Source organism: Aulostomus chinensis, chromosome 1 (assembly GCF_037954235.1).
Source record: "Aulostomus chinensis isolate RoL2024-O1b breed Wild chromosome 1, RoL_Achi_v1.0, whole genome shotgun sequence".
NCBI lineage: Eukaryota > Metazoa > Chordata > Actinopteri > Syngnathiformes > Aulostomidae > Aulostomus > Aulostomus chinensis.
Genome location: NC_141320.1, coordinates 48,715,501 through 48,786,877, shown reverse-complemented (window position 1 = coordinate 48,786,877; position 71,377 = coordinate 48,715,501). Strand labels below are relative to the sequence as shown.

Below are 71,377 nucleotides of genomic sequence, written 5' to 3'. Positions count from 1 at the left end.
GTTGTTCCTTTGTTTTTTGACAGAGGCTTCATTGTGAATTAAATAATTTTAATTCTTTACTTGTAGTTTCATGCTGTTTCGATTGAAAAAGACCAGTTCCTGGAGAAGATCTTCTAGGGGTCCAGGTTAAAGTGGTGCCCCAGCTGGCACCAGGTGCTGACCCAGGTCCTGCATGGGAGATACTGTCAGTTCTGTTCTGCCCTGCTCACAACCACAGGTTGGTGTTGAGGCCTGCAGCAACCAGGGCCCCAGTCACCAAGAGTATAAAGGCTGGTCATTGTGGCAGTGGGAGGAGTCAAAATGAAGACAGACCAATGTGAGCAGGACGTTCCTGGAGAAGTCAGAAGAACTTGACCATGTTTCCTACAGTACCCAGGAGGCCTGGTAGTTGTTGAAGGAAGCTCCAAAAGCAAAGAGCAGACAGCAGGACATCAAAAGAAAAGATCCAGACACTAAAACTACAAGTAGAAACTAGAAGAAGTACTAAAAGCTTTGGAAAGATACTACAAGGTTGGATATACATTATTATATACACTACTATTCTCATTGACTCCTAAAGAGGGACAGGAAACATTAGAATGTGGATCAGATCAGCTGATTTCAGTGTTGAGTCCATCCCTCCATCCACTTTCTGTTCTTATCCTTTAAGGGTCATGGGGAGGGGGGCGATCCCAGGTGACATTGTTCAAGAGGCAGGGTTCACCCTGGACAGGTCAGAATTCCTGATGATGTCATCAGGGCTTTGACAGTAGCTAGAATTCTGTCTTTGATGTCAGGAGGACATGAAAGAAACCCAATTGAGGAAAGTAGAGGAGAACATTCAGCTTCATTAGAGACACTTGAACTGTTGAACAGTAGAATTTGTTTGAAACAGTTTACAACACTGAGTGACAGGATTGAAGAGGGAAGAGTTTTCTACTTTAAACTTAATTCTAACTTTAAACTGTGGATGAACATTTTTAGTAGTTCATATTCTAACATACAGAGGAAGTCATGTCATTCCCTTTTTAAAAAAATAAAAACCATGTGAAGCTCCTCCCCCCAGCTCCAGATGGACAGACAGACATGAGAGTGGCCAGGAAGCAAAGAAGTGTTGTGCTCCTCTCCAGTGCTCTGGTGTTGTTGTGTTCTTCTCAGCTCCATCATGAAGACCTGCTGGCACTGGGCGCTGGTGGAAGTTTGCAGCTCTCACTGGAAAGTCCTGAGGCTCCTCCCACTCTGAAGCAGGCAGTTGCTCCCAGCCAGCCCACACTTTCACTCTCTGGTGTAGGAGTGAAGAACAAAATCAGAATCAAGAACCATCTCTCTTTCATTGGGGCTCCTTTCTCCTTGTTCTGATCCAGAAACTCAACAGCTTCTATCATTGATTTGACAGGAAATGTTGATGACACACTGGGATTTTTGTTCTCCTGCTGTCACTGTCAAGTGCAGCTTAACATGAGAGGTAGCAGGATCATTCATGTGTTCATGTTTCCAGCTGACAAGGAGGAAACCTGGGAGGACTTCAGTGACTTTGATCACTGGTTCTCACTTCATCTTCTCAGTATAAAGTTCAAAGCGAGCCGGCCAGGAGTTGAACCTAGAATCTTCTGATCCGTAGTCAGACGCGTTATCCATTGCGCCACCAGCCCTGTGAAGAAGCGGCTGTGTTCATGTGTGCTTGCTGTTACAGAAAATCCCAACAAGGTGGTGGCATTTTCAGGGGACACAATGGTGCAGTGGTCAGCACTGTGGCCTCCCAGCAAGAAGGTTCAGCTCTCCTCCTATTTGGTTGCTAGGAACCTGAATCAGTCCTCAGTGGAGCGGTGCTGCTGAGGCTGAGTGAGGCTGAGTGAGGGACTGAGCAGGAGCCAGCAGGTCCAAGCAGGTTCAGGCAAACTCCCCTCAGTCCACCAACATCAAAGCAGAGGAATTGAGTTCATCTAACAAAATGATTCATATCATCTCCTCTTGGAATGTTCTGGAACTACAAGTACACTTAAAATGGCCGACTTATGACAACAGAAGGAACTTTGAAGTAGATTTGATTTATTTAAGTCACTGACAGTCATTTTTTAAAGAATTTAGTTCAGGTAACTTGATTGTTTTACTAAGATGAGCTTTAATGTTATACCATTGAAAAAAGACCTTCATGTATTTATGATGACATCACCAATAGGAGCCTTCAGTCTGTCAGGGGGTAGAGTTCAGTCACCACCAATGACATCAGAGTCAGAGTTCAGAGATCAAACACAGACATTAAAGTCTCACATTAAAGCCTCTCTTATTAAAAAAATTAAAGTGTTATATCTTTGAAAATATACTGCAATACATGAAATATTATATTTCCATGAATGGTAACCTCGTTCTTATATTCTTTAATATACTGCAATAGTAATGGACCCTCTATGACACTGTAGTGATGAATCTATCAAGGAGTACATATGATTATAATCTGAGAATTTTGAAGTCAAGTTTGAGATCAGTTTGATCCTCTCTCTCCCTCCCCCCCTCTCTCTCCCTGTCTCCCCCCCTCTCCCTCTCTCTCTCTGTCCCCCCCTCCCTCTATCTCTCTCTCCCCCCCTCTCTCTGTCTCCCTCTCTCTCTCTCAGGAGCTTTTAAATGAATATTTTAATAAAACAGAACAGGAGACTGAAGAGTGATCACTCAAACCCACAAGCTGAATGGGACATCTCTTAAAAATATTGAACCACTGAGTAAAACCATAGAAGCGCTCCTGTCTAGTCGGTGCTAACAAGTTAGCTGTTGCGTGAGTCCAGCTGTGCTGTCTAGGAATCCTGGTCAAAAGCCTCCACACATCAAACAGCTGGTGTGTTGGTGGATCTGTGGATCCTGCTGGAAGAAGCAGGGTGGAGCTCTGAATGGTTCCTGTCTCAAAGAGCTCCTCTGTGCAGCTCCCATCAGCTCCTAAAAACAGGAAACCAGCAGATTCACTGTTGAACGGTGGCATTAAAATGTCTCAAAAGCTGTCCTGTCCACCATTTGTTGGTGCAAAGACATTTAAAAACACCAGTTGAACATTTTCCAAAGTTGCTCTCACCTTCTTTCAAACACCTGGAATGATTTCCTCCAAACCAAAAGAAACTGGTAAAAAAAACAACAAAAACTCCTGGAGAATCAAACTCCACCCTCTGCTCCAACTGGACTTGGGACTTCAAATGACCCCCATTAAAAGCCTGCCTGCATCCCCATTCACTGACTGTTGTGCTGTGGGTCTCCTGGACAAACATGGCAGGATCCTCTTGATCTCCAGGAGAATAAAAGAGGGAACCCTAGAAAACAAGTCAGCGTGAAAGAGGAGCAGATTTTAAAACTCCTCATCATTTCCACCTCCAGGAGTGAAGCCTCCCGGGACCCAAGAGGCTCCAGCTGGCAGAGCTCTCACTGGTTTCTCCACCACCTCGCTAACCTGAGGTGGAGCATCTGAGAACCAAACAGTGACCCCCTTCATTCCAGAGCCGACTCCACAAACTCTGAGCCCCCACTTTACCCACAGCCAGCAGGCCTCCTCAACACTGCATGACACACGACGACTAAATTTAAGACTTCTCATCCAGAGATCAGTCACAGGTGTCTGCTGTGGAGGGTCAGTCTGTCCGTCCACATTCAGATCATTAACACAGCGACTCCTAAGCACCAGCAGAGCCTGTTCATCGTCCCTGGGTGGGCTCGAACCACCAGCCTCTCGGTTAACAGCCGAGCGCGCTGACCGATTGCGCCACAGAGACTCTGAGTCTCCTGCTTTTCATGAAGAGTTTTCAGGCTAAATTCAGTGTGTGAGGTCCACACTGCACATTTGAGGGACCATGAAGGACAGAGGAGAGTCTGACTGTCATAATGAAAGCCTTCAGCACTAGAACTGAAACAGCCCCACCATCTTAACCCCCCCAGACCAAACAGGCTTCATCAGAAACAGACCCCCCTCCTAGAACATCCAGAGATCATCAGTCTGATTAATAGAACATGACAAACAATCAAGAACTTGTTATTGTTTGATCAGAAGCTGAAACAATGTTTCTATGTTTGTCTGTTCTGGTCTGAATGAAAGAGGAGGTTTTCTTGGTCATGTGACGTGGATGAGAGTTCAACTAGAACTTCCTGATTCAACAGGATTTGAGTTTGTTGGGATTTTGTCAAAGACACCAACCAAACCTCTGAGTGGTGCAGATGTCTCCTGCCTCCTCAGAGCAGACTGGAGCTCAGCCTCACTCACCTGTGGGAGCCCCAGCAGAGCCACCGTGTGATGGAGTTTCAGTTTAGGATCCAAGGTCCTGGATTGAGTTGGTGTTTTGTGTGTTTTTAGGCCTCCTGGCACCGATGAATGAATGAACCATTGTTCCAGAGGGAGCTGGTGTCAGGTCAGTCCCTGTTTCTACAAGACCTCCTGCTGCAGAGCCAAACTGGGAAACATTTGAAACTCAAAATCCTGTTCTTGTCACAATCCTGCTCTCCTAAATCAAGGACTGTTCAGTCAATGGTAGAGCAGAGAGGTGCAGAGGAAGAGAGCTGGGACCAAAACCAGAGGTTGATGGATCAAAACCATCCTCTGCTAGAAGAAGAAAAATAAAATGAACCTGCATCTTTAGAAATGTGTGTCTGTTAAAAAGAGGTTTGTAAGGATTTTTTCTTCCTCCAGAATCACCAACCATTGTGAGAGTTAACAACAGTCCACTCTCTGACTGAAGCAAAAGTTTACTTCAAAAGGTTTTTCTGATTCAACATAGCAGCTAAATTTCCATTTCTCCACTGATTATTTGTTAAGGTTCGTGGGGGGTGGAGCCTATCACAGCTGACATTGGTCGAGGGGCGGGGTTCACCCTGGACAGGTGATCAGTCCATCACAGGACCAACACATAGAGACAGACAACCATTCACACTCACAGTCACACCTACAGTCAATTTAGAGTATCAATCAGCCTCGTCCCCTCTTGATGTCTTTGGACTGTGGGAGGAAGCTGGAGTACCAGAGAGAACCCACACAGGAACAGGGAGAACATGGAGACTCACACAGAAAGATCCTGTGCTCCAGCTGGGACTAGAACCTGGAACCTTCTTGCTGTGAGGAGACAGCGCTGACCACTGCACCACCGTGCTGGATTTTCTGTAACATCAAGTACATCTGAACTGGCACTTGACAGTGACAGCAGGAGAACAAAAATCCCAGTGTGTCATCAACATTTCCTGTCAAATCAATGATAGAAGCTGTTGAATTTCTGGATCAGAACAAGGAGAAAGGAGCCCCAATGAAAGAGAGATGGTTCTTGATTCTGATTTTGTTCTTCACTCCTACACCAGAGAGTGAAAGTGTGGGCTGGCTGGGAGCAACTGCCTGCTTCAGAGTGGGAGGAGCCTCAGGACTTTCCAGTGAGAGCTGCAAACTTCCACCAGCGCCCAGTGCCAGCAGGTCTTCATGATGGAGCTGAGAAGAACACAACAACACCAGAGCACTGGAGAATTACTGTGTTCTCTTTTGGTGTCCCAGTGTTAATTTGAGGATCTAAACCTGATATTTAGAAAATCAGACAGCACAAAAAAAGAAAATGCCACCACATCATTGAAATTTTCTGTTATACAAATGAACGTGTTGACTCTTTTTGTATAAGCCCTGCCACTGAGGTCACCAACATGAGCTGGAGTTGGGAATCTTGAACTGAACCTGGTATCACAGCGACCCCTGCTGCTGCAAAATGGAAATGCAACACTGAACCAAGTACAGGATTGGAGGGAGACTGATGGTCGCTGTTTGGGTTTTTGAAGAACAAGGAGGGTGTGGCTTCAAGCTGGATTCTCAGAGACGATTTCCTCTGCTACTCTTACGTCCACTTCTGTCAACGTGCAGACATCTTTCTCGTTTCTGCGTACTTCAGGTGACAGCAGAGCTGCTGAGATGGCTGGTTGCTGCTCGAGGAAACGGTCCAGCATCTCCAGTGAGCTATTCCAACGTGTCACCACGTCAATCACCATCTTGTGCTCAGGAAGCTCCAGCACCCTTTGCTTCTCTCTGAGGATGCGGCTCGCCGTAGAGCTACGATGAAAAAATGCAGCGATGCGTCTGACTCTGCCGAGCAAGCGTGCAGCTGTAGGGACTTAAATTAAGAAGGTGTGCAAAGCAACCAATGTGCAACAAGCCCGTCATCTCCGCAGCGCGGACAATATTTGCTGCTGAGTTTTCTCGCTGTGTGGCTGGTTTCCACGTCTCTGGTTTGAAGAACATGGCATGCGAGGATCCAGTCGCTAATGTAGTGAGCTGTAATGGTCAGATATGAATGATGATGTCATCAGGGCTTTGACAGTAGCTAGAATTCTGTCTTTGATCTCAGGAGGACATGAAAGAAACACAATTGAGGAAAGTAGAAGAGAGCATGGCAGCATGGTGGTGCAGTGGTGAGCACTGTGGCCTCACAGCAAGAAGGTTCTGGGTTTGAGTCCAGGCTCGGGTGCAGAATCTTTCTGTGTAGAGCCTGCATGTTCTCCCCATGAATGCGTGGGTTCTCTCCGGGTACTCCGGTTCCTTCCCACCGTCCAAAGACGTGTAATTTGGGACGAGGCTGATTGGACACTCTAAATTGACCGTAGGTATGAATGGTTGTTTGTCTCTGTATGTTGGCCCTGTGATGGACTGGTGACCTGTCCAGGGTGAACCCTACCTCTGGCCCGTAGATGCTCGGATAGGCTCCAGACCCCTCGACCATCAATGTGGGTCTTTTGTTAATTGCATGCCACATGAAATTATTGTTGGTCAGTTTTCTAGCGACTGTCTCACAGTGGCAAGACAAGAACAAAAAATGAACAAAAATGACTGTCACTGACTTAAATAAATCAAATCTACTTCAAAGTTCCTTCTGTTGTCATAAGTCGGCCATTTTAAGTGTACTTGTAGTTCCAGAACATTCCAAGAGGAGATGATATGAATCATTTTGTTAGATGAACTCAATTCCTCTGCTTTGATGTTGGTGGACTGAGGGGAGTTTGCCTGAACCTGCTTGGACCTGCTGGCTCCTGCTCAGTCCCTCACTCAGCCTCACTCAGCCTCAGCAGCACCGCTCCACTGAGGACTGATTCAGGTTCCTAGCAACCAAATAGGAGGAGAGCTGAACCTTCTTGCTGGGAGGCCACAGTGCTGACCACTGCACCATTGTGTCCCCTGAAAATGCCACCACCTTGTTGGGATTTTCTGTAACAGCAAGCACACATGAACACAGCCGCTTCTTCACAGGGCTGGTGGCGCAATGGATAACGCGTCTGACTACGGATCAGAAGATTCTAGGTTCAACTCCTGGCCGGCTCGCTTTGAACTTTATACTGAGAAGATGAAGTGAGAACCAGTGATCAAAGTCACTGAAGTCCTCCCAGGTTTCCTCCTTGTCTGCTGGAAACATGAACACATGAATGATCCTGCTACCTCTCATGTTAAGCTGCACTTGACAGTGACAGCAGGAGAACAAAAATCCCAGTGTGTCATCAACATTTCCTGTCAAATCAATGATAGAAGCTGTTGAATTTCTGGATCAGAACAAGGAGAAAGGAGCCCCAATGAAAGAGAGATGGTTCTTGATTCTGATTTTGTTCTTCACTCCTACACCAGAGAGTGAAAGTGTGGGCTGGCTGGGAGCAACTGCCTGCTTCAGAGTGGGAGGAGCCTCAGGACTTTCCAGTGAGAGCTGCAAACTTCCACCAGCTCCCAGTGCCAGCAGGTCTTCATGATGGAGCTGAGAAGAACACAACAACACCAGAGCACTGGAGAGGAGCACAACACTTCTTTGCTTCCGTGCCTCTCTCATGTCTGTCTGTCCATCTGGAGCTGGGGGGAAGAGCTTCACATGTTTTTTCTTTTTTTAAAAAGGGAATGACATGACTTCCTCTGTATGTTAGAATATGAACTACTAAAAATGTTCATCCACAGTTTAAAGTTAGAATTAAACTGAAAATACAAAACTCTTCCCTCTTCAATCCTGTCACTCAGTGTTGTAAACTGTTTCAAACAAATTCTACTGTTCAACAGTTCAAGTGTTTCCAATGAAGCTGAATGTTCTCCTCTTCTTTCCTCAGTTGTGTTTCTTTCATGTCCTCCTGACATCAAAGACAGAATTCTAGGTACAAATAAAGACACCATCAAAGCCCTGATGACATCATCATCAATTCTGACTTTGATCTGTGTCTGTCCAGCTTGTCCTGAGTGGATCCAAAAGTTTCCCATGGGTGACTCTGTCATGGTCTCTCTCCTGCTGCCTGCAACTCTCAGAGTGCTACTACTGGTTTCTCTCCATCGTCCCTGTTGCTAGGCAGAGCACTGGTGAGGACTGAGGCCAGTGATGTCATCACCTCCAGCTGAGACCTGCCAGGTGGTCCTCCTTCATTCAACTCTGCTGCCTCTGCCACTGCCCTGACTGGTGAGGCTGACAGCAGGTTCTCTCTCATCTAAACTCTCTGTTTACAATGGAGGCTGAAATCCTTGTGATTGGTGGTTCAATCATCAGGTCTGTTGAACTCCCAGGTGCCATCACCTGCTGTCTTCCTGGTGCCAAAGTTGTGGACATTATTGAACGTCTCCAGGACTCATCGATCTCCCCCCCCTCAGCTCACATCCTGATTATACAGGTGTGTGTGAATGACATCACGAAGAGGCAGCCAATCATACTTCATGACCAGCTTGAGTCTCTTGCTAGTTCAAATCAGAGTCTGGGTAAATTCTGTGTTTTTTCTGGCTCCATCTCTGCTCCTTCCAGAAGCAGGGAGCATTTCAGCCTCTTTCCAGTCTGCATGAATGCTGAAAGGCTTCTGTACTGTTTGGCTTTGCTGTTCCCTGCAGCTTGGACATCAGATTAGAACGAACCACACTCACTAACTCACCTGTTCTTAACCACTGAGAGCTGATTGGGTTAAACATGGAAAAATACTGACTCACTATGAGGATGTTCTCCTGCCCTGTGTGGGTGGAGCCAAGAGAGTAAAAAGACTGAGACCCAGAAATCAGGGCTTCTTCTCCTCCAGCTTAAGGTGCTTAGACTGAAGTCTCAGCTCTGACTCTAGATCTGTTCTCTGTGTGCCAACATAAATGTGATTGGACCAGAGAAGTTGATGAGGATTTTGTTAACCTGAACCATGATAGAAAATTGTTTTAGTTTATTTGACAGCTGATTGAAGACGTGGGTCAAAACTGACCGTTACCATAGAGATGGGAACATGAAGCTGACACAAGAGGAAGGTTCCAGCTCTGAAAAAGGAGTCTGCAACCATTAACAGGAATGAGCGGAAGACAATGGATGAATGGATGGATGTTTGTGAAAATTAAAACCAGACAACCACTGTAGTCCCTCCTACATGATAAGCGCCATAATTTTTCTCACTCATGTCTTTTTCTTAGACTGGTTCCATGGTGTAATGGTTAGCACTCTGGACTTTGAATCCAGTGATCCGAGTTCAAATCTCGGTGGAACCTCCAGCAGGTCTCTGATGGACTTTGAAAGAGGAATTGGATTTTTCTATGGCCAACTCCTGCTACTTGGCTGTGGCTGGTTGGGAGGAGGCTCAGGCCCTAACAACGCTGCCACCACCTTCAATTAAGACCTCAGTTTTGTCCTGGTTGAGCTGGAGAAAGTTCTCTGTCACCATGACAGGTAAATGGACATCAACTGGTCCTGAGTCATCAGGAGACACGGCGATGTGAAAAGGAAAGAATCGCTGCAAGCTTGACAAATAACTGGCACAAACCAGGTTCAAGCCTGGACTTTGGACCCTGGTATCTCCCATCAACTCCTAATCTAGCATCTCTGCTGAGGGTCCAACTATTTTACAGAACATTTGAGCATCACAACACTTAGCAGGACCTTCAAGTTGGATTCTCAGAGACTATTTCCCCAACCACTACATTGGCATCTACACTGCCCAGATAGCAGGAGTCTTTGGGCCAGATCCGTTTGAAAGCTTCCTGATCCGGCTGTGGTGCACACATGACGGTTGTGGCCCACACATGAAATACAGGTTTTAACCCGAAAGCTCCAAAATCCAAGGTGAAATGAAAATGTGTGGAACTAACTGGATTCGGTCCGAACATCCGAAGGTGCCAAATACTAAAGTAAAATCAGAACTGGACCAATCCTGGGTCTGGTGTGGTGCTGATCTGCAATCGGGATGCGGGCCGTTTTTGGGCCATCGTGCGTCGAGACACTGTTTGTGTTCAAAGTTAAAGTCCCACAATAAGAAGTAGCTGAATCTGACAGGTGAAGGTTTGGAACTACAAGATGGTGATGTTTCCTTGACTTGATGCTCTGACTGTCAGGGTGGATGACAGCTTCTTCTGCTGCTGCATCTGAGTGGCTAAGATTTGTGTCCAACCAGATCAACGTAAAGAGCTTCAACAGACAAACTGTCCAGTTTAACAACAAATACCAGTCAGTAGGGCTGAGTATCGATTCAGATTTTCCTAATCGATTTGATTCGATTTTCCGAGGTCCGATTCAATTCAATTCACGATTCAATTCGATATCCATTTATTTATTTATTTAAACCTGACCAAGTGACTGACAACACAAAAAAATGAATGAATATAAATCAAATTAAAATAAATTACAAGATAGACAATGTAAATTATGTATATGTATATATACAATGTATATTATTCAAGTATCTCCAAAGATGACACACATAAACAGGACACTCACTTAGCTACAACTGTCTCACAGCTTTTGTGCAATAACACTACAATGGTTGTGACAACTGCATCAGAACAGAATTAACAGCCATCTGTTGACTCAAATAAATGTAGGCAAATTAAAATAGCGCCAATATCTCCATTTTTTGGAACATGGTCTGTATATTTGAAACATACAATGTAAACTGAAAAACACCATCAGACAAGTGGTGACATTCCATCTTGTTTTCCAGGCATTCTGAACTTCCTGTTTGGGTTTGGTTTGTTTTTCATTCATGCAAAAAAGAAAAGTATTTACAAGTCTAAACAGCTCTGAATTACTCCTTAAAGGGTTTTCTTGACACACGAATGAAAAAGATCTTGTAAACTTCTGAACAATAATCACAAACCTAAGTCCATAAAACTTCAAGACCTGTCATCCCTTTTCTTACTTGTTGGAGAGAGTAAGATTTTTCTGCATGAAAAGGAGTTGATCAACATGTTGAGGAGTAAGGCAGCTCCTTTTTGCCGTCACAACATCCCCAGTGGTGGAAAAAACCCGCTCGGACGGGACACTGGTACCAGGTACACAAAGGTACTGTTTTGCTTGGTGGGCCAATAGGGGATCCTGCTTTGCATGTGTTCTCCACCAGCTGAGAGGATTCTCAGAGTGGAATGGGTGTTACTTCCCTGTATATTTTGATTTCATCCTGGGCCTTTTCAAATACAGTTTTCTGTGTAACTGTGTCTTTCCGCATGTAGGCTGACCCTAGGAGAGACATCAGTGCAGAGGATTCCTTTGGTCTCTTTGGTGGAGCAACATCTTCAATGGGATCAGGCACAGCTTCTTCTTTTCCACCAAAAGCAGATGTTTGCTGTTTGAAAATAGCAAGAAAATGATCTGGAAAGTCACTTGGAACACAATTCAGAATACAACTGCTTAATATTAAAATAATGAAGACAAATTAAATTTGAGTTGAATACAGTAAAGTACAAAAACTGTAGGAAATAAGTTTTTTTTTGTGTCAATAACTTACATTAGATGCCTCCGCCTGTGCCACAACAGAAGCTTCAGTCACCAGTCGGGAGAATGTGTGGTTCCAGGCCTCATCAGACAAGAAAGGCAGAGCCTTGAAACGAGGGTCTGACGCTGAAGCAACATAGAGCCTGTCCTTCAAGGCACGAACCTTGAAAAGATATATTTGATCACTTAAATATAATTTAATTGGAAATGAATGTGCATGAATGCACACGCATTCACCTGCATACTTTTTAAGCTTACCTTGAATTGAGGTTGTTGTCTGCTGCTGTCCTGACCTCTTTGATGACTGTTGAATCCTGGGGGACACAGCGCATCTCTTCCAACAGTTGTGCATGCAAGGGTGCAATGATGGACAGAGTCGGGGATTTTTCCTCAGACGTGGCAAGAGTGGCTGCTTTCAGTGGCTGAAGGGCTTTGACCACATCCTCTGCTACTCTTTCGTCCACTTCTGTCAACGTGCAGACATCTTTCTCGTTTCTGCGTACTTCAGGTGACAGCAGAGCTGCTGAGATGGCTGGTTGCTGCTGGAGGAAACGGTCCAGCATCTCCAGTGAGCTATTCCAACGTGTCACCACGTCAATCACCATCTTGTGCTCAGGAAGCTCCAGCACCCTTTGTTTCTCTCTGAGGATGCGGCTCGCCGTAGAGCTACGATGAAAAAATGCAGCCATGCGTCTGACTCTGCCGAGCAAGCGTGCAGCTGTAGGGATTTTCAGCGCAGTTTGCGAGGCTAAATTAAGAAGGTGTGCAAAGCAACCAATGTGCAACAAGCCCGTAATCTCCGCAGCGCGGACAATATTTGCTGCATTGTCAGTTTCGATGGCTGGCACCTTGTTCGTAAGCTTCCACTCGCCTATTGCACTGAATAACAGTTCACTGAGTTTTCTCGCTGTGTGGCTGGTTTCCACGGCTCTGGTTTGAAGAACATAGCATGCGAGGACCCAGTCACTAATGTAGTGAGCTGTAATGGTCAGATATGAATCTGTTGCTCTTGACGTCCAACAATCACAAGTCAATGCTACGTTCTCTGCTGAGTGAAGCGAAGTTTCGATGCTTTGTTTTAAGCTTGCGTTCATGTTTGGTATTGTCACTTCACTTAGGTGTTTGCAAGTCGGCAAAATGTAGCGCGGCTCCAAAGGTTTTATGAGACCTCGGAAACCGTCGTTTCCCCGACGCTGTAAGGTCGAATGTCTTTGCATATAAAAACTGCGACAGCCTCGGTTATCTTATACCTGCTCCAGGCTGCGTTGTTTGAGCCGTGTCGACTGGTTTTCTGCTGGGTGATGTCTTGACAAGTGGAGATTTGTCGTATTCCCACAGTACTTTACCATCCCGTTGCATAGGTTGCATATTGCTCCCCCCCCCCCCCCAAGTCGTCGTTTTCTCCGTCCTTAAAACCAAAGTGCACCCAAACATCGGCCTTTAATCTCGCCGGGGGTGCCTTCAGGGTTGTGCTTCCTTCCGCCATGTTTGCTTGACTGGTAGTAAATTCTCGCGAGATCACTTTCCATTAAAACTGCCACGCTGATCACGCGAGACTGCCAGAGTTGATACACAGGCTGTTCTCTGCGAGTTGGAAATCGATCTGTGGGTTTTATGAATCGATATCAAACCATGAAAAGGAAAATTGATTCAAATGGATTAAATCGATTTTTTAAACCCAACCCTACTCATTAACGATAAATCTTCCATGCAAACCAAAGTTAAACACGGTGTTCCCCAAGGTTCAGTGCTGGGGCCGATACTCTTCACTTTATATATGCTTCCTTTAGGTCATATTATTCAAAAACACTCCATCCATTTCCATTGTTTCACAGATGATACTCAATTATATTTATCAATAAAGCTGGATGAAGGCCAACAGTTATCCAATCTACAAGCATGCATTCCAGACATGAAGGCCCGGATGACTTATAACTTGTTACTGTTCAACTCTGATAAGACAGAAGTTCCTGTGCTTGGCCCAAAACCCCTTAGAGACATTATCTAGTGATGTCACTGCTTGATTGTAACTCTTAATTATCATATATTTTTATTTACTTTATTATCAGGCTGTACTAACAAGTGGTTGAAGACTCTGCAGCTGGTCCACAATGCAGGTGCACACATAGAAATAAAGCGTAAAGCATAGACAAGAAGCATAGACAAGAAACTAGGAAGAGAGAGCACATCACGCAAATCTTAGCTTCGCTGCACTGGCCTCCAGTAAAATCCAGAGTAGTGTTTAAAATCCTTCTCCCAGCTTGTGAAGCTCTTAAAGGACAATTCCAGTGCAAAACAAACCTAATGTGTGTTCTTGTATTATTAATTATTTTTGAAGAATTGCAGGGATGTATTTTTGCAACATCCAAAAGTAACCTGGTTTGGTTGCATACTGCAAATTAGCTCTCAACACAGGTTTAACAGAAAAGTCACGCAGAATCTCGTGTCTTTCATGATGTTTCTTGTGTTGCAGCAGGTATCTGGAGGGTGGGGAGCTGTTCATTCCTCGTAGTTGGAAGCACCTGGGCCCATTTTTGATTTATCGTGGTGTTTTTTTTAGTTAAATACATTCATTATTGGCTTTCAACCTGCGTCTCCCACTCTTTTGTCATGGCTTCAGTGTCATGTTTGGAAAAATGGTTTCTCCCCACTGTGCATTCTCATGTGTCTTTTCAGGTGTCCCTTTACCGAGAATCTTTTAGCACAAACTGAGCAGGGGAATGGTTTCTCCCCAGTGTGCGTTCTTATGTGATTTTTCAGTTGTGCCTTTATCAAGAATCTTTTAGCACAAAGTGAGCAGGGGAATGGTTTCTCCCCAGTGTGCGTTCTCATGTGTTTTTTCAGATTTCCACTGTCTGACCATCTTTTTCCACAAACTGAGCAGGGGAATGGTTTCTCTCCAGTGTGTGTCCTCATGTGGTTTTTCAGATATCTCTTTTCTGAGAATCTTGTGCCACAAATTGAGCAGAGGAATGGTTTCTCTCCAGTATGTGTTCTTATGTGGCTTTTCAAATATCCTTGAACAGAGAACATTTTTCCACAAATGGAGCAGGGGAATGGCTTCTCCCCTGTGTGAGTTCTCATGTGCATTTTCAGATGCCCATTTTCTGAAAATCTTGTGCCACAAACTGAGCAGGGGAATGGTTTCTCCCCATTGTGCATTTTCATGTGTATTTTCAGACCTCCCTTTTCTGAGAATCTTTTGCCACAAACTGAGCAGGGGAATAGTTTCTCTCCAGTGTGTCTTCTCAAATTACCCTTTTCTGAGAATCTTCTGCCACAAACTGAGCATGGGAATGGTTTCTCCCCAGTGTGTGTTCTCATGTGATTATTCAAACTCCTTCTGTTCCTAAAACCTTTACTGCATGTTGAGCACCTAAAAGGACGCTCATCCTCACTGACTTCTGTCTCAGATTCAGAAGGACCAAAGTTCACGTTCCTGACGATATCTGATTCTCTTTCAGTCTTAACTCTTTGCTCTTTTGAGCTGCAATGAGTCACTTCCTGTCCTGGGCTCAGTTTCTGAAGCAAATTCCTCCTTGAGGTGGCCGTGTTATCAGGTCTGACCCAATCATCCTCACTGACTTCAGTCTCAGCTTCAGAAGAGTCTGATATCTGGTCATCAGTCTCAGGTTGTACAAGTGGATCTGGATCTACCTTGCTGGCTGGTTCTGGTTCTGGTCCTCCACACTCTTCTCCATCAGCTTCTGTTTTCAGAGGATGAACTGGGCTGCTGCTCAGAGACTCTTCTTTCAAGTTCTCCTCAGTTAGACTCTGATGAAGCTGTGGGAACTGAGGTTTCTCTTCGTCTCCTTCACTCTTCACAGGGACCAGAGTGAAGGGGAACGTGGTGATATCAGCCTCCTCCTGCCCTTGAAGCTGCCCTCCCTCCTCACTGATCCTGAGCTCCTCCCACTCCTCTTTAATGTGGGGGGGCTCTGGGTCCTGCAGCTCAGGGGGAACCTCTTCTTTAATCACCAGCAGCTGCTCCACATCTGCAGGACACAAACAGCAACATCAGAAATCTCTTCATTTGACTCTGAAACAGCGGAGCAACAGACAGAAACAGAAATCAACTCAATGAAAAGAGACGTCCTGCTACTGAGGACCAGTCAGCAAACTGGGAACAGAAACGCTGGCTTCAGATGCTTGGATCAACGTTGGGTCACCCAGGTCAAAGGTCACTGGTCCCCTCCACTGAATGTTTTTGTCCATTCATAATCACAAGGTGAGGTTTAACCACTCTAACAACACCAAATAGCCGTCAGCTATTAAAATCTTCTATGTTTTTACATTCCTGCTCAGTTGGAACACAATGGCCCGCATTACAGACACAACAAGACCAGAGACACTTGCTGGCTACCATTAGCATGAGTGCCGCCTCCCAGTGTCCTGGTCAGTGTGTGGGGTCCAGGGACGTCCTCTCCACTGGGAAAAGTGGGACAATTCTTGAATGGCCGGTCCAGCCCAGGCCGGCTGGGCAGTGAACAAAAATAACTTTTTAATAGGCCTGTATAGTTTCCATTATAGGAGGCACAGTGGTGCAGTGGTTCAACCTGTCACCTCACAGCAACAAGGTTCTGGGTTCAAGCCCCGGCTCAGAAACAGGATCTTTCTGTGTGAGTCTGCATGTTCTCCCTGTTCCTACGTGGGTTCTCTCCAGGTTTTCTGGCTCTGCATTTGTATTCCACATGTAGCTGAGTCAATGCCTATGATATCATTTTACTCTTAATTTGGTGAACTTTCTAAACCTCTAATACTGTAATATTGTAGTAGTAACAGTGTGATGGCCTTTTATTTTGAAGTGGAAACTCTTCTCATTGTTCTGTGCTGTTGATGAATGGTTGATGGTCTTCAAGGTTCCTGTTCATGTTGGAGCACTGGAGGTCTGAACCACTGAGACACTCAAAGAGCTGCATGAGTGACGTCACTTCAAGCTGGCAGAACGACTCCAGCCAGGGTCCTGCTGAGTGTTGTGATGCTCCGTGTTTAGCTGTCAAGCTAGCAGCTCTGGACTCACTGATCTGGACTGAAACTGCATTGAAATGAAACAACAGAGCTTCACTGGTGTCTGCAGGAGGTTTGCCTTTGGATTTTGTCCACTAAAGCTGCTGTAACATTGGTTCATTCTGACAGGACTCATTTGGATATCATGTGACTTGCTGCAGGAGACAGAGAGACTGCTGACATGTGTGTGTGTGTGTGTGTGTGTGTGTGTGCGCGCTGACTGTTTTGATGTTGAGGTGTTAATTGTCATGTTGTATGCATTTCTTTGAAGGTTTTAAATTAAATCAGTAACAACAGGAAATAAACCAATTGTTTCAGGTCGACTTTGTTTCCTGAGTTCCTAAAACTTCCCTTTATGTTGGTAACAATGCAGCTGGAGCCTGGTTCACATTCTGGTCCACAAGTTAGCAGCAGTTGGTGATCCAGTGTGAACGTCATTCAGGCGAGGTGTTGTTGTGGTTCAGTTCAATGGTAACACGCTGCTACTGATTGTTAAGGCAGGGCTTCTTAACAGGACCCAGGAATGAGGGGCCCAGCAGGTCCCTGCGGGGACTCACCTGCTCTGTCCAGCCTGACTCGGGGCTTCAGCACGGCATCGAGCAGCAACCTCTGCCGGCGGTTCTCCCGCTCGTACTCCGCCACGGTTTCCTCCAGCAGAGCCACGATCTGCTCCGCGGCCGCCGCCAGCCGCTCGGTGAGCAGCGCTCTCAGCACCGGGACTCCAGCCGCTGAGTCTCCTTCTCCCAGCTGCAGCAGGAAGTCTTCAGCGGCGGCGAGGATCCGCTCCTGGACCGACACCCGCAGCAGCTGCGCGGCGCACATGTTGAGGTTCTACCGGCGCCACTCAGCCTTCAGGAGACAAAGACCGAGGCCGGGGGTTCACGGACTTCTCCTTCTTTCCTTGTTGTGTTCAAAGCTTCCCGCGTCTTCTTGTCGTTTTGTGAAGCGCATATTGATGACGTATGTGGTGACGTCCAAAGCCTCTTCAGCCGGCAGTGACCACGTGACTGATTCAGGACCTGCTTCCCCGGCTTGGCGTGAGATTCTAAATGTAAAGCAGTGAAACGCCGTGGTTTCCTCCCTCTGGTTCGCGCGTCTGTTGCAGCTTCGTTTCCATCACAGCTCTCTCAGCCCCATCAGCCATGTTGTTCATCATCGTGTTGGTTTTTGGAAATTGTACTAAAAGGACGGTTTGTTTGTTTGTTTGTTTTTTCTTTAAATGACCTGTGGCAGCACTTGGATGATGAAGTGGGGAGACTTGGAAGAAGTGGAACTCCAGCGAGTACATCAAGTACAGCGAGTACATCAAGTACAGCGAGTACATCAAGTACAGCAAGTACAGCGAGTACATCAAGTACATCAAGTACAGCGAGTACATCAAGTACAGCGAGTACATCAAGTACAGCAAGTACAGTGATACTAGCAGATACTGGACGGACTCAAGATCCTCTGGTGCACTGAAGAGCCAGCAGACTGCCTGTCCCAGCCTCTTCCTGCTGGCCACAGACTTCCTGTGCAGGCCGTCATCATCAGGGCCATGTGAGCGTGTGTTCTCCACGGCAGGAGAAATCGCTTCAAGAAACCCAACAGACTTGACTTGAAAACGTTGGAAAAACTTTTTTTATTAAAAATTGTAAAAACAAAGCGTCCTCATTCCCATCACTTTCACTGAGACTTTCACATCATGGTCCCATTGTTCAAAGACATGGAACGATCCAGTAGGAACGCAAAGACTTCAATGATCTCATTGTGTTCACGGGTCATCAAATCAGTGTCAGTTCAGTCGGTCAAGCCTGCAGGGAAGTTTACAGTCCAGCAGGTGTCAGTATTCAGTGACAGTAACACAGTGTCATGGCGTCCACAGGCTTCATGACGCCTCATTCACCCTTCACTACTTCTCCTGTCTGTCCATCAGTCTCTTCACTTCTCTCTCTCTTTATCTCTGTCCCTCTCTTTCCTTCTGTTTATCTGTCTTCCTCCATTCTCTGTCTTTGTCTCTTCCCCACTCTCCTGCTCTCTTTCCCCCCAACCGGTCAAAGCAAACATCCCTTACCACTGATCCTGGATCTGCTCCACGTTCCTGCCTGTTAAAAGGAAGGTTTTCATCACCACTGTTGCAGGATGTGCTGCTGGTGGAGAATTGTTGGGTGGAGGTTCATTGAAGGAGTTTGGTGCTGGACCTGCTCTACTAGTAAAGAGTCATGAGAGAACTTTGTTGTGATTTGGTTCAATACAAATAAAATTAACTTGACCAGTGTCATTTGTGGTCTTTTGTTAATTTCATGCCACATGAAATTATTGTTGGTCACTTTTCTAGCGACTGTCTCACAGCGTCAAGACAAGAACACTTCTACTTTTGATGATGACAGTTTGTTCAACACTAAACTTCATCCAGTACCATGTTGTCAAACACTGGAACCTCCACAGCACCTGAACAGGGACTTGAACCCTGGACCCTCAGATTAAAAGTCTGATGCTCTACCGTCTGAGCTCCTCAGGCTCTTTCTACAGCATTGAGACAGGAACAGAAACACCTGTGAAGGTCAAACTGATGCTTTCTTGACTTGTTCAGTCCTCCATGTTGAAGTCCACCAGGCTTTTGATTGGCTCTGATTCTCTGTGGCAAAATCCAACAAGAGGCTCCAAAAATGTCCTGAATGTCTCAAGAATGCACAGGACAAGATGTTAGTTTCCTTCATGTCTGCAGTTCCTCCACTGGAAAGTAAAGTCAATGCTGCTCCTCTGCTGAAACCTGGGATCGGACCAGGGACCATTAGATCTTCAGTCTAAGGCTCTCCCAACTGAGCTGGTTCAGTTCTGAGTGAGGGCCCTGCTTCTCTCATTTATAATCTCTTCCACTCTCACTAGAACTTAGAGAGGATTGGAGCTTCTGAAGTCCTGACACAAATCAAACCAGAGACTTTGAACTACACAGTGAAGGAGTTGGTCATCAAGGTTGATGGCAGCTTATTAAGTTCTAGCTTTGATCAAATATAAGAAATGTAAATGAATTCAACATTGATTGCATTTCCCTCCTTTCTTTGGTGCCCTCAGACTTTCTGAGAACTGTAGGAGGAACTGCTCTCTGTTCTGTGTTTGTTCTGCTCAATGGAGGAAGGAACCAAGGACCGGAGCTCTAAGTTTTCCAGTTCCTACATCAGTGAATGGACTTTCTGTGCTGAGGAGGAACCAAAGCTACTAAGGAGGATTACAGTTTGTCCTTGCAGGAGTCAGTGACTTAATAGGGTCTAACAAAGGGTTGAACCTGAATGAGACAGTCAACCTTCAACATTGGGCCATGGCAGAGTGAACCAAGAACACTACAATGGGGGTGAGAGTGGAGCCATGATGGACTCACAGTTCATCACCTCCACCATCATGTGGACCACCTGATCACCTCTCCCTCAACCTCTAAATAACTCATTCCCTGACCGGGAATTGAACCCGGGCCACGGCGGTGAAAGCACCGAATCCTAGCCACTAGACCATCAGGGACCACACTGAGCTGTCCAACAACAGAGACTATAGACAATGACTCAAGAACACAGGACTCTGTGGTCTCAGCTTGAGATACAGAGGGTCCACCAAGACCACCAGACACCTCAGCCCCCTAAAGACAGTCCACCCCCAGGATCAGCTTCTATCACTCAGTGGTCCAGAACCATGATGAAGCCTGATCAGGAATGTGAGCAAAGCTCTTGGAACAGGCCTGCTGCCACCACAACTAAGATCCTGCAGGTCACTAGAACTCCAGTGTCCAGCTGACAAGTGGACTTTCCTCTGATCTGTGGTGTTGCTGAGTTTAGCAAACATCTCCAACAAGAAGATGAAGGAGGCCATCAACTCCTCCAAGCTCAACATCTATACTGGCTTTACTGGGAGATCAGGAGGTCAAAGCAGACCTTCCCCCTCCACCTCAGATGGTTTCTACTCACAGAGATGAGGGACCAGTTCAAACCAGCTCCCTGGAGCTCCCTTAAGACATTGTCCCCCTCAGCTAACATCTGGATCTGGACCTGCACCGGTGCTGACTTGTGTCTTGAGTCCCCAGAGTTTGTTGAACCAGAGAAGCTTCAACTGGTGACGGTCGTACAACCAAGCGTGAAGGTGAGCCTGCATTGTCTGATCTGGAGCTAACAGGAATTAGCAAGTTAGCGACTGTTCTAGAGTTGCTGCTGAGTTGAATTTGAATTTATTTGTTAAAAGGTTCCAGTTTCTATGAGGTCAGGGAAGACTGGTGTGGATCTAAAGGTCCCTGTTGATCCCAGGACATTGTTTTGACTCATTTGAACATTTTCAAACCCTCGTTGCTCAGATTTTACAGGAATTTGATCATGACTTTAGACACATGTTCTGTTTATTAATTAAATAATCACTTGAGTTATGAATTTAGTGAGTCAACCAGACTTGGTCAATGATAAAAGTTAGTCTGGTTATTATTCAGTTTCCAGTCAGTAGGGACACACACACACACACACACACACACACACACACACACAGCCTGTCTTCAGTATAAAATGGTCTGTCACGTTCTCTCACTTCTCTGACTCCATTGTGAATACAGAGATTCTTCATCTGCCACCTGAGTCTTGATCCACTGATTCCTCTGATCCACCTCTTTCTGCTCCAACAAGGCTGACATGGATCAGGTGGGTCCATGTCATCCAATCAGGAGGTTTCTCCTCACAGTTAATTTTCTTCATCCCAGTTTAGATTGATTCTCCTCAGCCTGATGAAGGAGCATCTGATCAGGTGTTTGGCTGCTTGTTGGTTGTAATTCCATAGATTTTAATCTCAGATGTTATAGAATTAAGAATGCAATGGCAGTCCTGCCAAGTGACATCACTGACATGACAGGATGACCCAGTCATGTGACTGAAGGAGCTGAGAGCTTCTACACATCATTGTTGATGGTGTCTTCCACTGTAGTCAGCAGCCACAACTCCTCTATCAACACCTGTCAGAGACCTGCTGGAGGCCCCACTGAGGTTTGAACTGGGATCACTGGATTCAGAGACCAGAGTGCTCACCATTCCACCATGGAACCATCAAAGATGAAACGTGTGAGACAAACTATGGCACTAATCATGTACGAGGGACTGCAGTGGTTTTCTGGATCTAATTTCCACAAACAAATGATGATTTGGGGAAAGGTCTGACAAAGTCTGACAAACCTACCCTGATTTTTTCACAAACAAATGATGATTTTTAGACAGTAACACAGTGCTCTTATTTTGGAGGGCCATCAGGATGTGAAATATCCCAGACCTCTGAGATCAGAGTGTTCACTTTGATCTCAGGGTCCTGAATTTGGAGGTTCTTCCTTTGGTCTCCAAGTTCTAACTCCCATCTGACTGAATCCTTTTTTTAATGAACTCCTCAGACCCTGATGATGTCAGGAAGAAATCCAGACATTCAGTTCTCATCTCAGCTGTTCTGACTGAGACGTCAAGCAGTCAGGAAAAAAGTGTTACGACCCAAAGTGGGACCTTTACAGGAGCTAACAAAGTGTCTTTTTTCCTAAACTACTTGAGGAACTGGTTAAACCAGTAAAATATGCATTTCTGTGTGCAGACCAGTGGGGAGCCTGGGTGAGTGGAAGGATGTTTACCACCAACACAGAACCCAGACTTTAGTCATGTGATGAGATGGAGACTCTGATGATGAAGTTAATGGACAAAATGTGAATTGAAGGATGAACACAAATGTGATTTTGAACCAAACACATTCCTTCAGCAGACTTTGATCCAACATTGAAGTTAAGAGTTTGGTGGCTGCTCCATGTTGGAGGAAACCAGGCGATGTTGGACCGTCACAGGGAAGCTCCTTTGCCTCCTCTGCTGCCAGTTCAACCACTCACTCCCATCAGTGGAGAGCAGCTTCAACTGGGTTTGGAATGTACCACTGTGGATGCATAGGAATGTGGAGAAAATGTCCTTTGTCAGAAGTGGGATTTGAACCCACACCTCCAGGAGAGACTGTGGCCTGAACGCAGCGCCTTAGACCGCTCGGCCATCCTGACAGAAACTGAAAGTTGGAGACTGCAATATGAAATGAATTAATTCACTGACAAAGTAGAATTTTTGTTAACATTAAACATACAGTCTGTGTTCATGGCAGGAAGAAATGAATGTGTGTGTGTGTGTGTGTGTGTGTGTGTGTGTGTGTGTGTTTGTGTGTGTGTCAAGTCACAACAAAAGTTATCTCATGACTCTTTACTAGTAGAGCAGGTCCAGCACCAAACGCCTTCAATGAACCTACACCAACAATTCTCCATCAGCAAGGACATCCTGCAACAGTGGTGATGAAAACCTTCCTTTTAACAGGCAGGAACGTCGAGCAGATCCAGGATCAGTGGGGACGGCCTTCTGCTTTGACCGGTTGGGGGGGAAAGAGAGCAGGAGAGCAGGGCAGAGACAAAGACAGATAATGCTCTCCTAAAACAAGGCCTGTTCAGTCAATGGTAGAGCAGAGTGGAGCAGAGGAAGCGTGCTGGGCCCAGAACCCAGAGGTCGATGGATCAAAACCGTCTTCTGCTAAAAGAAGAAAAATAAAATGAACCAGTGTCTTTAGAAATGTGTGTCTGTTAAAAAGAGATTCATAAGGATTCTTTCTTCCTCCACAATCACCAACCATTGTGAGAGTTAACAACAGTCCACTTTCTGACTGAAGCAAAAGTAGACTTCAAAGGGTTTTTCTGATTCAACATAGCAGCTAAATTTCCATTTCCATTTCCTGAACAGGACAGGTTAAAAAAAAGGGAATGTCATGACTTCCTCTTTATGTTAGAATATGAACGACTAAAAATGTTCATCCACAGTTTTAAGTTAGAATTAAACTGAAAATACCAAAATCTTCCCTCTTCAATCCTGTCACTCAGTGTTGTAAACTGTTTCAAACAAATTCTACTGTTCAACAGTTCAAGTGTTTCTAATGAAGCTGAATGTTCTCCTCTACTTTCCTCAATTGTGTTTCTCTCATGTCCTCCTGAGATCAAAGACAGAATTCTGGGTACAAATAAAGACATTATCAAAGCCCTGATGACATCATCATCAATTCTGACTTTGATCTGGAGGCTCTTGCTTTAATCTTGGCTTTGTTCTGGCTAATGTTTCCTGACAGGTTGCTGTTTCCACTCCAGAGCAACCAGTAGTTGATCCTATCAGACCAGTATGGTGAACAAAGCTTTTCAGTTTACCAGTGGAATCACTGGGAAAAGAAACTCCTCCTGTCAGATGAAGGCTTCACTGTGTTGAGGAGGGTTTGTTCAGATGATTCTGGAAGAATAAATCAAAACCTCATCATTGAACATGAACATTAATCACTGATGACTGTTTTAACTGAACCTACTGGATACTGTGGTGCCTGATGAGGAGACAACTTGGGTACAAAGTTGAAGAAGAGGGTTTTTGGAGAGGAGATTTAGATGAGATGGTTTCCAAATCAAATCGGTTGTCACAAGGGAAAGTCTGCATGGAAACACACGCACACACACACACAAACACACACACACAGAGTCCTACTGACTAACCCATGTTTTTCTTCACTTAAACCACCACTGGAGTATTGAAAGAGATTGCATGAGACACCATCAACTTACATTAAAAACCCCTGACTGCCTTTAATTCCCTCCTGGCTGCAGGAAATTAGACAGACCAGCCCCTAGAGTGGGGCTGCACGGTGGTGCAGTGGTCAGCACTGTGCCCTCATAGCAAGAACCCGGGTTCGAGTCCCGGCTCGGGCGTGGGATCTTTCTGTGTGGAGTTTGCATGTTCTCCCCAGGCCTGCGTGCGTCCTCTCTGATACTCCGGCTTCCTCCCACTGTCCAAAGACATGGACATTAGGGGACTAGGCTGATTGAAACTCTAAATTGACCGTAGGTGTGAGTGTGAATGGTTGTTCGTCTCTGTGTGTTGGCCCTGCGATGGACTGGCGACCTGTCCAGGGTGAACCCCGCCTCTCGCCCGTAGATGCGGGGATAGGCTCCAGCCCCCCCGTGACCCTTACTAGTAAGGAATATGCAGAAGATGACGATGGATGGCCCATAGAGTGGAGGTGACACCACAACCATGCTCTACAATCAATATTTACATCAAACCAGCACCATCTCAACAACTTAACCTGACTAAATATATACATGATTACAGACTACTACACCAACTCAATCATACATCCACATGCATAATCATTCAATGAACCTTGCCTGAGATTGTACCCCCTCCCCCATCTGGGAGCAACGGTTTGCACCTACAGCTCCAAAGGAGCTTCCTTGGGCCACTCTCCCCTTTTGCTCCACCCCCTTTAAGGAAACCACCAGGAAGAGGTGAGGACTGACGTGACGACTGAAACTGCCACATTTACATGAGACAAACTAGATCAACACAAAATACCAGGCCTTGCACAGTGATTCCCACTGACTGACACTGGGGTCTTCATTTTCCACAGGCAGGATGGCCGGTCCCCCTGTGCTTCCCAGGTCCCTCCCTGGAACACATGGCATAGAAAATGTTTCACATGTTAACTGTAACAACAAAAGTTACACTTTACAAGTAGAACAGGTCCAGTTGAACACTCCTTAAATGAATTTACACCCAACAATTCTTCATGAGCAAGCACATCCTAGCTTAGGCCCAACTTTTCTTGGTGCTCTCCCAGATCCTTGGGAGCTGCTGGGGGAGCGCTAGTTGGGCCTAAGCTAGGCGCTAAGCTAAGGTGGTCTGCACCAGCTACTGAGGGTTGGCTAGCTCTTGCAGCTTTTGGTGCAGAGCCGCTGCAGGTCCAATTCAACATCGCTAAGCCTCACCTCCAACACAACAAAAAAACTACATTTAACACACTTATCAGTAACACTAAAGGAGGCAGAGGAGGAAGAAAACATGTGGCACCCTGAGCAGGAGAGAGGAGAACAAGAGGGAGAAGCCATCGTTAGCTTAGCGTGTTTACAAGGCAGAAAGACTGTTGCTACCAGAATGATGGTCTTTTAAACTTCAGCCAAATAAAGCAAGTAGGTATTTATTTTTGGTGGGTAATTAGTCAATGAAATAAGGAATTAGCAGGGAGGATCACACTTTAGCGAGCAAAATGAAGCAAGGCTCTACGTTCAGCAACACAGAAAAAGGAGTTGAGGTCACAGGCTTCCTGCAACCAAGGTCAAAAATACAGGACGGACGAATGGGAGGACAACAAAGACAAAGACACAAGGAACAGAGATAATAACCATAAACTCCATAACAACCATAACAAATATAACCATACAGAACAGATAGAACAAATATAACAAGAAAAGCATTAAAAAATATGTCACCTCTGGTCAAATACCCTGATTTGCATTTGTCAGCATTTTCATTTTCATGTTAAAGCCTCCAGAATGAGGGGAGGGGTCAGGGGCAGTTTTCTGTGTTGTCTGCAAACTGAATTACAGGAAACCTGAACTTCCACTGTCAATGTATCCAATTGATGAATAATTGTTTGATCTATACATAGATAACTCGTAGTTATTGCCCACACACACAAACACACACACACACACACACACACACACACACACACACACACACACATTTTGTGAAACAACTCAGAAGTCATCAGGTGTTTTACTCAGAGGGATTCATTCATGATAAATGAGCATGGAGGAGACCCAGTAATCATCAACACAAGCGTCACATGAGCAGGTCACCACCCACTTTTATTGATTCGTCCTTGTAAGAATCACTCCTAATGCCATCAGGAGGTCATTTTTTATCCTGCCCTGTCTCAACTGTTGGAGCACAACTACGGCCTGAACTCTGCCACTACCTTATCCCTCCCTAACAACCTCATACAGACCCACTATCTGGACTAGCCTGACCCCCCTGACCCTCATCAGTCACTCGTAGTGCCTCACACTGGAGGGAATAGGAGCATCGGTGAGCTCTGACTGTTGGGATGCACATCCATGTGATTGAAGAGCTGTTTTAAACAGGGAATCATTTGACCTCTTGACATGTGTGGGCAGGTACAGAGGGACGATTCCATCATGAACAACAATATTAATAAACAAATGGGTCTTTAGCTTCTTTCTAAAGGTGTCCACAGCGTCCTCATGTCCAGTGGGAGAGCGTTCCAGAGTCTAGGAGCTGCAACCTGGAAGGTTCCCTCTCCTTCAGTGAGGCTGAATCCCTGTGGTCAGGGAGGATAAGGGACCCCACAGGTATCACTAAAGTGCTTCAGACTGCAAAGCACTCAGCTAATCAAGCTGGGATCAACTGCTGTGGTGATCAAGGTATCATAATATATAACAAACAAAGAAAACAAAGTTGAGGAAAAGCACACAAAGAAAAAACTATGAACATAAACAGAGCATCTTCTACACCAGATGTCACACGGCTCAGTAGACCTCTGGTTTGACCCGCAGCAGGTCCAGTCTCCAGGGTGCCCCCACCATTCTGCTTTTCAGTTGCTGGACATGCAGCAGAATCCCATCGCTCCTCTGCAGAAGAACATGTGAGAGCGTCTGCTTGCTCTTCTCTGGCTGGATGTCGGGGAGAGTCTGCTTGCTCTTCTCTGGCTGGACGTAGGGGAGAGTCTGCTTGCTCTTCTCTGGCTGGACGTAGGGGAGAGTCTGTTTGCTCTTCCCTGGCTGGACGTAGGGGAGAGTCTGCTTGCTCTTCTCTGGCTGGACGTAGGGGAGAGTCTGTTTGCTCTTCCCTGGCTGGACGTAGGGGAGAGTCTGCTTGCTCTTCCCTGGCTGGACGTAGGGGAGAGTCTACTTGCTCTTCCCTGGCTGGACGTAAGGGAGAGTCTGTTTGCTCTTCTCTGGCTGGACGTAGGGGAGAGTCTGCTTGCTCTTCTCTGGCTGGATGTCGGGGAGAGTCTGCTTGCTCTTCTCTGGCTGGACGTAGGGGAGAGTCTGCTTGCTCTTCTCTGGCTGGACGTAGGGGAGAGTCTGTTTGCTCTTCCCTGGCTGGACGTAGGGGAGAGTCTGCTTGCTCTTCTCTGGCTGGACGTAGGGGAGAGTCTGTTTGCTCTTCCCTGGCTGGACGTAGGGGAGAGTCTGCTTGCTCTTCCCTGGCTGGACGTAGGGGAGAGTCTACTTGCTCTTCCCTGGCTGGACGTAAGGGAGAGTCTGTTTGCTCTTCTCTGGCTGGACGTAGGGGAGAGTCTGTTTGCTCTTCCCTGGCTGGACGTAGGGGAGAGTCTGTTTGCTCTTCCCTGGCTGGACGTAGGAGAGTGTCTGTTTGCTCTTCCCTGGCTGGACGTAGGGGAGAGTCTTTTTGCTCTCCCCTGGCTGGACGGAGGGGAGAGTCTGCTTGCTCTTCTCTGGCTGGACGTAGTGGAGAGTCTGCTTGCTCTTCTCTGGCTGGACGTAGGGGAGAGTCTGTTTGTTCTTCTCTGGCTGGACGTAGGGGAGAGTCTGTTTGCTCTTCTCTGGCTGGACGTAGGGGAGAGTCTGTTTGCTCTCCCCTGGCTGGACGTAGGGGAGAGTCTGCTTGCTCTTCTCTGGCTGGATGTAGGGGAGAGTCTGTTTGCTCTTCTCTGGCTGGACGTAGGGGAGAGTCTTTTTGCTCTTCTCTGGCTGGACGTAGGGGAGAGTCTGCTTGCTCTTCTCTGGCTGGACGTAGGGGAGAGTCTGTTTGCTCTTCAGAAGTTTGCTGAACCTTCGCTTTAAGGTCATGATTTTCCTCTTTCAAACAGCTTTTTAAATCATGAAGATTTCCCAGGATTTCCCACTGAGCACTGCTCCTTTTCTTCTTTTGTGTTCTCACTGCACATAGAAGACTCTGAACTTCACCTTTCAGACTGCCAGTCTTTGTGGGGTCCTGGTCCTTCCTTGATTCAAGGTGGGCCAACTCAGCAGTGAAGGTCTCTGTCTCCTGAGATGCAGTAGAAACTCGTCTCCTCAAACATCCATTTTCAGCCTCTCTCTCCTCACTCTGGGACCTCAGCTGTTCAAGAGTCGTCTTCTTCTCAGTGAGTTCTTCTCTCATTTTGTTCTTCTCTGCCCGGATGGAGTTGAGCTCACACTTGAGGTCACACTTCTCCTTGTAAACCATCTTCACCTCAAGCTGAAGATTGTGGACTTGTGTGTTCAGGTCTCTGATCTGAGTCTGGTTCTCCTCCCTCACAGATTCAAGGTTGCCCACCATGGCAGACATGTTCTCTACCAGCTGATATGCAATGATCTTCTCTTGTCCAAGACTAGAAACCTGTCCCCACAAATTCTGGTTTTCTGTCCATCTCTTGTCACACAGAGACTGAAGCTGATCAAGTGCACTTTTCTTCTCAGTCAGGTCTTCCTCAAGACATTTCATCTCCATCTGTTCACTCTCCCTCAGAGACTGAACCTGGGTCAGCTCTTTTCTGAGCTCATTGTTCTCTCCATCAACCCTCCTCCCCTCACACTGAAGACTGTGGACTGTTGCGTTCAGATCTTCTATCTGAGTCTGGTTCTTGTCCTGGTCCATTTTGAGGTTGGCCACCACAGCAGTGAGGTTCTGTAGCTCCTGGTTTGCTCTTTTATTCTCACGTTCAAGAGTAGAAACTTGTTCCCTCAAATTCTGGTTTTCTGCCTGTGTGTTGTCACACAGAGACTGAAGCTGCTCAAGTGCAGCTTTCTTCTCAGTCAGGTCCTCCTGCTCTGTCAGCCTGAGAGATGGAGGAGCAGGATCACATTGACCAGGATCATTCAGTGGATAAATACAGCTCCTACTGAGATCCACCAGATCTCTGAATGCTCCAACGATACAATCCAATGGAGTCATAGCCTTCTGTCCTGGGTTGATCTGAAGATCTTGAGCCAGACTAAATCTCCTGGAACTGTCAAGTCTTTAAAGACCAAAACTGCACCATAAATGTGGAGCCTGGGTTCTGATGCCAATGTAGAGGTTGGGGAAATAGTCTCTGAGAATCCAGCTTGAAGCCACGCCCTCCTTGTCCTTCTAAAACCCAAACAGCGACCATCAGTCTCCCTCCAATCCTGTACTTGGGTTCAATGTTGCTGTTCCATTTTGCAGCAGTAGGTGTCGCTGTGATACCAGGTTCAGTTCAAGATTCCCAACTCCAGCTCATGTTGGTGACCTCAGTGGCAGGTAAAATGGTGCTTCAGTGGATCATGTGATCAACTCATGTGTGTCCTCACTGCTCCACAGGTCTGTCAAATGTTCTGTAAAATAGTTGGACCCAGCAGAGCTGCTAGATTAGGAGTTGATGGAGTCGTTGCAGATACCAGGGTCCAAAGTCCAGCTTGAACCTGGTTTGTGCAGTTCTTTGTCAAGCTAGCAGCCATTCTTTTCACTGCCAAGCTAAAGTGACTTCTGTCAACAAAGGTCAACATACAAAAGGATATTTCTACTGGCAGTTCAAGATTTTGATCAAACTCCTTTTTCAGAGCTGGAACCTTCCTCTTGTGTCAGCTTTCTGTTCCCATCTCTATGGTAACGGTCAGTTTTAACCCACGTCTTCAATCAGCTGTCAAATAAACTAAAACAATTTTCTATCCTCCAAGTTGTTTCCATCTCTTGGTGACCTTGTTAGGCTTCCTTATCCATGGAAATATTGGTTTGAAGATTTAGTTGTGGGCCTCTGGACCTTTTTTTAGTCACTAAACCCTCCATTTCAGTTTAAAAATGGTAAAATGAACCTCAAGAAAATCCTAGAAATAAACAAAAGGTTGTTGTGTTTCCTGACCGTTACTGAGGGTGTTAGAACACATCTCTGACATGGACTGGTTTGATTTAGTATTCATTTTAATATCATTAACTATTGGAACATCCATGGTGTTATGGGTCAGTTTAGACCCTCATAAATTTACTTCAAGAAAAAGAGAAAAAGTCTCTTTTTCAGCAACAGAACTTTAATACAAACACAAAATGAAAAGCAGAACAAGCCAGAACCCAAAATATGACATGAGCCAATAGTGGTGGTGTCTCTAAAGAGGTAGAGCTCTGTCCTTCACCTGCTAGGTTCCAGCAGGCAGCTCAGGTCTAGTTTTCTTCACTGAGCCACCATGATGAGTTTCCTCCTGAGAAGTTCTTCTCCAAGGTCCTGTCTGAGACCCCAGCTCCACACCATGGAGAGCCTCCTGGATGATGTCCTCAAGCAGCATCCCTGTTTGTCTCCTGGCTGCAGCTGGATGCCCTCACAACCCTTAGACAGAGACAACCAGCACTGGCATCATTTTAATGCCACCGTTCAACAGTGAATCTGCTGGTTTCCTGTTTTTAGGAGCTGATGGGAGCTGCACAGAGAAGCTCTTTGAGACAGGAACCATTCAGAGCTCCACCCTGCTTCTTCCAGCAGGATCCACAGATCCACCAACACACCAGCTGCCTGATGTCCATCCCTTCAACTCTCACATTCCTGTTCTTGTCTCAGTCCTGCTCTCCTAAATCAAGGCCTGTTCAATAGATGGTAGAGCAGAGAGGAGCAGAGGAAGAGAGCTGGGACCAGAACCAGAGGTTGATGGATCAAAACTGTCCTCTGGTAAAGGAAAAGAACAAAATAAACCTGTTAGTTTAGAAATGTGAATCTGATAAAAAGGGGTGGAAAACAAATTGATCTTACTGCAGAATCACAAACCATTGTGAGCTAACAAGTCTCCTTTCTGACTGAAGCAAAAGTTTACTTCAAAAGGTTTTTCTGATTCAACATAGCAGCTAAATTTCCATTTCTATACTGATTATCTGCAATGGTACATGGGGGGTGGAGCCTATCACAGCTGACATTGGTCGAGGGGCGGGGTTCACCCTGGACAGGTCACCAGTCCATCACAGGACCAACACATAGAGACAGACAACCATTCACACTCACAGTCACACCTACAGTCAATTTAGAGTATCAATCAGCCTCGTCCCCTCTTGATGTCTTTGGACTGTGGGAGGAAGCTGGAGTACCAGAGAGAACCCACACAGGAACAGGAGAACATGGAGACTCCACACAGAAAGATCCTGTGCTGGAGCCAGGACTGGAACCTGGAACCTTCTTGCTGTGAGGCGACAGTGCTGACCACTGCACCACCGTGCAGTCGCTGTCTAATGTGTGGAGGCTTTTGACCAGGATTCCTAGACAGCACAGCTGGACTCACTCAACAGCTAACTTGTTAGCACCGACTAGACAGGAGTGCTTCTATGGTTTTACTCAGAGTTTCAATGTTTTTAAAAGATGTCTCATTCAGCCTGTGGGTTTGAGTGATCACTCTTCAGTCTCCTGTTCTGTTTTCTGTTTGAGAGTCAGGTTGTCATCAACACTCACCGTCACACCGTGATGTCACTGCTTGACCTCAAGTCCCAGTCTTCAAGAGTTTCTCCCCAAACTGTCAACCTGCTGTGACTCATATAACAACCGATACACACAAACATCTGTTAAAATGACTCATCATTTCAAATGCTTTTATTGTGAAGCCCTGGATGGAACACATTCCCATGAAAATGCTTCTTTTATTGTGAGGCTTGGCCTCCAAATCAGTCCACACATTCAACTCTGATGTCATCAGATCAGAAGGTGGCAGTGTTGTGTCTGTTTGTGTGTCTCTGGTTCCTCTTCCTGCCTCTGCTGTCTTCTTTCAGGTCTTCTTGATGGTCCGGCTTCTTCTCCTCCATCGAGGGGTTGCTCTCACCGTGTGGAAGCCTTGTAAACCTGGTGATTCCAAGATGGCTGCTGCGTTCATTCCTCGTTACTGTTATGGTGTTGATTCACTACACGCCCACATTGTTGTGCTGATTAGAGAAAAAGGTTATGTTTCCATCCAAGTGTCCTGCATATCTCTCAGCTAGTAACTTAACATAAGAGGTAACTTGGTGTGCAGAGTAGAAAATACTTGAAGTGAGAAAATACTTGAAGTGGGAAGACTGAGAATACTTCAATATGTGAGCCTGTGTACTTGAGCTTTGGCCTTGTTTCAGTGTCAGGAACCAATCAGAGCAGCCTCCTCCTGACTAAACAGCTCTACTCATCAAGCCCCTGACCCCAGACTCTTCTTGGTGAACTGATCAGAGATCAGATTAGTAGAGAAGCAGTGACACAAAGGGAAACTTCCTCATTCCCTGAACGCAGCTTCATCAAACAGAGCAATGCTAACTGGTCACCTGCAGTAGTGATGTCATCAGGACAGGAAGTTGATCAGACATGGGAACTTTGACTCAGATCAACCAGGGAGGGAGGAGTTCTCAGAGTTTGATTGTGCTGATGAATCATCAGAACTCTCCATCACGCCGTGGTCTCAGCGTTTGACCTGAAGTCCCAGGCTTCAAGGGTTCTCCCCAAACTCTCAGGGTGGGTCTGACCACATCTGAAGGAAGTCATTCCACCTGTGTTACACTCAATAACATGTCTCCCTACTACAGAGATCCCTGATTCTGAATTGAGTCATTGGAGGTGGACCTCATAGCAGATAAAACTGCAGGTTCACTACTAACAACTCCAGACTCCATTGCTCCTTTAAAAGAAGGATGACTTCAGTCACATGACTGGATGACTTCAGTCACATGACTGGATGACACTGTAGATGCCAATGTAGAGGTTGGGGAAATAGTCTCTGACTGTGTGTTCACACCAAACGCGAATTCACCCATTCGCACGAATAGTTTCCATCCAAAGTCTATGCAAACGCGCGAATGACGCAAATTTTCAGTCGGGCGGCGCAAATGACGCAAATTCACGTCCACGATATTTGCCATTGGCTCAAGTTGAAAATATTCAATTTTGGCAAAAAATTCGCGTCACGATAGCCAATCAGCGTTGAGCATGTCCCGACGTCATGGCTGACTGTGTCACTAAATGGAGGACAAGTTGATTATGGCTGTGTGTGACACACATACAAGTGTCAAAATTACAAGAACCGGTTGAATAAGCTGGTGTACATTCGTTACATTCTGTCACCGATCCTCGCAAGCAGGTTGTCAAACTGGCCAGTCGTCATCCGAAAACACCGCTGGAACAGGCAGTTATCCACCACAGCCCCTGGAGGAGCTCGAATCACCGAGTGGTGAAATTCACCGAGCTGAGCTCGCCTCCAGATGGTGTTCTTCACCCAGATACGACTGCGTTTAGTTTTCCAACGTACTTCGGCCTTCCACGGCAGGTACAACGCAACAGTTCTTTGAATATTCATGGTGAAATGGTGGAAAGAAACGTTGCCGGAAAAACTCGCTACTCAAGCAATTGAGTGAATTCGCGTATTCGCGCGAATGACACAAATGGACACTAAAATGATCTGGCATCAAATTTGCGAGAATAACGCGACGTGAAATTCACATTCGCGTTTGGTGTGAACACAGTGAGAGACACATTACTGAGTGATATCACTGCTCTGGATGGCATCACTATGGCCTCCAGCAGCACTGTGAGGAACCTAGGAGTTCTATTTGGTCAGGATTTGTCCTTCAATTCCCACATTAAACAAATTTCAAGGACCGCCTTTTTTCATCTACACATCTCAAAAATTAGACACATTCTGTCTCAAGATGATGCTAAAAAACTACCCAATACATTTGTTACTTCTAGGCTGGACAACTGTAACTCTTTATAATAAGGCTGCAGTAACAAGTGGTTGAGGACTCTGCAGCTGCTCCAGAATGCAGCTGCACATGTATTGACAGGAACGAGGAGGAGAGACCACATCACCCAAGTCTTAGCTTCGCTGCACCAGCCTCCAGTAAAATCAAGACTAGTGCTTAAATTCTTCTCCCCACTCCCCCCCCCCCCACTCAAAGGGCTTCACATGGCATCATAACGACATCCTCTTTCCTTTGACCCTCACATCGACTGAGGAAAAACTCCATAGAAAACCCTTTTAACAGGGAAAAATCTGAGAAACCTCAGGGTGAGCAACAGAGGAGGATCCCTCACCCAGGACGGACAGACGTGCAGTAGATGTTGCTACAGACAAGAAAACAGTTTACAATACAAAATGTGGGAAACATGGAAATGTTAATAACAGCTGAAGAAGGAAGCTTCTGGTAGGGGAGGCAGGGAGAGCAAGCCAGCTTGATGGGGGACTGGATGGCAGACTGGTTCATGGAAGGGGAGCGCAGGCCGGTGTAACAGTAGGGAATAAGAGGGGGGGGGGGGGCGATGCAGGCGACGGTTGGGGCTCTGGTGGATCTGTGGAAACACAGAGAGACTGCGAGACACCAAGGCCAAACTACAAAGTGCAACAAGTAGTGGTAATGACAGTTCCAAAAATGTGCAGGGAGGAGAGGAGGAGAGAGGAAGAGGATTTTACAAAGGTCCAGTCTGGGAAGCCACAAGTTTTAAGTGCTCTTTTCAGATGCTGCTGTTCTTTTTAGCTGGACAACACCCTCAGTTGGACAACACCCTCAGCAACAGGACCAACCTCAATCCGGACCAAATCTGCCAACTTCTGGACCTTTGCCTGAACACAACCTACTTCCAGTACAGAGGGAAGTTTTTCAGGCAAAAACACGGCTGTGCCATGGGTTCTCCCGTATCTCCTATCGTGGCCAACCTATACATGGAAGAGGTGGAACAGAGGGCCCTGACTTCCTTCAGTGGACCCCCCCCCCACCCACTGGTTCCGATACGTTGATGACACCTGGGTGAAGATCAAGGTTCAGGAGGTACAACCGTTTACAGCACACATCAACTCGGTAGACGTCAACATCAAGTTCACCAGAGAGGATGTGAAAGACAACCATCTGCCCTTTTTGGACTGCGACGTCTACATTCAAGAGGACAGGAGCCTGAGGGTGGATGTGTACAGGAAACCCACCCACACTGACCAATACTTGCTTTTTGACTCTCACCATCCTCTGGAGCACAAGTTAGGTGTCATCAGGACGCTGCAACACCGAGCGGAGACCATCCCCACCAGCGTCCAAGGCCGGAAAAAAGAACAGCAGCATCTGAAAAGAGCACTTAAAACTTGTGGCTTCCCAGACTGGACCTTTGTAAAATCCTCTTCCAGGTCCAGAAAGGAGGAGAGCTCCAGGAGGAGGGAAGATGAAGAAGGCAGGAGAAAAAACATAGTGATCCCCTATGTGGCAGGGGTTTCTGAGAAATTAAGGAGAATCTATAACAAGCACCGCATCCCTGTGTCTTTTAAACCAGACAACACTCTGAGACAAAGACTGGTTCACCCCAAAGATCCCACCCCTCACAGCCAGAAAAGCAATCTGGTATACGCTGTCAGATGCAGTGAGGCCTGCACGGATCTCTACATAGGGGAAACCAAACAGCCCCTCAACAAGCGCATGGCCCAACATAGAAGAGCCAACTCTGGAGGACAGGACTCAGCGGTTTTCCTCCACCTCAAGGAGGAAAGCCACTCCTTCCAGGACGACCATGTCCAAATACTCGACAGAGAGGACAGATGGTTTGAAAGAGGAGTTAAAGAAGCCATCCACGTCAGGATAGAGAAACCATCTTTGAACAGAGGAGGTGGACTGCGACATTTCCTTTCACCTATTTACAACCAAGTCCTTTCAAAACTTCCCCAAAGAGCTCAGCTGAAAGACCCATGTGGAACGGCTGATGCCAGCACAGCCCATTAGCATCTGAGTGGTCGGTGAAACCCCCTAACGACCACCCCTGAAACTCCCTGACACCGCACAACGACTGTCGTTTGGAGAGGCCAGGTGAGTCTCGGGAGGGTCGTTTCCACCACAATAGCACTGACCACTCCCACATAGGTTTATAAGCTGGAGTTTCCACACTCTTCACTAGAACTGAAGAAGCCTCTCGGATGAGAGGTGAAACGTCATCAGGTTACATGGAGCCCTCCTCTCCTCTCCTCTCCTCTCCCCCTCTCTCCTCCTCTCCTCCCTGCACATTTTTGGAACTGTCACTACCATTACTTGTTGCACTTTGTAGTTTGGCCTTGGTGTCTCGCAGTCTCTCTGTGTTTCCACAGATCCACCAAAGCCCCAACCACCGCCTGCATCGCCCCCCCCCTCTTATTCCCTACTGTTACACCGGCCTGCGCTCCCCTTCCATGAACCAGTCTGCCATCCAGTCCCCCATCAAGCTGGCTTGCTCTCCCTGCCTCCCCTTCCATGAACCAGTCTGCCATCCAGTCCCCCATCAAGCTGGCTTGCTCTCCCTGCCTCCCCTACCAGAAGCTTCCTTCTTCAACTGTTATTAACATTTCCGTGTTTCCCACATTCTGTGTTATAAACTGTTTTCTTGTCTGTAACAACATCTACTGCACGTCTGTCCGTCCTGGTGAGGGATCCCTCCTCTGTTGCTCACCCTGAGGTTTCTCAGATTTTTCCCTGTTAAAAGGGTTTTCTGTGGAGTTTTTCCTCAGTCGATGTGAGGGTCTAAGGGCAGAGATGTTGTTATGATGCCATGTGAAGCCCTTTGAGACAAACTGTTTGTGAAAACGGGCTCTACAAATAAAATTGCCTTGCCTTGCCTTGCCTTTATTCCCCCAGGAGGTGGAGAGGTTGGACGAGGACCAGTCAGTTGGAAAGTGACACGAATGTTTAATTTGGAGTAAGAACGCTGCAGGGCTTCTATTAACAATCACACACAGATAGAGGGGTGGCCCAGTGGTGCAGTGGTCAGCACTGTGGCCTCACAGCAAGAAGGTTCCGGGTTCGAGTCCCGGCTCCAGCACTGGATCTTCCTGTGTGAGTCTCCATGTTCTCCCTGTTCCTGTGTGGGTTCTCTCTGGTACTTCCCTTCCTCCCACAGTCCAAAGACATCAATTTGGGGACTAGGCTGATTGATTCTCTAAATTGACTGTCGGTGTGACTGTGAGTGTGAATGGTTGTCTGTCTCTATGTGTTGGCCCTGCGATGGACTGGTGACCTGTCCAGGGTGAACCCCGCCTCTCGCCCGTTGACGCTGGGATAGGCTCCACCCCCCGCGACCCTTACTAGTGAGGAATAAGTGGAAGATGACGATGGATGGATGGATACAGATAAAGCAGAACATTACAGGAACTTCTGGAACGGAACCTCTCAATCACGTCCATCAAACCTGTAAACTTAGAACCCTGTGGGAAAGTTCTAGCTATCACTCAAACCCGGGTCCTTGTCAGGTAGCAGAGAAACCCAACCAGAATCACCGTGAACGTCGGCCATTTTGGTTGGTGGGTTTCAGGTCGTGTGGTGAACGTGTCCAGCTTCGTCGGCTCTCATACCTTGAAGCAGTGCAGCCCGGCGCTCCAGGAGCGTTTCCGTAGCGAGGACATCACGGAGGAGGAGCTGGTGGGACTCATGCAGCGGTTTGTTGACGTGACCCAGAAGGGCGAACATAAGAAGGACGGCTGGTCTGAGACGGCGTACGGTGTGTCCAAGACAGGACTGACGGTATGAAGCTGAAATGAACAAAGCAGGAGACGGATTCATTCATCAGCATCTGCACCGCAATATTCCACAGCTTCTTGCTTTATGCACTGATGTGTGTGTATGTGTGTGTGTTTTTAGACTCTTTCCATGATCCTGGCTCGCCACCTGTCTAAGGACAGACCACATGACCAGGTGACCAGCTCTCAACAAGAGGCTCCATCAGTTTTGATTTGCTGTGTTTTTACAGTTAAAAGTCTGCAACGACTGAAAAGCCTGTTCACCTCCTTTCCTATTCAGTGAAATTCTCGTTCATTCTTGTCACATTTCCTGCATCGCACAGGTCTTGCTGAACGCCTGCTGTCCAGGGTGGGTGCGCACTGACATGGCGGGTCCCAAAGCCCCCAAGTCACCAGACGAGGGCGCTGAGACGCCAGTCTACCTGGCGCTGCTGCCCGCTGGAGCCACAGAGCCTCACGGGAAGTTTGTCTCTGAAAAACAAGTGCAGGCATGGTGAACGGGAGCAAGATCGCTGCCCCACATTGTCAGCACTGATCTGACTGACACAAATTCTGGACCCCATTGACCCCACACCCCCCTCATCCACCCCCCCAATTTAAAGTGGCATTTAAGACTTTTTGGCGTTGTTGATTCTACTTCTCCCTGAGGGCAAATCAAAGACCTAAACTTCTGGCTCACATTTGGCTTCTGTGTCTTGTTTCCGTATGTGGAAGCTGGAACAGTTCAAAGCTGCCATCTATTTTCTCAGATTATTCCTTCTATCATGGAGTTTAAACCAAAACCTGAAGAACACAAAACCCAAATTAGTCAAACTAAACCAGGAAGCTGCATCTCTGTTCCCGCTGAGTGTAAAAATAATTGTGCATTCCGCTCTCTCACCGCCGGCTAGACGCTGGTGTTTTTGATTAAACCCAGTTGTCACTCTGGTTGACGTTGCCTTTGGTATTATGAGCATTTTTACTTTTCTTTTTTTTTACCCTGAAAACTGGAAAAAGGAAAATGTGCCTTTGGGACAAATGTTCAATGTTGTCAAAGGGAATAAAATGCTTCACTGCTCAAGAATGCTTTCCCATAATCCTGTGCTTTTACATCAAAGACATTGTACTGCTTTCATGTAAACATGATTTGATAATAAATGCACTTCTAAAGTGGCACTTTGTCAACGTATTAATGAGCAGACACATAATAGAGGGTCAATATACAAAAGATAAATACAAGTGTTGTTTGTAATGTTAGCTAACCAGCTTAGCCACATGCTAACGTTCATTTTCCTCTCAGTCAACAACACAAACATGCATGAAACCATGACAGCAACACAAATGTAAAGCAACCGACTATTTTATTGCCTAAAATGTGACACTAAAGACTCTGGAGCTCAGCATGCACGACTAGCATGGCTGCCAAAGAGCCAGCCACATATATTTAGCTTGAAGCTAATGGAGACCGACAGCTGACAGCTGTGGTTGTGGATTATTGGGCCGACGCTGGATGCAGACCAGATGATGTGCTTGAGTTCACCAACATTTTTAGACAGACTTGCTGCAGACATACGTGGCTGGGACTTTCACAAATAAGCAGAAAAGTTAAAGAACAAGTCTTTTGGAGTACTTTACCAGTAAAATACACTTTCTGGGTGAAGTAACTCTTTCAAAAACAAGTACGATTCTGGAGGCGTCATGGTCACTGACAGCTGACACCTCCAGCCGGATCCTGCAGGTCACCAGTAGGGGGACCGCTGGACCCTTTGGCCACAGCGCCGACCTTCCTCAGGGGTGTTTCAGCATTCCAACGTTCACATCCACGCTTTTGTTATCATTTTGGCCTGGAGCCGGCGTTAATGCAACAAGTGAGAGAGAGAATTGAAATCAGATATTGTTTTCAGAGTGATAAGACAAGAATTTGTACAAACATTTTCCAGTGAAAATCCAAATTGTTACGCTTGAGTTTATCAGCTATGGTTCCCTCTCCCTCTCTCTGAGGTTGAATCCTGACCTGGGTTGTGGCGGCAGGCGCCGTGTTTGTGGGACTTGTAGTCCTGTCAGATGACAGAAAAGCTCTGATAACCTTGTAGATGAAACTAGTTGGCAGCGGGACAATAATCCTGTAATCCTGCTGTCTGCTGAGGGAAGCTGTCACACTCTGGCTGTGATAATCGCAGTGACCACCATTGTCTTTGCTTGGAATTGCTGCATGAGCGTTAGAATTACTTTATTGTCCCTGCAGAGCTGAAATAGCACAAGTAATTCAGCACACACAGGGATCAATACTCCTCACACACAGGGATCAATACTCCTCACACACACACAGTGGCTAATAATTATTGACCAGGATGGTTTTTGACAGCTGTGACCGATGCTGATCTCACCTTGCCCAGGCGCTAGATAGTTAAATATAATAAATGACTTTATAATAATGGGTCACACTGGGGAATGTTGACTGGGTAGATTTCAGAGACGATAGTGGACGAGCTGCTCTGGAACGGGAGAGTTTGTTAATGGAGGTTTTGTGTGGTTCTGCTGTGACTGGCGTTTCCTGAACGTTGAAGTCACGCAGGAGAAAGTTTCACAAATTCAAGAAGCCTGATAAGAAATACTTGATTAAAAAAAACAACTGATCTCTGGGTGAAATGTCTCCTCAAGTAATAATGTACTTCGACTCAATTACTGTCCATTGAACCACAGAACAAATACAGCAACAAGCTTTTCGTGAAAAAAGACTGGTAAAATATTCATAAAAGACAAAGCACATAAAAGGACAAATGAACGATATCAGAAAATACAACCGCAATGGTCAGATTCTGTCATTTGTGTCATTTCAAGGTAGTTTAATGAAAAAGTCTGGAAGGGTCAGTGCTGCTGTCGTTCCTACCGCCACCACTAGATGTCACCGTCGCTCTCACTGCTGTTCATTCCTCCCCTTGCATTATTAAATACACCAAATGATGCCCAGCAGCAGGAGACTGGAGGAGATCCAGGTTCTGGTCTTTGGGGTCGAGGCTGATAAAGAAACTAAAAAGTCAAATGAGGACATTCTCAAGTTGTTGGTTGCTGTTTGAATTCATCTGATGCTTGCTGAGTTCAAGGGTTAGTGATTAAATGCCATGTTTATATGTCACAGACGGAGTGTGAGTCCATGAAATGCAAGACAACAAAGTCAAAATCTTGCCTTTTGTGCCATTTTTTTCCAGCTCCTCTCCGACAATTGTGCTCACACCATCAGTTTTTTTTCTGACTGTACTCCCTCGCAGGGACGTAAACGCAGCATCAACGTCAGAAGCTGCTTCAGCGGGGGGACGCTGATGTGTCAGCTCTGTGGGACGGCCGAGCGTCCACTCCTGCAACCTGTCCCCGCAGCTCCGGACTCCCCACTTTGTCCCAGAGGAGACACCAAGCTGACACTCGGCACTACCGGGCAGCTTTGGGCTGAGAAGTACAACTTCAGCAGGGGCAAGACCCAGAGCAGGCAGGAGGTGGTTCAGGGAGTGATGAGGGGAAACACCACCATCTAGTGGTCATAGCTGGGACCTACATCACAAGCATGTGTCTGGCGGACAGTGGTGCACAGATCATCGTTAGAGGAGCACAGAATCAAGTTTTGGAGGTGAATGAAGGTGTCGGGCCTGGACACTGCTCCGCTATGATCGTTCTGGAGGACTTCAGTTTGGCTCGGACAAACTTGAGTCAAATATTTGCCTAAGCTAAGTTTAAGATTGCAAGATAAAACACACTTTAATTCATAGTCAAGTTCAGGATTGCTTGGATTAACCAGGCGAAAATCGTATTTAGTCCATGTTTTTCAAAAGAAATATTTTGGACTGCATTTGTGTACGCATACATTTGATATTCAACTACCGACTACACGATTGTGCTGCTTCTGTTGGTCATTTGTAGTTTCTTATCAGACTATATTCCACCTTTGGACGTATACAGCCACTGCTTTCTCATTAAAAGGCCTCAGAATAAGTAATAACTACCAATAAACCAACAAAACACTGGGTTTTTGGTTTGGGGCTTATTCTCGTTAGCACTGAGCACAACCAGCTGCTGCATTCAGTTGAACCACTTCTACCTCGTTGGTTTTTATGCTAAATCAAAGTGTGGACTTGTGATCATACGATTGGACAAAGAAGATGAGCGCAAGGGTTTGTAAACAGACACTGTTTAGCAGTTGTTAGCTGTCAGTCTCCATTAGCTTCAAGCTAGATATACGTGGCTGGCTCTTTCTGCTTTCTGGAGTCACAGATTAGCGACGCAAGAGGGAAAAACAGACACTGTTTTGAGAGGGAAACCCTTTTTTTGGGGGTAGCAAAATGATATTGAGATTCTGTTTACATGTTTTTAATGTTCCTCCATCTTTGTTGTAAATTGCTTTGAGCTGCAATTTTCTGAATGAAAGTTGCCTCACAAATGTAACTTATTACTGTTATTATTATTTTATGATCATAGTTGTATTAAAGGGAATTGGCAAAGAAAACAGTCCTACAGAGAGAGAGAGAGAGAGAGAGAGAGAGAGAGCAGCGAAGAATAAGTGAAGAAGCTGTGGATGCGGCGAGAACAGAGACAGGATTAAAAGTGCCTAACACGGCTGCTATAGAAAGTGAAGTAACAGCTCCGTCTGACATGTCATGTAACATCAACAGGCTGTGTGCTTTTGGGAATGTGTGTGAAGATTGGGCTTTTAGAAGTGTGTGTGTGTGTTTTCTCTTGTAACTGACGCATGCATGTGGGTGTATCTGTTTAAATCACAGGATGAAAATGTAAATGTGCGCCACCGGTCACCTGTTTGCCAAAGCTGCAGAATCATGATGTTGCAGCTCCTGAAGCAGCAGATATGAATGAATGGAAGAAGCGGCTTTGTGTCTTTGTGAGGTCTCGAGCTCTGAGTTCGTGAGGTTAATCGTTTGTGGGCATTTAAGACAGAATGAATCGTCCCTCCGAAGAGTTTAGAGGCGCTTCTACTTGTTTACTGGAAGAAAACGAGACCAGGAGGTCTCAGGTGCCTGTAGAACACGATATGATCAAAAAAACAACAAAAATAAATAACGCACATAAACACACTTCAATTTTACAAACTATAAATGTGGAAATGATTCAAGAGATTAAGAGAACTGACTGATTTCCTTCAGTGTAAAGTAGACATCGAGCCTCAAGCAGGAATCCATCATGTACACAGTCGACCTAAAATTGTGAGTGCGTTTGAACATTTGTTGTTGTTTTGTTTTGTTGGGGCCAATATTGACATCTGTTGGTTTCAATTTTTGGACCACTTTCTATTTTATGGGTGTTCCTCACCAAAAGGTGGCAGTAAAGTGCTGCTGGTAGATCGTGCCACATCATCTGTTGAGGGCCTCTGCGATGAGGTCTTTCAGTCGTCCAATAGGAAGTTAGCATCTCCGAGATGAGGTCTTTCAGTAGTCCAACGGGAAGTTAGCATCTCCGAGATGAGGTCTTTCTATAGTCCAACAGGAAGTTAGCATCTCCGAGATGAGGTCTTTCAGTCGTCCAACAGGAAGTTAGCATCTCCGAGATGAGGTCTTTCAGTAGTTCAACAGGAAGTTAGCATCTCCGAGATGAGGTCTTTCAGTCGTCCAACAGGAAGTTAGCATCTCCAAGATGAGGTCTTTCTATAGTCCAACAGGAAGTTAGCATCTCACCACCTCTTTTTAACAGATCCACATTTCAAAACAACCAGGTTTATTTGGCTCCTTTCTTTTAGCAGAGGATGGTTTTGATCCATCAACCTCTGGGTTCTGGGCCCAGCACGCTTCCTCTGCTCCTCTCTGCTGTACCATTTATTAAACTGGCCTTGATTTAGTATTATTTATTTCTTTTATTATTATTATTAATTATTTTATTGACTTCACCCTGATAACCAGGAGGTAACCTGGTAGTCAGAGCAGCGGTGCTCAGGTCTGTGGACTCAGAGGAGGATTATGTCTGGATCTTTTTTCGTCCAACAGGAAGTTAGCATCTCCGAGATGGGGTCTTTCAGTCGTCCAACAGGAAGTTAGCCTCTCAATCTTGTGCAGTTCTTTGTCAAGCTAGCAGCCATTCTTTTCACTGCCAAGCTAAAGTGACTTCTGTCAACAAAGGTCAACATACAAAAGGATATTTCTACTGGCAGTTCAAGATTTTGATCAAACTCCTTTTTCAGAGCTGGAACCTTCCTCTTGTGTCAGCTTTCTGTTCCCATCTCCATGGTAACGGTCAGTTTTGACCCACGTCTCCAATCAGCTGTCAAATAAACTAACTCCTAACTAAACTCCTCCAGAAACATTCCCCTCTTGCTCTTCTTGGTTGAGCTCCACTCCTGGTGGATGTGGGTCCACAACACCAATGTTTCTATGCAGACTCATCAAGGATGCTGCAAAACACAAGAATCCACCCCAAGACTTTCTCTTCAACCATGTTGAGGTCTTCATGGCTGGGATGATGCAGGTTCTCTTTCTTTTTTTCTTCTTTAAAAAAGTCAGTCGTTTCATGTTAAATAATAAATGTTTATTAAAAAACAGTTGATCATCTTTTATTAATTACTGTTTTCTCTTTTGGTGTTCCAGTGTTCATTTATTGATCTAAACCTGATATTTAGACAATCAGACAGCACAAAAACAGAAAATGCCACCATAGCGTTGAAATTTTCTTTCATATAAATGTTGACTCTTTTTGTAGAAGCCCCTCCCCTCTGTAGGTCTGGTGGCGCAATGGACAACACGTCTGACTTTGGATCAGAAGATTCTAGGTTCAACTCCTGGCTCTGTTCAAACTTCATAAACAAAAGCTTTCACACATGAAGTGAGAACCAGTGATCAAAGTCACTGAAGTCCTCCCAGGTTTCCTCCTTGTCTGCTGGAAACATGAACACATGAATGATCCTGCTACCTCTCATGTTAAGCTGCACTTGACAGTGACAGCAGGAGAACAAAAATCCCAGTGTGTCATCAACATTTCCTGTCAAATCAATGATAGAAGCTGTTGAGTTTCTGGATCAGAACAAGGAGAAAGGAGCCCCAATGAAAGAGTGATGGTTCTTGATTCTGATTTTGTTCTTCACTCCTACACCAGAGAGTGAAAGTGTGGGCTGGCTGGGAGCAACTGCCTGCTTCAGAGTGGGAGGAGCCTCAGGACTTTCCAGTGAGAGCTGCAAACTTCCACCAGCGCCCAGTGCCAGCAGGTCTTCATGATGGAGCTGAGAAGAACACAACAACACCAGAGCACTGGAGAGGAGCACAACACTTCTTTGCTTCCTGGCCTCTCTCATGTCTGTCTGTCCATCTGGAGCTGGGGGGAGGAGCTTCACATGTTTTTTATTTTCTTCAAAAGGGAATGACATGACTTCCTCTGTATGTTAGAATATGAACGACTAAAAATGTTCATCCACAGTTTAAAGTTAGAATTAAACTGAAAATACAAAACTCTTCCCTCTTCAATCCTGTCACTCAGTGTTGTAAACTGTTTCTAACAAATTCTACTGTTCAACAGTTCAAGTGTTTCTAATGAAGCTGAATGTTCTCCTCTACTTTCCTCAATTGGGTTTCTTTCATGTCCTCCTGAGATCAAAGACAGAATTCTAGGTACAAATAAAGACACCATCAAAGCCCTGATGACATCATCATCAATTCTGTCTTTGATCTGTGTCTGTCCAGTTTGTCCTGAGTGGATCCAACAGTTTCCCATGGGAATCTCTGTCGTGGTGTCTCTCCTCCTGCTGTCTCCAACTCTCAGAGTGCTTCTACTGGTTTCTCTCCATCGTCCCTGTTGCTAGGCAGAGCACTGGTGAGGACTGAGGCCAGTGATGACATCACCTCCAGCTGAGACCTGCCAGGTGGTCCTGCTTCATTCGACTCTGCTGCCTCTGCCACTGCCCTGACTGGTGAGGCTGACAGCAGGTTCTCTCTCATCTAAACTCTCTGTTTACAATGGAGGCTGAAATCCTTGTGATTGGTGGTTCAATCATCAGGTCTGTTGAACTCCCAGGTGCCATCACCTGCTGTCTTCCTGGTGCCAAAGTTGTGGACATTATTGAACGTCTCCAGGACTCATCGATCTCCACCCCTCAGCTCACATCCTGATTATACGGGTGTGTGTGAATGACATCACGAAGAGGCAGCCAATCATACTTCATGACCAGCTTGAGTCTCTTGCTAGTTCAAATCAGAGTCTGGGTAAATTCTGTGTTTTTTCTGGCTCCATCTCTGCTCCTTCCAGAAGCAGGGAGCATTTCAGCCTCTTTCCAGTCTGCATGAATGCTGAAAGGCTTCTGTACTGTTTGGCTTTGCTGTTCCCTGCAGCTTGGACATCAGATTAGAACGAACCACACTCACTAACTCACCTGTTCTTAACCACTGAGAGCTGATTGGGTTAAACATGGAAAAACACTGACTCTCTATGAGGATGTTCTCCTTCCCTGTGTGGGTGGAGCCAAGAGAGTAAAAAGACTGAGACCCAGAAATCAGGGCTTCAACGACTCCATCAACTCCTAATCTAGCAGCTCTGCTGGGTCCAACTTTTTACAGAACATTTGACAGACCCGTGGAGCAGTGAGGACACACATGAGTTGATCACATGATCCACTGAAGCACCATTTTACCTGCCACTGAGGTCACCAACATGAGCTGGAGTTGGGACTCTTGAACTGAACCTGGGATCACAGCGACACCTACTGCTGCAAAATGGAACAGCAACACTGAACCCAAGTACAGGATTTCAGGGAGACTGATGGTCGCTGTTTGGGTTTTTGAAGAACAAGGAGGGCGTGGCTTCAAGCTGGATTCTCAGAGACTATTTCCCCAACCTCTACATTGGCATCTACACTGTCATCCAGTCATGTGACTGAAGTCATCCAGTCATGTCAGTGATGTCACTCTGCAGGACTGTCACTGCCGTCACATTATAGAAAAGAACCCAGACTCCACATTTCTGGGGCAGTTTTGGTCTTTAAACACTTGACAGTTCCAGGAGATTTAGTCTGGCTCAAGATCTTCAGATCAACCCAGGACAGAAGGCTATGACTCCATTGGATTGTATAGTTGGAGCATTCAGAGATCTGGTGGATCTCAGTAGGAGCTGTATTTATCCACTGAATGATCCTGGTCAATGTGATCCTGCTCCTCCATCTCTAAGGCTGACAGAGCAGGAGGACCTGACTGAGAAGAAAGCTGCACTTGAGCAGCTTCAGTCTCTGTGTGACAACACACAGGCAGAAAACCAGAATTTGAGGGAACAAGTTTCTACTCTTGAACGTGAGAATAAAAGAGCAATCCAGGAGCTCCAGAACCTCACTGCTGTGGTGGCCAACCTCAAAACGGTCCAGGACAAGAACCAGACTCAGATAGAAGATCTGAACGCAACAGTCCACAGTCTTCAGCGTGAGGGGAGGAAGGTTGATGGAGAGAACAATGAGCTCAGAAAAGAACTGACCCAGGTTCAGTCTCTGAGGGAGAGTGAACAGGTGGAGATGAAATGTCTTGAGGAAGACCTGACTGAGAAGAAAAGTGCACTTGATCAGCTTCAGTCTCTGTGTGACAAGAGATGGACAGAAAACCAGAATTTGTGGGGACAGGTTTCTAGTCTTGAACAAGAGAAGATTATTGCATATCAGCTGGTAGAGAACATGTCTGCCATGGTGGGCAACCTTGAATCTGTGAGGGAGGAGAACCAGGTTCAGATCAGAGACCTGAACACACAAGTCCACAATCTTCAGCTTGAGGTGAAGATGGTTTACAAGGAGAAGTGTGACCTCAAGTGTGAGCTCAACTCCATCCAGGCAGAGAAGAACAAAATGAGAGAAGAACTCACTGAGAAGAAGACGACTCTTGAACAGCTGAGATCCCAGAGTGAGGAGAGAGAGGCAGAAAATGGATGTTTGAGGAGACGAGTTTCTACTGCATCTCAGGAGACAGAGACCTTCACTGCTGAGTTGGCCCACCTTGAATCAAGGAAGGACCAGGACCCCACAAAGTGTGACAGTCTGAACGGTGAAGTTCAGAGTCTTCGATGTGCACTGAGAACACAAAAGAAGAAAAGGAACAGGGCTCAGAGGGAAATCCTGGGAAATCTTCATGATTTAAAAAGCTGTTTGAAAGAGGAAAATCATGACCTTCAAGTGAAGGTCCAGCAAACTTCTGAAGAGCAAACAGACTCTCCCCTACGTCCAGCCAGAGAAGAGCAAGCAGACTCTCCCCTACGTCCAGCCAGAGAAGAGCAAGCAGACTCTCCCCTATGTCCAGCCAGAGAAGAGCAAGCAGACTCTCCCCTACGTCCAGCCAGAGAAGAGCAAGCAGACTCTCCCCTACGTCCAGCCAGAGAAGAGCAAACAGACTCTCCCCTACGTCCAGCCAGAGAAGAGCAAACAGACTCTCTCCTACGTCCAGCCAGAGAAGAGCAAACAGACTCTCCCCTACGTCCAGCCAGAGAAGAGCAAGCAGAATCTCCCCTACGTCCAGCCAGAGAAGAGCAAGCAGACTCTCCCCTACGTCCAGCCAGAGAAGAGCAAACAGACTCTCCCCTACGTCCAGCCAGAGAAGAGCAAGCAGAATCTCCCCTACGTCCAGCCAGAGAAGAGCAAACAGACTCTCCCCTACGTCCAGCCAGAGAAGAGCAAACAGACTCTCCCCTACGTCCAGCCAGAGAAGAGCAAACAGACTCTCCCCTACGTCCAGCCAGAGAAGAGCAAGCAGATGCTCTCATATGTTCTTCTGCAGAGGAGCGATGGGATTCTGCTGCATGTCCTGCAACTGAAAAGCAGAATGATGGGGGCACCCTGGAGACTGGACCTGCTAGGGGTCAAACCAGAGGTCTACTGAGCCCTGTGACATCTGGTGTAGAAGATGCTCTGTTTATGTTCATAGTTTTTTCTTTGTGTGCTTTTCCTCAACTCTGTTTTCTTTGTTTGTTATATATGATGATACCTTGATCACCACAGCAGTTGATCCCAGCTTGATCAGCTGTGTCCTTTGCAGTCTAAAGCACTTTAGTGACACCTGTGGGGTCCCTTATCCTCACTGACCACAGGGATTCAGCCTCACTGAAGGAGAGTGAACCTTCCAGGTTGCAGCTCCTAGACTCTGGAATGCTCTCCCACTGGACATGAGGACGCTGTGGACACCTTTAGAAAGAAGCTAAAGACCCATTTGTTTAGTAATATTATTGTTCATGATGGAATTGTCCCTCTGTACCTGCCCACACAGGTCAAGAGGTCAAATGATTCCCTGTTTAAAACAGCTCTTCATCACATGGATGTCCATCCCAACAGTCAGAGCTCACAGACGCTCCTATTCCCTCCAGTGGGAGGCACTACGAGTGACTGATGAGGGTCAGGGGGGTCAGGCTAGTCCAGATAGTGGGTCTGTATGAGGTTGTTAGGGAGGGATAAGGTAGTGGCAGAGTTCAGGCTGTAGTTGTGCTCCAACAGTTGAGACAGGGCAGGACAAAAAATGACCTCCTGATGGCGTTAGGAGTGATTCTTACAAGAACCAATCAGTGACAGTGGGTGGTGACCTGCTCATGTGACGCTTGTGTTGATGATTACTGCGTCTCCTCCATGCTCATTTATCATGAATGAATCCCTCTGAGTAAAACACCTGATGACTCCTGAGTTGTTTCACAAAATGTGTGTGTGTGTGTGTGTGTGTGTGTGTGTGCAATAACTACAAGTTATCTATGTATAGATCAAACAATTATTCATCAATTGGATACATTGACAGTGGAAGTTCAGGTTTCCTGTAATTCAGTTTGCAGACGACACAGAAAACTGCCCCTGACCCCTCCCCTCATTCTGGAGGCTTTAACATGAAAATGAAAATGCTGACAGACACAAATGCAAATCAGAGTATTTGACCAGAGGTGACATATTTTTTAATGCTTTTCTTGTTATATTTGTTATATATGTTCTGTATGGTTATATTTGTTATGGTTGTTATGGAGTTTATGGTTATTATCTCTGTTTCTTGTGTCTTTGTCTTTGTTGTCCTCCCCTTCGTCCGTCCTGGATTTTTGACCTTGGTTGCAGGAAGCCTGTGACCTCAACTCCTTTTTCTGTGTTGCTGAACGTAGAGCCTTGCTTCATTGTGCTCGCTAAAGTGTGATCCTCCCTGCTAATTCCTTATTTCGTTGACTAATTACCCACCAAAAATTAATACCTAATTGCTTTATTTGGCTGAAGTTTAAAAGACCATCATTCTGGTAGCAACAGTCTTTCTGCCTTGTAAACACGCTAAGCTAACGATGGCTTCTCCCTCTTGTTCTCCTCTCTCCTGCTCAGAGTGCCACATGTTTTGTTCCTCCTCTGCCTCCTTTAGTGATACTGATAAGTGTGTTAAATGTAGTTTTTTGTTGTGTTGGAGGTGAGGCTTAGCGAGGTTGAATTGGACCTGCAGCGGCTCTGCACCAAAGCTGCGAGAGCTAGCCAGCCATCACTAGCTGGTGCAGACCACCTTAGCTTAGCGCCTAGCTTAGGCCCAACTAGCGCTCCCCCAGCAGCTCCCAAGCATCTGGGAGAGCGCCAAGAAAAGTTGGGCCTAAGCTAGGATGTGCTTGCTCATGAAGAATTGTTGGGTGTAAATTCATTTAAGGAGTGTTGAACTGGACCTGTTCTACTTGTAAAGTGTAACTTTTGTTATTTGGTGCTTTACAGGGTGATGACTTGACTTCATTGCAGCTTTGACCTGAGGAGGTGTTCATTCACATCTCAGTAACAGGGTGACACTTTATCACACCAGTGGACAAACATCAGCATTCATCACCCAGCAGCTCCTCTGATCAACAGAACAAGTTATGATTGAATGAGCGTCACCAGTTGAAGCTTCTCTGGTTGACCAATGTAATGGAGACCAAGGGTTCCATGACATAAATGATTAATTGAAGCTAGCATTTGTCTTGGTATTAACAGTTTATGTAAATCATAGGCACACACACATGTTAATGGTGAGGTTTATTGAATCAGCAAACATGTGAAACATTTTCTATGCCATGTGTTCCAGGGAGGGACCTGGGAAGCACAGGGGGACCGGCCATCCTGCCTGTGGAAAATGAAGACCCCAGTGTCAGTCAGTGGGAATCAGTGTGCAAGGCCTGGTATTTAGTGTTGATCTAGTTTGTCTCATGTAAATGTGGCAGTTTCAGTCGTCACGGTCAGTCCTCACCTCTTCCTGGTGGTTTCCTTCAAGGGGGTGGAGCCAAAAGGGGAGAGTGGCCCAAGGAAGCTCCTTAAGAGCTGTAGGTGCAAACCTTTGCTCCCAGATTGGGGGGGGGGGGGGTACTGATTGTAGAGCCTGGTTGTGGTTCATTTTATTTCTTCTTTTAGCAGAGCATGGTTTCAATCCATTGACCTCTGGGTTCTGGGCCCAGCTCTCTTCTGCTGAGCCACTCTGCTGGAGCAGGATTGTCAAAAGAAGAGGGATCTGAATTTCAAATGTTTCACATTGATAGGCTCCAGCCCACCCCCCACCCCACCCCCCTCACCCCTCCCACCCCTCCCACACACACAACCCTAAACAGGATAAGTGGAAGAAAATGGATGGATGGATGTTTCCCAGTTTGGTCATGACATTCCCTTTTTTTAACCTGTCCTGTTCAGGAAATGGAAATGGAAATTTAGCTGCTATGTTGAATCAGAAAAACCTTTTGAAGTCTACTTTTGCTTCAGTCAGAAAGTGGACTGTTGTTAACTCTCACAATGGTTGGTGATTGTGGAGGAAGACAAAATCCTTATGAACCTCTTTTTAACAGACACACATTTCTGAAGACACTGGTTCATTTTATTTTTCTTCTTTTAGCAGAGGATGGTTTTGATCCATCGACCTCTGGGTTCTGGGCCCAGCACGCTGCCTCTGCTCCACTCTGCTCTACCACTGACTGAACAGGCCTTGTTTTAGGAGAGCATTCTCTGTCTTTGTCTCTGCCCTGCTCTCCTGCTCTCTTTCCCCACAACCAGTCAAAGCAGACGTCCGTCCCCACTGATCCTGGATCTGCTCAACGTTCCTGCCTGTGAAAAGGAAGGTTTTCATCACCACTGTTGCAGGATGTGCTGCTGGTGGAGAATTGTTGGGTGTAGGTTCATTGAAGGAGTTTGGTGCTGGACCTGCTCTACTAGTAAAGAGTCATGAGAGAACTTTGTTGTGACTTGACTTGACTTGACACACACACACACACACACACACACACACACAATCCTAAACAGGATAAGTGGAAGAAAATGGATGGATGGATGTTTCCCAGTGTGGCTCTGCAGCAGGAGGTCTTGTAGAAACAGGGACTGACCTGACACCAGCTCCCTCTGGAACAATGGTTCAGTCATTCATCGGTGCCAGGAGGCCTAAAAACACAAAACACCAATTCAATCCAGGACCTTGGAGCCTAAACTGAAACTCCATCACCCGGTGGCTCTGCTGGGGCTCCCACAGGTGAGTGAGGCTGAGCTCCAGTCTGCTCTGAGGAGGCAGCAGACATCTGCACCACTCAGAGGTTTGGTTGGTGTCTTTGACAAAATCCCAACAAACTCAAATCCTGTTGAAGCAGGAAGTTCTAGTTGAACTCTCATCCACGTCACATGACCAAGAAAACCTCCTCTTTCATTCAGACCCGAACAGACAAACATAGAAACATTGACACGACAGGTGGGCACCGTCAACTTAAAGCACTTTAAAATGGCAAAATATGAGGCCATGCATGCATTTATTATGCAAAATATTTGATACTTTATTGATAATAAGGATACCAAGAAACTTTCTAAAACCAGGCCGACCTGTGCCGTGTGCTAGCCTATGGAAACAAACAGACCCAGAATCAGATATAGAGGTTCTGGTTCTGGATGGTTCTGGTTGGTTCCTGCAGTAATTGAGGCAGTTAAAGGCATATATATCCAAGTGTGTGTGTGTGTGTGTGTGTGTGTGTGTGTGTGTGTGTGTGTGTGTGTGTGTGTGTGTGTGTGTGTGTGTCAAAAACTGACCCACTTCTTTTGCCAACATGAGCCCACAGTGGTGGTGTCTCTAAAGAGGTGGAGCTCTGTCCTTCACCTGCTAGGTTCCAGCAGGCAGCTCAGGTCTAGTTTTCTTCACTGAGCCTCCATGATGAGTTTCCTCTGAGAAGTTCTTGTCCAAGGTCCCAGCTGGTAAAACCATTGTCACCAGTGATACTGGGACCCTGCAGTCCAGTGGTCTTTTCAGGACCACACTGGACCTGCCGTCTTTGTTTGTTGTGTTGTTGTGCAATGTGAGAGAACGTGACAGACCATTTTATACCAAAGAAAGGCTGCGTGTGTGTGTGTGTGTGTGTGTGTGTGTAACCATGTTAAACTCTTTTAAATAAATGTTTCAACCTGCTATTATCTGGATGCTGTATGATTCCTGCAACCCCAGACTAACTCAGGTGTTCGTACTGCAACCTAAAGTATGGTGATGAGGAGAATGATGAACAATCCACAAGGTGATCAGAAAATAAGAAATGGATTCAGGAACAACAAACCCATCTCTGAACATGTGATTGAAACATGTGAGTGGGACTGGCAGAACCTGGCTTTACCTCAAAGTGTCTCATCCAGAGATCTGTGACAGGCGTCTGCTGTGGAGGGTCAATCTGTCCGTCCACATTCAGATCATCGATGCAGCGACTCTGCTAGGATCAAACTACTCAGGATGAAACAGACCAATGTTGACATCAAGTAGCAACTCAGCAGCTGATCAACAGAGTCCTCAGCACCAGTAGAGCCTGGTCCTGGTCCCTGGGGGGCTCCAACCACCAGCCTCTCTGTTAACAGCCGGGCGCCACAGAGACTCTGAGTCTCCTGCTGTTCATGAAGAGTTTTCAGGCTAAATTCAGTGTGTGAGGTCCACACTGCACATTTGAGGGACCATGAAGGACAGAGGAGAGTCTGACTGTCATGGTGAAAGCCTTCAGCACTAGAACTGAAACAGCCCCACCATCTTAACCCCCCCAGACCAAACATCATCGTCCAGCCTCCAACCAGAGGTCCATCAGTTAGCATGGAGCCACAGGTGGAGTCTGGATTCTTTTCTAGAATGAGACGGCAGTGACAGTCCTGCCAAGTGACATCACTGACATGAATGGATGACTTCAGTCACATGACTGGATGACTTCAGTCACGTGACTGAAGTCATCCAGTCACGTGACTGGATGACTTCAGTCACGTGACTGGATGACATCAGTCACATGACTTCAGTGCCAAACAGTGCACACTGGTGCCTACCAGTCAAAACCACCTCAGACTGTATCATTCTATATGCTTGGCTGTAGTGTGTGTGTGTGTGTGTGTGTGTTTTTAAAAAGGCAAAAAAGTCTTTTTTCCAGCAACAGAACTTTAATACAAACACAAAATGAAAAGCAGAACAAGCCAGAACCCAAAATATGGATTTACAGAGGAAGCGTGCTGGGCCCAGAACCCAGAGGTGGATGGATCAAAACCATCCTCTGCTAGAAGAAGGGAACAAAATAAACCTGGTTGTTTTGAAATGTGAATCTGTTGAAGAGGGTGGAAATGGTGAGGTAGTCAGTTGTTCCTTTTGTTTTATGACAGAGACCTCATTGTTAACTAAATCATTTTAATTCTTTACTTGAAGATTCACGCTTTTTCGCTCAAAATGTTTGACAACTTCCTCCATGCTGGTGCCCCATCACACACAACAGGTGCACTTGTCCTCTTTTCTCCTCTGACCCTCAAACATTCACAGTCTTCCAGTGAACGTCCAATTGTCCTCTGAAATAAGAGATGAATCTTTCCCTGCTGAGACTCCTGATCTCTGACTGTCACTAGCATGTGCTAGCAGAATACAGCACTCCTTCTTCATGATCTGTCTTTGTCTCTGACCAGCTCTCCTGCTCTCTTTCCTCCTACCAGTCAAAGCAGACATCCGCACCTACTGATCCTGGATCTGCTGCCCGTTCCTGCCTGGTAAAAGAAGGAACCAGCACCTGGTTCTACAGGCTGAATTAACTCCAGGATGTTGCCCCAGCTGGCACCAGGTGCTGACCCAGGTCCTGCATGGGAGATACTGTCAGTTCTGTTCTGCCCTGCTCACAACCACAGGCTGGTGTTGAGGCCTGCAGCAACCAGGGCCCCAGTCACCAAGAGTATAAAGGCTGGTCATTGTGGCAGTGGGAGGAGTCAAAATGAAGACAGACCAATGTGAGCAGGACGTTCCTGGAGAAGTCAGAAGAACTTGACCATGTTTCCTACAGTACCCAGGAGGCCTGGTAGTTGTTGAAGGAAGCTCCAAAAGCAAAGAGCAGACAGCAGGACATCAAAAGAAAAGATCCAGACACTAAAACTACAAGTAGAAACAAGAAGAAATACTAAAAGCTTTGGAAAGATACTACAAGGTTGGATATACATTATTATATACACTACTATTCTCACTGACTCCTAAAGAGGGACAGGAAACATTAGAATGTGGATCAGATCAGCTGATTTCAGTGTTGAGTCCATCCCTCCATCCACTTTCTGTTCTTATCCTTTAAGGGTCACGGGGGGGGGGGGGGGGGGCGATCCCAGGTGACATTGTTCAAGAGGCAGGGTTCACCCTGGACAGGTCACCAGTCCATCAGGAGAAATGAGGTGGTCGGTATCATGCAACCTAAACTAAAACATTAGTCAGATCAAATTCAGATTAAAGCAAGAGTCTCCAGATCAAAGTCAGAATTCCTGATGATGTCATCAGGGCTTTGACAGTAGCTAGAATTCTGTCTTTGATCTCAGGAGGACATGAAAGAAACACAATTTAGAAAAGTATATGAGACCACGGCAGCATGATGGTGCAGTGGTGAGCACTGTGGCCTCACAGCAAGAAGGTTCTGGATTTGAGTCCAGGCTCGGGTGCAGAATCTGCATGTTCTCCCCGTGCATGCGTGGGTTCTCTCTGGGTACTCCGGCTTCTTCCCACCGTCCAAAGACATGTAATTTGGGATGAGGCTGATTGGACACTCTAAATTGACTGTAGATGTGAGTGTGAATGGTTTTGGCGACCTGTCCAGGGTGAACCCCGCCTCTGGCCCGTAGATGCTGGGATAGGCTCCACCCCCCCTCGACCATCAATGTAGGTCTTTTGTTAACTGCATGCCACATGAAATTATTATTGGTCACTTTCCTAGCAACAGTCTCACAGTGGCAAGACAAGAACACTTCTACTTTTGATGTTGACAGTTTGTTCAACACTAAGCTTCATCCAGTACCATGATGTCAAACACTGGAACCTCCACAGCACCTGAACAGGGACTTGAACCCTGGACCCTCAGATTAAAAGTCTGATGCTCTACCGTCTGAGCTCCTCAGGCTCTTTCTACAGCATTGAGACAGGAACAGAAACACCTGTGAAGGTCAAACTGATGCTTTCTTGACTTGTTCAGTCCTCCATGTTAAAGTCCTCCATGCTTTTGATTGGCTCTGATTCTCTGTGGCAAAATCCAACAAGAGGCTCCAAAAATGTCCTGAATGTCACAAGAATGCACAGGACAAGATGTTAGTTTCCTTCATGTCTGCAGTTCCTCCACTGGAAAGTAAAGTCAGTGCTGCTCTTCTGCTGAAACCTGGGATCGGACCAGGGACCTTTAGATCTTCAGTCTAAGGCTCTCCCAACTGAGCTGGTTCAGTTCTGAGTGAGGGCCCTGCTTCTCTCATTTATAATCTCTTCCACCCTCACTAGAATTTAGAGAGGATTGGAGCTTCTGAAGTCCTGACACAAATCAAACCAGGGACTTTGAACTACACAGTGAAGGAGTTGGTCATCAAGGTCGATGGCAGCTTCTTAAGTTCTAGCTTTGATCAAATATAAGAAATGTAAATGAATTCAACATTGATTGCATTTCCCTCCTTTCTTTGGTGCAAGGAACCGAGGACTGGAGCTCTAAGTTTTCCAGTTCCTACATCAGTGAATGGACTTTCTGTGCTGCAAGGAGCCAAAGCTACAAAGGAGGATTACAGTTTGTCCTTGCAGGAGTCAGTGACTTAATAGAGTCTAACAAAGGGTTGAACCTGAATGAGACAGTCACCCTTCAACATGGGGCCATGGCAGAGTGAACCAAGAACACTACAATGGGGGTGAGAGTGGAGCCATGATGGATTCACAGTTCATCACCTCCACCATCATGTGGACCACCTGATCACCTCTCCCTCAACCTCTAAATAACTCATTCCCTGACCGGGAATCGAACCCGGGCCGCGGCGGTGAGAGCGCCAAATCCTAGCCACTAGACCATCAGGGACCACACCGAGCTCTCAACAACAGAGACTATAGACAATGACTCAAGAACACAGGACTCTGTGGTCTCAGCTTGAGATACAGAGGGTCCACCAAGACCACCAGACACCTCAGCCCCCTAAAGACAGTCCACCCCCAGGATCAGCTTCTATCACTCAGTGGTCCAGAATCATGATGAAGCCTGATCAGGAATGTGAGCAAAGCTCTTGGAACAGGCCTGCTGCCACCACAACTAAGATCCTGCAGGTCACTAGAAACTCCAGTTTCCAGCTGACAAGTGGACTTTCCTCTGATCTGTGGTGGTGCTGAGTTTAGCAAACACCTCCAACAAGAAGATGAAGGAGGCCATCAACTCCTCCAAGCTCAACATCTATACTGGCTTTACTGGGAGATCAGGAGGTCAAAGCAGATCTCCACCCTCCACCTCAGATGGTTTCTACTCACAGAGATGAGGGACCAGTTCAAACCAGCTCCCTGGAGCTCCCTTAAGCCATTGTCCCCCTCAGCTAACATCTGGATCTGGACCTGCACCGGTGCTGACTTGTGTCTTGAGTCCCCAGAGTTTGTTGAACCAGAGAAGCTTCAACTGGTGACGGTCGTACAACCAAGCGTGAAGGTGAGCCTGCATTGTCTGATCTGGAGCTAACAGGAATTAGCAAGTTAGCAACTGTTCTAGAGTTGCTGCTGAGTTGAATTTGAATTTATTTGTTGAAAGGTTCCAGTTTCTATGAGGTCAGGGAAGATTGGTGTGGATCCAAAGGTCCCTGGTTGGATTCCCACCTCTCACAGAGGACCTGATGCTTCACGTGAGCTGTAGGATTGGTCTTTACTGCTGAGACAGAAAGAATCCTCCCACATTGGCTTCTTTTAACTGTCAACATTGGTTTGGCTCATTGGAACATTTTCAAACCCTCGTTGCTCAGATTTTACATTAATTTGATCATGACTTTAGACAAATGTTCTGTTTATTAATTAAATAATCACTTCAGTTATGAATTTAGTGAGTCAACCAGACTTGGTCAATGATAAAAGTCAGTCTGGTTATTATTCAGTTTCCAGTCAGTAGGGACACACACACACACACACACACACACACACACACACACACACACACACACACAGCCTGTCTTCGGTATAAAATGGTCTGTCACGTTCTCTCATGTTGGAAGATTTCTCTGACTCCATTGTGAATACAGAGATTCTTCATCTGCCACCTGAGTCTTGATCCACTGATTCCTCTGATCCACCTCTTTCTGCTCCAACAAGGCTGACATGGATCAGGTGGGTCCATGTCAGCCAATCAGGAGGTTTCTCCTCTCACTTAATTTTCTTCATCCCAGTTTAGATTGATTCTTCTCAGCCTGATGAAGGAGCATCTGATCAGGTGTTTGACTGCTTGTTGGTTGTAATTCCATAGATTTTAATCTCAGATGTTATAGAATTAATAATGCAATGGCAGTCCTGCCAAGTGACATCACTGACATGACAGGATGGCCCAGTCATGTGACTGAAGGAGCTGAGAACTTCTACACATCATTGTTGATGGTGTCTTCCACTGTAGTCAGCAGCCACAACTCCTCTATCAACACCTGTCAGAGACCTGCTGGAGGACCCACTGAGGTTTGAACTGGGATCACTGGATTCAGAGTCCAGAGTGCTCACCATTCCACCATGGAACCATCGAAGAGGAAACGTGTGAGACAAAGTATGGCACTAATCATGTATGAGGGACTGCAGTGGTTTTCTGGATCTAATTTCCACAAACAAATGATGATTTGGGGAAAGGTCTGACAAAGTCTGACAAACATACCCTGATTTTTTCACAAACAAATGATGATTTTTAGACAGTGACACAGGGCTCTTATTTTGGAGGGCCATCAGGATGTGAAATATCCCAGACCTCTGAGATCAGAGTGTTCACTTTGATCTCAGGGTCCTGAATTTGGAGGTTCTTCCTTTGGTCTCCAAGTTCTAACTCCCATCTGACTGAATCCTTTTTTTAATGAACTCCTCAGACCCTGATGATGTCAGGAAGAAATCCAGACATTCAGTTCTCATCTCAGCTGTTCTGACTGAGACGTCAAGCAGTCAGGAAAAAAGTGTTACGACCCAAAGTGGGACCTTTACAGGAGCTAACAAAGTGTCTTTTTTCCTAAACTACTTGAGGAACTGGTTAAACCAGTAAAATATGCATTTCTGTGTGCAGACCAGTGGGGAGCCTGGGTGAGTGGAAGGATGTTTACCACCAACACAGAACCCAGACTTTAGTCATGTGATGAGATGGTGACTCTGATGATGAAGTTAATGGACAAAATGTGACTTGAAAGAAAACACATTCCTTCAGCAGACTTTGATCCAACATTGAAGTTAGATTTTGGTGGCTGCTCCATGTTGGAGGAAACCAGGCGATGTTGGACCGTCACAGGGAAGCTCCTTTGCCTCCTCTGCTGCCAGTTCAACCACTCACTCCCATCACTGGAGAGCAGCTTCAACTGGGTTTGGAATTTACCACTGTGGATGCATAGGAATGTGGAGAAAATGTCCTTTGTCAGAAGTGGGATTCGAACCCACGTCTCCAGGAGAGACTACGACCTGAACGCAGCGCCTTAGACCGCTCGGCCATCCTGACAGACACTGACAGTTGCAGACTTCAATATCAAATGAATTAATTCACTGACAAAGTCGAATTTTTGTTAACATTAAACACACAGTCTGTGTTCATGGCAGGAAGAAATGAATGTGTGTGTGTGTGTGTGTGTGTGTGTGTGTGTGTGTGTGTGTGTGTGTGTCAAGTCACAACAAAAGTTATCTCATGACTCTTTACTAGTACAGCAGGTCCAGCACCAAACTCCTTCAATGAATCTACACCAACAATTCTCCACCAGCAGCACATCCTGCAACAGTGGTGATGAAAACCTTCCTTTTAAAAGGCAGGAACGTCGAGCAGATCCAGGATCAGTGGGGATGGCCTTCTGCTTTGACCGATTGGGGGGAAAGAGAGCAGGAGAGCAGGGCAGAGACAAAGACAGAGAATGCTGTCCTAAAACAAGGACTGTTCAGTCAATGGTAGAGCAGAGTGGTGCAGAGGAAGCGTGCTGGGCCCAGAACCCAGAGGTCGATGGATCAAAACCATCCTCTGCTAGAAGAAGAAAAATAAAATGAACCAGTGTCTTCAGAAATGTGTGTCTGTTAAAAAGAGGTTCATAAGGATTTTTTCTTCCTCCACAATCACCAACCATTGTGAGAGTTAACAACAGTCCACTTCCTGACTGAAGCAAAAGTAGACTTCAAAAGGTTCTTCTGATTCAACATAGCAGCTAAATTTCCATTTCCATTTCCAGAACAGGACAGGTTAAAAAAAAGGGAATGTCATGACTTCCTCTGTATGTTAGAATATGAACGACTAAAAATGTTCATGCCCAGTTTAAAGTTAGAATTAAACTGAAAATACCAAAATCTTCCCTCTTCAATCCTGTCACTCAGTGTTGTAAACTGTTTCAAACAAATTCTACTGTTCAACAGTTCAAGTGTTTCTAATGAAACTGAATGTTCTCCTCTACTTTCCTCAATTGGGTTTCTCTCATGTCCTCCTGAGATCAAAGACAGAATTCTGGGTACAAATAAAGACACTATCAAAGCCCCCTGATGACATCATCATCAATTCTGACTTTGATCTGGAGGCTCTTGCTTTAATCTTGGCTTTGCTCTGGCTAATGTTTCCTGACAGGTTGCTGTTTCCACTCCAGAGCAACCAGTAGTTGATCCTATCAGACCAGTCTGATGAACGAAGCTTTTCACTGTCAGTGGAATCACTGGGAAAAAAAACTCCTCCTGTCAGATGAAGGCTTCACTGTGTTGAGGAGGGTTTGTTCAGATGATTCTGGAAGAATAAATCAAAACCTCATCATTGAACATGAACATTAATCACTGATGACTGTTTTAACTGAACCTACTGGATACTGTGGTGCCTGGTGAGGAGACAACTTGGGTACAAAGTTGCAGAAGAGGGTTTTTGGAGAGGAGATTTAGATGAGATGGTTTCCAAATCAAATCTGGTGTCACAAGGGAAAGTCTGCATGGAAACACACACACACACACACACACACACACACACACACACACACACACAGAGTCCTACTGACTAACCCATGTTTTTCTTCACTTAAACCACCACTGGAGTATTGAAAGAGATTGCATGAGACACCATCAACTTACATTAAAAACCCCTGACTGCCTTTTATCCCCTCCTGGCTGCAGGAAATTAGACAGACCAGCCCCCATAGCGGGGCTGCACGGTGGTGCAGTGGTCAGCAATGTGCCCTCACAGCAAGAAGGTCCTGGCTCGGGCGTTGGATCTTTCTGTGTGGAGTTTGCATGTTCTCCCTGTTCCTGCGTGGGTTCTCTCCAGGTACTCCGGCTTCCTCCCACGGTCCAAAGACATGCAATTAGGGGACTAGGCTGATTGATACTCTAAATTGACCGTAGGTGTGACTGTGAGAGTGAATGGTTGTTCGTCTCTGTGTGTTGGCCCTGCGATGGACTGGCGACCTGTCCAGGGTGAACCCCGCCTCTCGCCCGTAGATGCTGGGATAGGCTCCAGCCCCCCCGTGACCCTTACTAGTAAGGAATAAGCAGAAGATGACGATGGATGGCCCATAGAGTGGAGGTGAGACCACAACCATGCTCTACAATCAATATTTACATCAAACCAGCACCATCTCAACAACTTAACCTGACTAAATATATACATGATTCCAGACTACTACACCAATTCAATAATACATCCACATGCATTATCATTCAATGAACCTTGCCTGTGATTGTACCCCCTCCCCCATCTGGGAGCAAAGGTTTGCACCTACAGCTCTTAAGGAGCTTCCTTGGGCCACTCTCCCCTTTTGGCTCCACCCCCTTTAAGGAAACCACCAGGAAGAGGTGAGGACTGACGTGACGACTGAAACTGCCACATTTACATGAGACAAACTAGATCAACACTAAATACCAGGCCTTGCACAGTGATTCCCACTGACTGACACTGGGGTCTTCATTTTCCACAGGCAGGATGGCCGGTCCCCCTGTGCTTCCCAGGTCCCTCCCTGGAACACATGGCATAGAAAATGTTTCACATGTTTGCTGATTCAATAAACCTGACCATTAACATGTGTGTGATCCTCTAATTTACATAAACTGTTAATACCAAGACAAATGCTACCTTCAATTAATCATTGATGTCATGGAACCCTTGGTCTCCATGACATTGGTCAACCAGAGAAGCTTCAACTGGTGACGCTCATTCAACCATGATGAAGGTCAAGATCCATTATCTGCTGTGCTTCTTAACAGGGCAATTAGCTCAAATGGTAGAGCGCTCGCTTAGCATGTGAGAGGTAGAGGGATCGATTCCCTCATTCTCCAGAATACTTTAACTTTTTCTGTTGATCAGAGGAGCTGCTGGGTGATGAATGCTGATGTTTGTCCACTGGTGTGATAAAGTGTCCCCTGTTACTGAGATGAGGATGAACACCTGCTCAGGTCAAAGCTGCAATGTAGTCAAGTCATAACCCTGGAAAGCACCAAATAACAACTAAAGTTACACTTTACAAGTAGAACAGGTCCAGTTCAACACTCCTTAAATGAATTTACACCCAACAAATCTTCATAAGCAAGCAGATCCTAGCTTAGGCCCAACTTTTCTTGGCGCTCTCCCAGATGCTTGGGAGCTGCTGGGGGAGCGCTAGTTGGGCCTAAGCTAGGAGCTAAGCTAAGGTGGTCTGCACCAGCTAGTGAGGGCTGGCTAGCTCTCGCAGCTTTTGGTGCAGAGCCGCTGCAGGTCCAATTCAACATGGCTAAGCCTCACCTCCAACACAACAAAAAAACTACATTTAACACACTTATCAGTTTCACTAAAGGAGGCAGAGGAGGAACAAAACATGTGGCACCCTGAGCAGGAGAGAGGAGAACAAGAGGGAGAAGCCATCGTTAGCTTAGCGTGTTTACAAGGCAGAAAGACTGTTGCTACCAGAATGATGGTCTTTTAAACTTCAGCCAAATAAAGCAAGTAGGTATTAATTTTTGGTGGGTAATTAGTCAACGAAATAAGGAATTAGCAGGGAGGATCACACTTTAGCGAGCACAATGAAGCAAGGCTCTACGTTCAGCAACACAGAAAAAGGAGTTGAGGTCACAGGCTTCCTGCAACCAAGGTCAAAAATCCAGGACGGACGAAGGGGAGGACGACAAAGACAAAGACACAAGAAAAAGAGATAATAACAATCAACTCCATAACAACCATAACAAATATAACCATACAGAACATATATAACAAATATAACAAGAAAAGCATTAAATAATATGTCACCTCTGGTCAAATACCCTGATTCGCATTTGTGTCTCTCAGCATTTTCATTTTCATGTTAAAGCCTCCAGAATGAGGGGAGGGGTCAGGGGCAGTTTTCTGTGTTGTCTGCAAACTGAATTACAGGAAACCTGAACTTCCACTCTCAATGTATCCAATTGATGAATAACTGTTTGATCTATACATAGATAACTTGTAGTGATTGCCCACACACACACACATACACACATTTTGTGAAACAACTCAGGAGTCATCAGGTGTTTCACTCAGAGGGATTCATTCATGATAAATGAGCATGGAGGAGACCCAGTAATCATCAACACAAGCGTCACATGAGCAGGTCACCACCCACTTTTATTGATTGGTTCTTGTAAGAATCACTCCTAACGCCATCAGGAGGTCATTTTTTGTCCTGCCTTGTCTCAACTGTTGGAGCACAACTACAGCCTGAACTCTGCCACTACCTTATCCCTCCCTAATAACCTCATACAGACCCACTATCTGGACTAGCCTGACCCCCCTGACCCTCATCAGTCACTCCTAGTGCCTCCCACTGGAGGGAATAGGAGCATCTGTGAGCTCTGACTGTTGGGATGCACATCCATGTGATGAAGAGCTGTTTTAAACAGGGAATCATTTGACCTCTTGACCTGTGTGGGCAGGTAAGGAGGCACGATTCCATCATGAACAATAATATTACTAAACAAATGGGTCTTTAGCTTCTTTCTGAAGGTGTCCACAGCGTCCTCATGTCCAGTGGGAGAGCGTTCCAGAGTCTAGGAGCTGCAACCTGGAAGGTTCACTCTCCTTCAGTGAGGCTGAATCCCTTTGGTCAGGGAGGATAAGGGACCCCACAGGTATCACTAAAGTGCTTTAGACTGCAAAGCACTCAGCTAATCAAGCTGGGATCAACTGCTGTGGTGATCAAGGTATCATCATATATAACAAACAAAGAAAACAGAGTTGAGGAAAAGCACACAAAGAAGAAGCTTTGAACATTAACAGAGCATCTTCTACACCAGATGTCACACGGCACAGTAGACCTCTGGTTTGACCCCGAGCAGGTCCAGTCTCCAGGGTGCCCCCATCATTCTGCTTTTCAGTTGCAGGACATGCAGCAGAATCCCATCGCTCCTCTGCAGAAGAACATGTGAGAGCGTCTGCTTGCTCTTCTCTGGCTGGACATAGGGGAGAGTCTGCTTGCTCTTCTGTGGCAGGACGTAGGGGAGAGTCTGCTTGTTCTTCTCTGGCTGGACGTAGGAGACAGTCTGTTTGCTCTTCTCTGGCTGGACATAGGGGAGAGTCTGTTTGCTCTTCTCTGGCTGGACGTAGGAGAGAGTCTGTTTGCTCTTCTCTGGCTGGACGTAGGGGAGAGTCTGTTTGCTCTTCTCTGGCTGGATGTAGGGGAGAGTCTTTTTGCTCTTCTCTGGCTGGATGTAGGGGAGAGTCTGTTCTCTCTTCTCTGGCTGGACGTAGGGGAGAGTCTGCTTGCTCTTCTCTGGCTGGACGTAGGGGAGAGTCTGCTTGCTCTTCTCTGGCTGGACGTAGGGGAGAGTCTGTTTGCTCTTCAGAAGTTTGCTGGACCTTCGCTTGAAGGCCATGATTTTCCTCTTTCAAACAGCTTTTTAAATCATGAAGATTTCCCAGGATTTCCCAATGAGCACTGTTCCCTTTCTTCTTTTGTGTTCTCACTGCACATAGAAGACTCTGAACTTCACCGTTCAGACTGTCAGTCTTTGTGGGGTCCTGGTCCTTCCTTGATTCAAGGTGGGCCAACGCAGCAGTGAAGGTCTCTGTCTCCTGAGATGCAGTAGAAACTCGTCTCCTCAAACATCCATTTTCTGCCTGTCTCTCCTCACTCTGGGACCTCAGCTGTTCAAGAGTCGTCTTCTTCTCAGTGAGTTCTTCTCTCATTTTCTTCATCTCTGCCTGGATGGAGTTGAGCTCACACTTGAGGTCACACTTCTCCTTGTAAACCATCTTCACCTCAAGCTGAAGATTGTGGACTTGTGTGTTCAGGTCTCTGATCTGAGTCATGTTCTCCTCCCTCACAGATTCAAGGTTGCCCACCATGGCAGACATGTTCTCTACCAGCTGATATGCAATGATCTTCTCTTGTCCAAGACTAGAAACCTGTCCCCACAAATTCTGGTTTTCTGTCCATCTCTTGTCACACAGAGACTGAAGCTGATCAAGTGCACTTTTCTTCTCAGTCAGGTCTTCCTCAAGACATTTCATCTCCACCTGTTCACTCTCCCTCAGAGACTGAACGTGGGTCAGCTCTTTTCTGAGCTCATTGTTCTCTCCATCAACCTTCCTCCCCTCACACTGAAGACTGTGGACTGTTGCGTTCAGATCTTCTATCTGAGTCTGGTTCTTGTCCTGGACCATTTTGAGGTTGGCCACCACAGCAGTGAGGTTCTGTAACTCCTGGATTGCTCTTTTATTCTCACGTTCAAGAGTAGAAACTTGTTCCCTCAAATTCTGGTTTTCTGCCTGTGTGTTGTCACTCAGAGACTGAAGCTGCTCAAGGGCAGCTTTCTTCTCAGTCAGGTCCTCCTGCTCTGTCAGCCTTAGAGATGGAGAAGCAGGATCACATTGACCAGGATCATTCAGTGGATAAATACAGCTCCTACTGAGATCCACCAGATCTCTGAATGCTCCAACGATACAATCCAATGGAGTCATAGCCTTCTGTCCTGGGTTGATCTGAAGATCTTGAGCCAGACTAAATCTCCTGGAACTGTCAAGTGTTTAAAGACCAAAACTGCCCCATAAATGTGGAGTCTGGGTTCTTTTCTATAATGTGATGGCAGTGACTGTCCTGCAGAGTGACATCACTGACATGACTGGATGACTTCAGTCACGTGACTGAAGTCATCCAGTCACATGACTGAAGTCATCCAGTCATGTCAGTGATGTCACTCTGCAGGACTGTCACTGTAAAATAGTTGGACCCAGCAGAGCTGCTAGATTAGGAGTTGATGGAGTCGTTGCAGATACCAGGGTCCAAAGTCCAGCTTGAACCTGGTTTGTGCAGTTCTTTTTTTTTTTCAAACATCTCTTTATTATATTTTGGGATAAACAAATACAAGGACATGACAAACAGAATGGGCAAATAACAATAAACAAATGTATAAATTAGGATACAAAGGTAGAAAGGGACACAGGAGAAAAAAAAAGCCGTTTACAATCAATTCAGTTTTCCAATCTAAGCCTCAGTTTGTATGTCATTCTGTTCCAGATAGTTGTAAAAAATATGCCAAATCTTCCAGAATTTTTCCAATTTATTTTTAGTGAAATAACTTAAATTTTCAAGGGCAAAATTAAAGGACATTCCTTTCAACCACTGAGAAATTCCACTGATAGATTGATCCTTCCAAGAACGGGCAATACACCTTTTAGCTTCAAGAAAACAAATATTCAGGAGGGATCTTAGGCTTTTTGAAGCGACAAAATCATCCGGGTAAATATTTAGAATGCATGTTTTAGGGTTACATGGAACCTCTTTACCAATAATGCGACTGACTAGATCCACAACCTTTCCCCAAAAACAAGAAATTTGGGGGCATTCCCACATACAATGAATCAATGACCCTTTCTGGTGATTGCATTTAATACACGTGTCAGGAATATTAGGGTTAAAGTGGTGTAGCCTAGCTGGAGTAATATACTGCCTGCTTAACCACTTATATTGTAGTAATTTGGAGTGTGTGTTTGCAGTTTGAGTTTGAACGAATGAGCAAGCCTGTGTCCATTCCTCCTGTGTTATATTCTCTGTAAGTCCATCCTCCATGCTTGGAAGATATTGTTAGAAGATTCTTTGCACTTGCTGATGAATAGGTCATATAATATGGTCACTTGTCCCCTACCTTGACAGTGTTTTAAAATTATTTCTTCCAATGAAGAGAAAGGGGGAAGCTCCAAACTACTACCCTGTCTAGACATTATAAAACTTTGTAATTGGAGATATTTGAAAAAGTGTTTTGTGGGAATATCGTATGTGGCTTTGAGTTCTTCAAATGACATAAATTTACTGCCAATGTAAAGATCAGCCACCTTAGATATACCTTTAGTGGACCAAAGTTTAAAGCCTGAGTCTGCCCTGCCTGGTTGGAAGTTGTCATTGCCAAAAATAGGAGAAAATCGTGATAGTTGTTGTGTTACATCAGTATATGCTAAAACCTTATGCCAAATCGTTATTGAATTCTTCAGAAAGGGATTTTTTGTCTGTTTGATCAATCTTTTTACCTCTGCCGAGTATATATAAAGATTTAAAGGAAGTGAAATCGAGTGAGATTCAATCGTTACCCACACTGGGGGGTGATCCTCACCAAAATAAAACATGCTTGCCCTCATCTGAGCTGCCCAGTAATACCACAAGAAATTTGGTAGCTTCAACCCACCTCTGTCGTATGGAAGATAGAGCAAGGAAAGCCTAAGTCTTGGTCGCTTATTGTTCCATATGAAGTTTGAAAATATTTTCTTCAAAGATTGGAAGAGAGAGAGAGGAGGAGAGAGTGGGATTGTTTGGAAGAGGTATAAGTATTTGGGCAAAACTGTCATTTTTAGGATATTAATGCGTCCAATCAAAGAAATAGGTAATTTTGTCCACCTATTTATAAGCTGTGTAACAGCATCTGTAAGGGGGTTATAGTTCGCTGAGATAATTTCATTAACATCTGGCATGATTTTAACTCCTAGATAATTAAATCCTTCTTTTGATATTACAAATGGAGTCAAAACTGGAGGGCTGAGTCTCTCTCTTTCTGTCAAAAACATTATTACAGATTTACTATGATTTATTTTATAACCTGAGAAGAGCCCAAAAGCCTGTGCCAAATTTAGCAAGGCTGGCAAGGTTTGTTTGAAATCGGAGCAGAATAGAATAACATCATCCGCATAAAGGGCTATGCGGTGTTCAGTACCACCAACTGTTATTCCCTTTATAATGTCATGATTACAAATTGCCATGGCCAGGAGCTCGATAGCAAGGGTAAATAACAGGGGAGATAAGGGGCAACCCTGTCTTGTGCCTCGATTAAGGTTGAAAGAGTTAGAAGCCAGGCCATTGGTCAAAGTTTCAGCTTGCGGGTTAGAGTAGAGAAGGCGAATCCACCTAAGGAAATTTTCCTTAATACCAAACCTCTGTAGGACTTCAAACAAATACGACCACTCTATCCTATCGAAGGCCTTCTCTGCGTCCAACGACAGGACAGCGTAGCCAGGGATCCCAGACCTCTCAAAGAGAATATTAAGTACTCTCCTTATTTTATGAAAGCCCTGCCTTCCCTGTATAAATCCATTCTGGTCCGAGTGGATCAATTTGGGTAAAATACGTTCCAACTTCATAGCCAGTATTTTAGACAATATTTTAAGGTCATAATTGATGAGGGATATTGGCCTGTAAGATCCGCATTGGTCCGGTGACTTCCCAGGTTTCAATAGTAATGTAATTGTTGCCGTATTAAGAGAGAGAGGAAGGACTCCATTATTGAATGATTCTTGATACATTTCAAGTAGTGGTGGTATCAGTTTAGATTCAAATATTTTATATATTTCAACTGGTATCCCATCTGGCCCAGGAGTCTTTCCTCCTTTCAAATTGGATATAGCCTCGGACAAATCCCTGGCACCAAGATTAAATTCCAGAGAGCCCACAGAGTCCTCATCCAAGGGGACAAGATCTAGAGAGTCTAGAAAGTTGTTTTGGTGGTTTGTAGCTAAATCTGAGTATTCAGATTGATATAATCTATGATAGAAATTTAGAAATGTGTTGTTAATGTCAACTGGGTCAGAAGTTAACACCCCTTTGTCTGTTTGAACTGAGTTTATTGTTCTTTCTGTTTGCATCTGTTTAATGCGCCATGCCAACAATTTGCTGGCCTTTTCACCTTGCTCATAAAAGGATTGTTTTAGTTTTAACAGGCTCCTTGTAGCCTTATTTGTGGATAAAGCATTATACCTCGCCCTCAGTTTATGGAGCTCCATAGTTTGATGATGGTTAGGATTCTGGTCAATTTGGTTTTCAATTTCTTTTATTTTTTTTTCAAGGTGTTCCATTTCTAGTCTTTGGGATTTGGACTTAAAGCTTGTAAAGCTTATCATTTGGCCTCTTAAAAAGGCTTTAAAAGCTTCCCACCTTACAGACGCGGATGTTTGGTCAGTGTTGTATTCAAAAAACAGATCAATTTGTGTACCAATAAATTTTATAAATTCAGGGTCTCTCAGCCAGCTTGTTTGCAGGCGCCATCTTAAAGAGTGGTGTAACCTGCCAGGCAGTCTGAATATAAATGAGGTTGAGGCATGATCTGAAATTAAGATACTGTCATACCAGGATTTTGTAATTTGGGGTCTTCAGCTGAGATTAGAAAATAGTCAATTCTCGAGAAGGTCTGGTAGGTACTAGAGTAGTAGGAGTAATTTTGTTTGTTGGGATACATATTTCTCCACACATCAATCAAGTTCAAATCCTTCATACACAGAAATAACTCTTTCCTTGTTTGACTGTGTGAGGTGTCTACCCCAGTAGACCTATCCAGTTGTGGTTGAAGTACACAGTTGAAATCCCCACCAATGACAAGGTGACCAGATAAAGTGGCTTGTGATAAGAAAAGATTTCTGAAAAAGGTGGGGTCGTCATTATTTGTCCCATATACATTAACCAGGTTTAGTCTGATTGAGAAAATTTGGCATTGGATAATAAGATATCTGCCAAATTTATCTTGAGTAACATTGATAAGTTGAAAAGGTAATGATTCATGTATAAGGGTGATTACTCCACGTGAGTGAGAGCTGAAGGATGCTGAAAACACCTGACCATGCCATCTCCTTCTCACCCTGACAATTTCCTCCGAGATTAAAAGGGTCTCCTGGAGGAAGACTATCTTAGCTTTTAAATGTCGTATCCTACCCATGACTTGTTTTAGTTTGACAAGGCTATTTAGACCTCTTACATTCCAAGAGGTAAACTGAAGTTCAGACGTCATAAATTGTTTCTTCTCGTTCTTGGATAAAGTTAAGTTGGCTGCTAACAGGAACTACACCAAAACACAAAGAAAGGGGGGGGGGGGGGACTACAGAGATGCGCAACTACAACAAACAGAGAAAGAACATTTGAACAATAACTGGGTGAATTTCCCCAACTGAAAAACACCCCCCCACCCCACAATATGTGAATCCCGAGGAGCCCGTAACGGGGCCCAACCATGGCGCTTTGCTGGTCCACACCAGCCGTCAGCGTGGCGAGGAACAGCATGCCTAACACAATAGGCCAAGCCCTCCAGGAAAAAAAAAAATGTAAGCAAAAATGTTGAAAAGCTAAGACAACCAAACATTATAAATCAGTTATTAGCCTGCAAGCAGCTTCACAAGGTTACAGTCCACTGTATACTTAGAGGCCAAACATAAACCAACATAAGCCGAGCAGTAGTGTTATAAAGGCATATTAGAGTTTTTGCACAGTTCTGCTCGTTACCTATTATGCCAAAAAGATAGAAAAGAAAAAAAAATACAGCAGACCAAGCTGTGTTAGTGTCAATAAGGCGATATTAGTATTTACCCACAGCCTGCTCCTTGTAGTCCCAATATAAATTTCTCTGCTGCTGCCGAGGTGTCGAATACGTGCCGTTTCCCTTGGAGGGTAACCAGGAGTTTAGCCGTGTGAATAATCCCAAACCGTAGATCTGGAATGCTGAGAGAAGCCAAATCCTTCTTCACTTGGTCGAAGATTTTCCTCCGTCTAAGCAAGTCGGCGGAAACGTCGGGAAGGAGCATGATCCTCTGATTGTCGAGTAACAGCGGGCCCTTCGGCCTGGCAGCCTTCATTACCCGGGTCTTGTCCGCGTAGTTAAGGAACTTCATTATCACTGTTCTGGGTTGCCCTGTTGATTGTTTGTCAGTTACGTTG

At 45.7% G+C, this 71,377-nt stretch overlaps 1 protein-coding gene and 6 non-coding genes across 7 annotated transcripts; 3 read left to right on the top strand and 4 right to left on the bottom strand.

Annotated features, from left to right (window-relative positions):
- Nucleotides 1–1,558: 1,558 nt before the first annotated feature.
- On the bottom strand, nucleotides 1,559–1,631 carry trnar-acg (transfer RNA arginine (anticodon ACG)). The gene has a single exon. It is a non-coding gene; the product is annotated as a tRNA-Arg (tRNA).
- A 2,023-nt stretch (nucleotides 1,632–3,654) lies between these two features.
- Nucleotides 3,655–3,728, bottom strand: trnan-guu (transfer RNA asparagine (anticodon GUU)). Its single transcript has one exon. It is a non-coding gene; the product is annotated as a tRNA-Asn (tRNA).
- Nucleotides 3,729–7,215: 3,487 nt separating this feature from the next.
- Nucleotides 7,216–7,288, top strand: trnar-acg (transfer RNA arginine (anticodon ACG)). Its single transcript has one exon. It is a non-coding gene; the product is annotated as a tRNA-Arg (tRNA).
- A 2,079-nt stretch (nucleotides 7,289–9,367) lies between these two features.
- Nucleotides 9,368–9,439, top strand: trnaq-uug (transfer RNA glutamine (anticodon UUG)). Its single transcript has one exon. It is a non-coding gene; the product is annotated as a tRNA-Gln (tRNA).
- Nucleotides 9,440–20,084: 10,645 nt separating this feature from the next.
- trnae-uuc (transfer RNA glutamic acid (anticodon UUC)) lies at nucleotides 20,085–20,156 on the bottom strand. Its single transcript has one exon. It is a non-coding gene; the product is annotated as a tRNA-Glu (tRNA).
- A 17,341-nt stretch (nucleotides 20,157–37,497) lies between these two features.
- Nucleotides 37,498–39,054, top strand: LOC147272011 (carbonyl reductase [NADPH] 1-like). The gene is made up of 4 exons (XM_086202787.1): nucleotides 37,498–37,582; nucleotides 37,704–37,912; nucleotides 38,030–38,083; nucleotides 38,232–39,054. Exons 1-4 carry the CDS (start codon nucleotides 37,498–37,500, stop codon nucleotides 38,403–38,405), a joined length of 522 nt encoding a protein of 173 aa, XP_086058913.1. The 3' UTR covers nucleotides 38,406–39,054.
- Nucleotides 39,055–57,045: 17,991 nt separating this feature from the next.
- Nucleotides 57,046–57,117, bottom strand: trnae-cuc (transfer RNA glutamic acid (anticodon CUC)). Its single transcript has one exon. It is a non-coding gene; the product is annotated as a tRNA-Glu (tRNA).
- Between the last annotated feature and the right edge of the window lie 14,260 nt (nucleotides 57,118–71,377).

What these genes read in the sequence shown, in the direction of transcription:
- LOC147272011 (XM_086202787.1), top strand. Translation starts at nt 37,498, where the DNA reads ATGACGATGGATGGATGGATACAGATAAAGCAGAACATTACAGGAACT. An exon ending in CAATCACGTCCATCAAACCT is followed by an intron (nt 37,583 to 37,703) that starts GTAAACTTAGAA and finishes GGTGGGTTTCAG; the next exon opens with GTCGTGTGGTGAACGTGTCC. An exon ending in TGTCCAAGACAGGACTGACG is followed by an intron (nt 37,913 to 38,029) that starts GTATGAAGCTGA and finishes GTGTGTTTTTAG; the next exon opens with ACTCTTTCCATGATCCTGGC.